Source organism: Lissotriton helveticus, chromosome 10, assembly GCF_964261635.1.
Source record: "Lissotriton helveticus chromosome 10, aLisHel1.1, whole genome shotgun sequence".
Classification (NCBI taxonomy): Eukaryota; Metazoa; Chordata; class Amphibia; order Caudata; family Salamandridae; genus Lissotriton; species Lissotriton helveticus.
Genome location: NC_136071.1, coordinates 493,153,117 through 493,225,205, shown reverse-complemented (window position 1 = coordinate 493,225,205; position 72,089 = coordinate 493,153,117).

The window sequence follows — 72,089 nt, the reverse complement described above, 5'->3', positions numbered from 1 at the left end:
TATGTGATTGAATGGGGGGATACCAACTGCCATTGCCACTTGCACATTCAAATGTATCTGTTAGCCCGCCCCACCCCCGAGGAATGCGTGCTCCACTATTGCGATGCCAGCGAGTAATGATTTTCAAATGATGCACCATCGCGGTAGCGGGCACATGCGGTTGGCGGTGTGTGACCGTGATGGTCCTTGCACATGCAGCCAATTGAAACAGGTACCGCGGGACACGTAAGCGAATTTAAGAAATGCGGAAGCCGTGCATCGCCACAGCGGGGCCAGTCATTGGCTCATTTTGAATGAGGCAGCCCGGGAACACCAATTGCTGCAGACGTGTGCCACTGATATCAGCTCAGGGCCCTATAAATGTGTGAGTCTGAGCACCACTCATCCACTGCTTCCAGCCACTGCTGCCTGCACCCATCACCTCTACCTGCTGCTGCGGCCCACTCCACCAACTGCTGCTGTTGTGCCAGTGTCCTGGACCTTGCCATGCCGGGAGTTGGACAGATCCGGTCCCGTCCCTTCAGTGCAGAGGAGCTGGCTGTCCTTGTGGACGGTGTGCTCAGCCACTATGAACAGCTCTACGGTGCCCCAGGACAGGTGGCAAGTGCAGTGGGGGACATGTTGGTGTGCATGAGGTGGCCCATGACTCCTGGTGTCTGTAATCTGGGTGGTGTTCTTTGGGAGGCAGTGTGGGAATGCCCCAGCAGGCCAGGCACGCTGTGATGTGTTCCTGGTTCTGTCACTGACTGATTGACCTCTATGCTGCGCAGTGTTATCTTTGAGGGGTCACAAACATGACATGTGTAGTCTTGTGGCTGTGCTGGGTCACGACCGATCACAGCTATCTTGTGTGTGTGTGCCTCACCTGCTTTCCATGATGGAGTAATGCCATATTGTCCTGTCAGTCACATATGTTGTACTGTGCATGGCTGCTGACAGATACCTGTACCTTCTATCTGTGTGAACAGCCAACTGTTCACTGACTTGCCCCTCTTGTCTCCCATTATGTGTAGGTCAAGCTGCACCATCGCAAAGCTGTGTGGAGGGCCATAGCACGTGATGTACGGGCAGTGGGGGTGTGCAACAGGCGACACACACACTGCCACAAGCGGTGGGACGACATCTCCAGGCTCAGCAAGAGTGTGGCGGAGATGACACTGGGGTTGATTGACTGATCAGGCCGGCTTGCACGACGTACCTTGACCCCTGTAATGCTATGTATCATAGCTGTGACACATCCTGACCTGTCCGCACGGTTGAGAGGGGAGCAGCAGCAAACTAGCGGTGAGCACACTGAATGGGTTTGTGTTAGAAAGGTGATCCCGGGGGAGGCAGAAGATGTCTGACTGACCACCCCCAGGTCCACCCCTCCGTCGAGAAGTAGCCGAGCGTTATCGAGAGGCCTCCTGGGTGAGGGTCCTCTCCTAGGATCGTACAGCAGGGTAACCACAACACTACAAACGGACACCACACAAGAGGTTAAGTTCTTAGGCTTTATCAAGAATAAAGGTTGCTGGGTCTCAGCGGTATATACAGGCAGATCGAGGGATCTATAGAGTCTCGTAAAAGGGACAGGGTAGCGGGACAGTCTCGGTATGGATACAGGAAGGGATACCCTGCGCACAGCTCTCGATCCTCGAGCCGGGGGTTCCGAGAGGTCGAGCCGCGGCAGCGCCAGCAGGACTCGACAGGTGGTCTTAACGGAGAGGAGGCCGCGGCAGCGCCAGCAGGCTCTCAAGATGGTTCCGCCGCGGCAGCGCCAGCAGGCTCTCAAGATGGTTCAGCCGCGGCAGCGCCAGCAGGCTCTCAAGATGGTTCAGCCGCGGCAGCGCCAGCAGGCTCTCAAGATAGTTCAGCCGCGGCAGCGCCAGCAGGCTCTCAGGTGGTTCAGCCGCGGCAGCGCCAGCAGGCTCTTAAGATGGTACAGCAAAGGTGGGCCGCGGCAGCGCCAGCAGGCTCTCAGGGTCTCTTCAGGGTTACAGGCAATGAGTTCTTCTGGTGTCGGCCGTGACAGCGTCAGCAGGGCTTCCAGACCAGGATACAACTGACGTCCTACTCCGGGGCTGGCCCAGATATAGGACTGGAGTCCTTTGATGTCCGGACCCTCTTGCCTGGGGGTCAGAGGGGCCGGGATGATGGTGTCCAGACACCCAGCAGGGGGGTGGAGCCAGCGCCCAGGGAGGCCGGAGGGCGATCGATACTAGGCGTCCGGGGACGGCTGGAGGGCCATCGAAACTCCCTTTTCTCCGGGATCTGTCGAGTGGCCACTCGACCACCTGGGGGGATCTTGGTGCCTCGATGTCTGGGCTTCGCTGGGGCCTGGGCCGGGGCCACGTGGTCGTGACGTGGTGGGCCCAAGATGGAGTCGGGCGCGGCCTCGTGCTTAGGTCGTGAGGGGCCCACGATGGAGCCAGGCCGGTAGTGGGGGTCTGGGATGGTGACCGGACCAGCAATGTTGGGGCGTGCAGTGTCGGGCAAAAGGGCTGCCCGATGCTGGGTGGAGGGCCGATGTCGTCCTGGGCCCGCCATGCGGGAGGGGTAGGACCACGCCATGAGGCCGGGTCCAACACGCGTCCCCCCCAGCTGAAGGCAGGGGAGAGTCACATATCTTCTTGGGGATTCTCCTCGCCGAGGCGGAAGAATCGGGACAGGCCGTCAGCATTGGCGTGGTCGTTGCCGGGGCGATGCTCCACGGTGAAGTCCATCCCTTGCAGGGAGATGGACCATCGCAACAGTTTCGGGTTTTCTCCCCGCATCTGCATCAACCACCGCAGGGGTCGGTGGTCGGTCTGGACCCGGAAGTGGGTGCCGAAGAGTTAGGGCCGGAGCTTCTTTAGTGCCCACACGACGGCGAAGGCTTCCCTCTCGATGGTGCTCCAGCGCTGTTCTCTGGCCAGCAGCCGCCGGCTGATGAAGGCAACGGGAAGGTCGATTCCCTCAGGGTTCACTTGTGAGAGGACCGCCCCAATGCCGTGCTCCGAGGCGTCGGTTTGGACCACAAACTCTCGGCTGTAGTCAGGGGCCTGGAGCACAGGGGCGGTGCACATGGCAGTTTTTAGAGCCTCGAAGGCGGCTTGGCACTCTGGGGTCCAGCGCACCTTCTGGGGTAGCCTCTTGGAGGTCAGTTCTGTGAGGGGCCCCACAATGCTTCCATAGTCTTTTATTAAGCGCCGATAGTATCCTGTGAGCCCCAGGAAGGCTCGGACGGCTGTTTGGGTGATCGGGGGCTCCCAGGCCCGGATGGCGTCAATCTTTGGCTGGAGGGGAGCCACCAGGCCGCTCCCCACCTGGTGTCCCAGATACGTCACGGACCCTTGGCCGATCTGGCACTTGCTGGCCTTTATTGTTAGTCCGGCCCGTCGGAGGGCCGACAGGGCCTCCCGGATGTGGGTCAGGTGCTCACCCCAGTGGCGGCTGTACACCGCAATGTCGTCCAGATAGGCGGCACTGAATTCTTCTAGTCCGGCCAGTACCCGGTTCACGAGTCTCTGGAAGGTGGCCGGGGCGTTTTTAATGCCGAAGGGCATCACTTTGAAGTGGTAGTGGCCATCAGGGGTCGAGAAGGCCGATCGCTCTTGTGCTCCAGGGGTGAGGCCGATCTGCCAATACCCAGCCGTGAGGTCGAAGATGCTGAGATATTTGGCGGCCCCCAGGCGATCGATCAGTTCATCCGCCCGGGGGATGGGATGGGCGTCGGTCCGGGTGACTGCATTCAGCCCCCGGTAGTCAACACAGAACCGGAGCTCCGGGGGTGTGCCAGGGACGGTGGCTTTAGGGACCACGACAACAGGACTGGCCCAGGGACTGTCGGAGGGTTCGACTACCCCCAGAGCTAGCATCTTGGCCACTTCGGATTGAATGCAGGCCCGAACTCGGTCGGGCACTCGGAAATCTCGGTATCTTACAGGCGGGTTGTCTCCGGTGTCCACATCGTGGACACACCACCGGGTGACTCCAGGGGTGAGGGAAAATAGGTCTGCAAATTGCCCCAGCAGCTCGCGGCAGTCTTGATGCTGTTCTGGGGTCAGGGTAGAGGAGAGCGTGACCCCTTCGATGGAGCCGTCTTTCTCGGTGATGCTCATGAGATCTGGTACGGGTTCGGAGTCGTCTTCAGCTCCGTCATCGGTCGCTAGCAGCAGACCTAGTTCAGTGCGGGCGAAGTGCGGCTTGAGCCGGTTAGCGTGCAGAACCCGGAGGGGGTTCCGGGGGGATTCCAGGTCCACCAGGTAAGTGACGGGGCTCTTGCGCTCCACCACTTTGAAGGGCCCCGTCCATTTGTCCTGGAGGGCGCAAGGTTCAACCGGGGACATGACCCAGACTTGCTGGCCCGGCTCGAATTCGATGGATGAGGCGTTCTGGTCATACCAGCGTTTCATCTCCTCCTGACTGGCCTCGAGGTTGGCCTCGGCAAGTTCCCGGAACTTCCGAGTCTGGTTGCGGAGTGTCAGGAGGTACTGGTAGACATCTGGTGGGGCACCTCGGACAGCCGTCTCCCAGCCTTCTTTGACCAGGCTGAGGGGGCCTCGGACCGGGTGCCCATACAATAGTTCGAAGGGGCTGAACCCCAGGGACTTCTGGGGTACCTCTCGATACGCAAACAGGAGGCAGGGCAGCAGGACGTCCCATCTGCGTCGTAGTGGCTCGTCTAAGCCCTTGATCATCCCCTTCAGTGTTCGGTTAAACCGTTCTACAAGTCCATTTCCTTGGGGGTGATACGGGGTGGTGAACTTATATGTGACCCCGCACTGTTGCCACAGGGATCGCATATGCTTGGAGATAAAGTTTGTACCCCGATCACTCACGACTTCTCGGGGGAAGCCGACTCTGGAGAAGATCCCCATCAGGGCTCGGCCTACTACTGGGGCCGTGATGGTTCGGAGGGGGATGGCCTCAGGATAGCGGGTGGCATGGTCCACCAGAACGAGGATGAAGCGGTGCCCCTGAGAGGTGCGCGGGTCCAAGGGTCCCACAATGTCGATTCCCACTCTCTCGAAGGGGGTGGTGACCACAGGAAAGGGCTGAAGTGGGGCCTTGACCTTTCCCCCGCTCTTCCCGCTGGCTTGACACGTCGGACAGGAGCGGCAGTGGTTGTGCACATCGTTGCGCATCTTCGGCCAGTAGAAATGGGTCTCCAGGCGGCTGTAAGTTTTATCCCGCCCCAGGTGCCCGGCGAGGGGCACGTCGTGTGCCAAGTTCAAAAGGAAGTCTCTGAAACGGAGGGGAACGACCAGTACTCAGCTGGCCCCTAGTTCGGCAACTTTCTGCTCGCAGTAGAGAAGGTCGTGGTCCCAATAGACCCAGTGGGACCCCGAGGGGCCTCCAGCGGCTTGAGTGGCGGCTTGTTGTCGGATTCCCTCGAGGGAGGGACAGGTTTTCTGTTCTTGCCGGAATTGTTCGCGGGTGGGGCCACCTTCTTGGCGCCATTGAGCTAGTTCTGGAAGGTGGCCGAGCTCGGTGAGGTCTTCATGGTTGGGCCCCTGGGGGCTAGGTTCAGGGTCGGCATCCTCGGGGACGGCGGGCGGTGGCGGTGCGGGCCACTCTGGTTCCTCGGTCGGTGCATCCTCCGGTGGGGCGAAGGCTCGGGCGGACATGGAGCGGGTGGTCGCACAGACCCACTCTGGAAGGCCTAGCATCCCCAGATGCTCTCTTCTCTCGACGCTGGCCCAGGGGGAACTTTCCAGGTCGTTCCCGAGGAGGCAGTCCACGGGGGCATCGTCCCGGACGGTCACCTTCAGCATACCCGACACCCCTCCCCATTCGAAGGGGATGCGGGCCATCTGGTACAAACTCTCGGAGTTGTCCGCCGTCCGCACGGGGCACATGATATTGGGGAGAATTTGCTCTGGGGTCACCAAGTGGCGTCGGACCGCTGTTACGCTGGCTCCAGTGTCTCGGAGGGCTTCGGCCCGGCGGCTGCTGATGGTGACCCATTGGCGATATTTCTGGGTGTTGCCTGGGATCGGGTCTCGGGGGGCCGTGTCTCGATCACCCAGGCATGCCAAGATCATGGCGGCGGGCTCCCACTCGGCCTGTTCGGGGTCGTTGTCGTCTTCCTCGCCTCTTTCTTACCCCAGGGCGGCGGCCGCGATCTGGCGGTTGGGAGGACCGGTGGTGCCGGGTCGCTGGTTCATCGGGCAGAGAGGGTCATTCGCGTAGTGCCCCTGTCGCTGGCATCTGTGGCACCTCACATTCGGGCGGGGCCCGGGTCGGGCTAGGGGAACCCCCCTTCGGCCCAGGGCTGGTGAAGTGGAGGTAGGGGAGGACCCCGTGGGGGTGTCTCGTCCCCTGCTCTGGCCTCCTCCACCGCCTCGTGGTCGGTGGTTCCCCGGGGATCCCCGGCCGTAGTCTCCCATCGGACTCCGGGGGACTCGGGTGCTCACCCATCTATCCGCCTCGACAGCGAGTTTTCGGGGCTCAGTCAGTTTGCTGTCGAGGAGGTGCTGCCGGAGTTCGATGAAGCAGTTGTTGGAAAGATGTTCCCATATAATGAGGTCGACCAACTGCTGGTAGGTGGTGACCTGGCTGCCTTTGATCCACCCCTCGAAGGCTCTGCTGTAAAAGTTCACGTACTCCACCCAAGTGGTACCGGGGATTTTTTTACAGTCTCGGAATCGCTGCCGGTACATTTCGGGGGTGAGTCCGTAGCGAGTGAGGAGAGCGGTTTTCATGTGCTCGTACGAGGTCATCTCGGCGTCGGGAAGCTCTAGCAGGGCGTCTCTCCCCTCATTGACGAACTTCCCCCACAGGCCAGCGCCCCAGTCCTTGAGGGGTACTCGATGTGCGGTCATGGCGACCTCGTAGGCTTTGAACCACTGTTGGATGTCGTCGTTCTTGTAGTATTCCTTGACGACATCCTTGGGTATGTGCACCTTTGTGTCCAAGGGCGGGGGCGAGGTCTTGCCCCCGGAGGCGTTGGCATCATTCGTTTTGGCCTTGAGTTCTAGTTCTTTTAGGCCGCGCTCATGCTCGAGCATGAGTCTCTTTTCTTCGAGGTCTCTTTGTCTTCACTTCTCTTCCAGGTCTCCTTCTAGCCGTAGTTGCTCGAGTGCGATTTTCCTTTCCGCCAGCTGTAGTTCTCCATCCAACCGGAGTCGGGCGAGCTCCAACTCGTGGAGCCGGTTCCTCTCTCGCTCTTGGGCGTCTTCGTGGGGGCTCGTGTCTGGATTGGCGGGTCTCTCCCCCGCTGGGGTCGTGTCTGTCTCCGGACGTCCGCTCGGGCCCGGGTTGTCTTCATTCCGGGGTGGTGTATCATCGGCGTCCACCCATGCTTGTAGGGCTGATTTAAAGTCTTCCTTGGTGCTTAGCCCAGTGGTAGCGATGCCCAGGTCTTTGCAGAATTGTTTTAATTCTTTGTGACTGTAATCTTCCATTTTTTCTTTCTGGAATTCCGTAGTCGGTCTTGTCTCTTGCGTAGTCATGGTCGTAGTGTGTTTTTCTCGGTAGTGAGTGAATCACCCTCTGTACGATCTGCGTCGGCTCGGATCCCATCGCTTGCCACCAATGTTAGAAAGGTGATCCCGGGGGAGGCAGAAGATGTCTGACTGACCACCCCCAGGTCTACCCCTCCGTCGAGAAGTAGCCGAGCGTTATCGAGAGGCCTCCTGGGTGAGGGTCCTCTCCTAGGATCGTACAGCAGGGTAACCACAACACTACAAACGGACACCACACAAGAGGTTAAGTTGTTAGGCTTTATCAAGAATAAAGGTTGCTGGGTCTCAGCGGTATATACAGGCAGATCGAGGGATCTATAGAGTCTCATAAAAGGAACAGGGTAGCGGGACAGTCTCGGTATGGATACAGGAAGGGATACCCTGCGCACAGCTCTCGATCCTCGAGCCGGGGGTTCCGAGAGGTCGAGCCGCGGCAGCTCCAGCAGGACTCGACAGGTGGTCTTAACGGAGAGGAGGCCGCGGCAGCGCCAGCAGGCTCTCAAGATGGTTCCGCCGTGGCAGCGCCAGCAGGCTCTCAAGATGGTTCAGCCGCGGCAGCGCCAGCAGGCTCTCAAGATGGTTCAGCCGCGGCAGCGCCAGCAGGCTCTCAAGATAGTTCAGCCGCGGCAGCGCCAGCAGGCTCTCAGGTGGTTCAGCCGCGGCAGCGCCAGCAGGCTCTTAAGATGGTACAGCAAAGGTGGGCCGCAGCAGTGCCAGCAGGCTCTCAGGGTCTCTTCAGGGTTACAGGCAATGAGTTCTTCTGGTGTCGGCCGTGACAGCGTCAGCAGGGCTTCCAGTCCAGGATACAACTGACGTCCTACTCCGGGGCTGGCCCAGATATAGGACTGGAGTCCTTTGATGTCCGGACCCTCTTGCCTGGGGGTCAGAGGGGCCGGGATGATGGTGTCCAGACACCCAGCAGGGGGGTGGAGCCAGCGCCCAGGGAGGCCGGAGGGCGATCGATACTAGGCGTCCGGGGACGGCTGGAGGGCCATCGAAACTCCCTTTTCTCCGGGATCTGTCGAGTGGCCACTCGACCACCTGGGGGGATCTTGGTGCCTCGATGTCTGGGCTTCGCTGGGGCCTGGGCCGGGGCCGAGGCCACGTGGTCGTGACGTGGTGGGCCCAAGATGGAGTCGGGCGCGGCCTCGTGCTTAGGTCGTGAGGGGCCCACGATGGAGCCAGGCCGGTAGTGGGGGTCCGGGATGGTGACCGGACCAGCAATGTTGGGGCGTGCAGTGTCGGGCAAAAGGGCTGCCCGATGCTGGGTGGAGGGCCGATGTCGTCCTGGGCCCGCCATGCGGGAGGGGTAGGACTACGCCATGAGGCCGGGTCCAACAGTTTGTGACTTGGGAGTGCATGCATGTATTGGTGGTCAGACACAGTAGTGACATCCATGGTGTATATAGTGTGCTGCTATTGCATGTTGGTGGCCTTAGTGGAGTGAGTGCCAGCATCCATGTCAGCCAGCTGGACATACCAGTTGCATTGTAGTGCAGGGGCCCAGGACATGGCATTCATGTCTGTGGTCCCATGGCATCACATGAGTGGTGGTCTGCATGCACTTGCCCTGTTTGTTTCATGTACATGTGTCACAGGGCCCACTAATTCTTTGACATGAGGATGTCTGGGAGGGGTGGTTCATGTGCAGGATGGGTGCGACATGTTGTCCAGCAGTCAAGGAAGTTTGGATTTTGTAATTTGCAGTTAGTGAGTGTGGCACTTAGGTTAACCTCTGATCTCTCTTGTTCAGCTTTGGACAAAGGCACTGACAGACAAAAGACGGAGGGAAGTGGTGGCAATGCATCCGGATCAGAGACCACACAAACACAGACTGAGATGGAAGAGAGCAGCCCCGGAGAGCGGACAGAACTATCCCTGATGACTCACATGTGGAGACACCATCGTCCTCATCTTCAGACAGCGGTGGTGAGTCAGCACTGTTGGTAGACACAGGGAGTGGACAATCTACACCTTCAATCGGTACACAGCACACTGGGCCCACACTGCCACCCACTGCAAAAAGTACTGCTCGTGCTCGCAAGAGTAGGGGGAGCAGAGTGGCCTTTGATGCAGGCACCGCTGCCCCTGCCCCTGTGACACAAACTGCCGTTAGTGCTGAGGCGGTTGATCTGCTGCGACAGCTGTGTGTAGGGCAAACAAACATGATAAATGCATTCCTGGGCCACGATAGGAAGTTAGGGCAGGTGGTAGCATTCATGGAGGGGATGCATGGTGATGTTGCTGGTCTCCACAGGACAGTACAGTCCTTATCCAACAGTGTCTGCAGCCATTCAACAGTCACATGGACAAGGTTCTACTTCAGTTCCCCCATCCACACCACTTACTTTCTCAGGGGAGAGTGACACTTCTGAACATGCATCATTTTCATGGTATTGCACTAGAAGCATGCACAGGCAGCAAGGCAGGCAACGGAGGCCACATACACCATCCCCTGGGAAAGGGAAATCTTTCACAGAACACGACATCAGCTACCCTGGAGATGACACACAGGACCCTCAAGGGGTGATGGGGGGCACACATTCACGGGACACACAGGCATCCCCCTCAAAAGGTACTCACAAGGGCAAGGCACATCTCATAGACAAGGCACAGACCAAGGACAGGGCATCCGCAAAGGACAGAACACCACCCAGGGACAGGGCTCCTCCCAAGGAGCAGGCACCTCCCAAGGACCAGGCCCCTACAAAGGAAGCCTGTTTCCGGTCCAGGGAAGGCATGGCTTGGCAGTTCGGGCTGGACTGTTCCCATGAGGCACAGGGTCAGACTGATTTGCATATGGCCATGTCTGAACTGGGGTGGCAGAGTGGGCTAAAGAACGGTGATGGATTAAACCCAGATCTTTTGACTGGGTTATGTTATGTTATGTTATGTTATGTTATTTAATACTTATTAAGCGCGCGTACGCCCAAAAAGCTTCTTGGCGCTGAGGAGAGAATCAAAACATAACAAGGCATAAAAAAAAATCGCTATTTCAAATAGGCCTGTGTGAAAAGGAAAGTTTTGAATGCCTTTCTAAAGGCGAGAAGATCCCTGCTATGTCGCAGAGTCAAAGGAAGGGAGTTCCACAAGGAAGCGGCTAAGAAATGAAAACTGCTACCTCTCTGTCGTTTCTTTTTGAAACGGGGGACCTCAAGTAGGTCTTTGTGAGCTGATCTCAAACTTCGTGAGGGACTATATCTCCCTATCAGTTGTCTAATAAACATTGGGCCCTTACCCTCCAAGGCCTTGAAAACAATGCAGCCTACCTTGAATGTGGCTCTCTGTGCCACGGGCAACCAGTGCAAGTTCTCTAGTCCTGATCGAATTGATTCCCATTTAGGTACCTTGCAGATTAGTCTGGCAGCTTGATTCTGCAGGTATTGCAATCTTCTGAGTTGACCAATAGGTGAACCCAGATAGAGGCCATTTGAGAAATCAATATGAGAGAGAACTAAAGCACTGACTACCTGAATTAAAGCCAGGTCAGTGAGGAGGTGTGCTATCTTCCTGATCTTCCTCAGTTGGAAAAAGCCAGAGGAAACCACCGTTCCAATTTGAGATTTCAAGGTAAGGTCCTCATTGAGAGTCACTCCCAGGCTTTTTACTGTTTGGGATTTTTTTGGAGGAGAACCCATGTCAGGCGGCCAGAAACGTGGGCTCCAACTGATCTCGCTCTTCCCAGGCAGGATCAGTTCGGTTTTCCCCAGGTTTAATTTGAGATGATTTAGAGACATCCACCTTTGAATAAGAGACATGGTTGCCTGAAAATCCTCGGCCGCATTTAGTGAGTTTAGTACAAAAACCAACTGCAGGTCGTCTGCATAGTTATATACAGTAACCTTGTGCTCTCTTAGGGAGAACAGAAGAGGCCGCATATATAAATTAAATAATAAAGGGGACAAGGAAGATCCTTGAGGAACCCCACAAAGGGAACTATTTTTTGGGGCTGTGAAAGATCCCAGCCGAACAGACTGGGTGCGTTCTGATATAAAAGACTTGAGCCAGGCCAAGGCCAAGTCTCTAAGACCGGCCTGTTTGACACGGTTGACCAGAATGGTATGGTCAACCGTGTTGAATGCAGCAGACAGATCCAGAAGCACCAAGGCCTGGTGCAAGTCCTTGTCGGCATTAGACCTTAGAGTATTCTGAACGGCCAGTATAACTGCCTCGGTGGAATGGCCAGGCCGAAAGCCTGCCTGGTTAGGTTGTAAGTAACCGGAGTCTTCCACAGAATTTGAAAGGCTGTTGGTGACATGAGCCTCCAAAATCTTAGATAAGTAGGGCAGAAGTGATATTGGCCGATAGTTAGACAGATCTTTAGACTGGGTGTGAGTGTTTGATTGGTTCAGATGCTCCGTCCATCACCTATCCCTTTTGTACCGCTTTGGCCGCCATAAGTGTGGCAGGGTATGCTCAGACGTAAGTCCTTTGCTCACTTTGCCACTGGATTCAAGCAAGCCGGGCTGAAGACGGCTGTAATGCCAGAAACCGGTCCTCGGAAGCTTGTTTCCGGTCCAGGGAAAGCATGGCTTGGCAGTTCGGGCTGGACTGTTCCCATGAGGCACAGGTTCAGACTGATTTGCATATGGCCATGTCTGAACTGGGGTGGCAGAGTGGGCTAAAGAACGGTGATGGATTAAACCCATATCTTTTGACTGGGTGTGAGTGTTTGATTGGTTCAGATGCTCCGTCCATCACCTATCCCTTTTGTACCGCTTTGGCCGCCATAGGTGTGGCAGGGTATGCTCAGACGTGAGTCCCTTGCTCACTTTGCCACTGGATTCAAGCAAGCCGGGCTGAAGACGGCTGTAATGCCAGAAACCGGTCCTCGGAAGCTTGTTTCCGGTCCAGGGAAGGCATGGCTTGGCAGTTCGGGCTGGACTGTTCCCATGAGGCACAGGGTCAGACTGATTTGCATATGGCCATGTCTGAACTGGGGTGGCAGAGTGGGCTAAAGAACGGTGATGGATTAAACCCAGATCTTTTGACTGGGTGTGAGTGTTTGATTGGTTCAGGAGCTCCGTCCATCACCTATCCCTTTTGTACCGCTTTGGCCGCCATAAGTGTGGCAGGGTATGCTCAGATGTGAGTCCCTTGCTCACTTTGCCACTGGATTCAAGCAAGCCGGGCTGAAGACGGCTGTAATGCCAGAAACTGGTCCTCGGAAGCTTGTTTCCGGTCCAGGGAAGGCATGGCTTGGCAGTTCGGGCTGGACTGTTCCCATGAGGCACAGGGTCAGACTGATTTGCATATGGCCATGTCTGAACTGGGGTGGCAGAGTGGGCTAAAGAACGGTGATGGATTAAACCCAGATCTTTTGACTGGGTGTGATTGTTTGATTGGTTCAGATGCTCCGTCCATCACCTATCCCTTTTGTACCGCTTTGGCCGCCATAAGTGTGGCAGGGTATGCTCAGACGTGAGTCCCTTGCTCACTTTGCCACTGGATTCAAGCAAGCCGGGCTGAAGACGGCTGTAATGCCATAAACCGGTCCTCGGAAGCTTGTTTCTGGTCCAGGGAAGGCATGGCTTACCAGTTCGGGCTGGACTGTTCCCATGAGGCACAGGGTCAGACTGATTTGCATATGGCCATGTCTGAACTGGGGTGGCAGAGTGGGCTAAAGAACGGTGATGGATTAAACCCAGATCTTTAGACTGGGTGTGAGTGTTTGATTGGTTCAGATGCTCCGTCCATCACCTATCCCTTTTGTACCTACAAAGGACATGGCACCTCCCAAGGACATGGCACCTCCCAAGGACAGTGCACCTCCCAAGGACAGGGCACCTCCCAAGGACAGGGCACCTTCCAAGATCAGGGCACCTTCAATGGACAGGGTACCTCCCAAGGACAGGGCACCTCCCAAGGACAGGGCACCTTCAAAGAACAAGGCACCTCCCAAGGGCAGGGCACCTCGCAAGGACAGGGCACCTCCCAGGAACAGAGCACCGCCCACGGATAAGGCACATTCCAAAGACAGGACACCTCCTAAGGCCAAGGCGTCTCCCACGGCCAAGGCACCTCCCAGGGAGCAGGCACCTCCCAGGGCCAAGGCGTCTCCCATGGACAGGACATCCACCAAGGACAGACATCCATCACCCATGCGTCCCCTGAAGCTAGTGTTGGTGAAGGAACGTAAAGCGCATGTGTCAGAGGTGGAGGCTCCCCATACCTCTACTCCCATCCACACCCCGGTGAAGCAGAGGAAGGAGTATACTGTTGTTGCAGAAGGCAGGGCCAGAGCAAGCGTCAAGCAGGTTCCAGCACGTCCCCAGAGAGCAGACCCCCACATGCACATGATCCACCTTTGATGGGTGATGTTTCAGATGAGCCCGAACCACTTACCAGTCCAGTCATGTCCAGGGTGCCCTTCCAAATCCCAAAGAAACGGAAACACACACTGGTGACACCTGACCGCCCCAATGGCGCACAAGTACAGCTGTCCCCAGTTCCCAGAGCCACCCTGCCTCCTGGCCCATACAGCCCTGTGGCTCATCATTTCAGTGGTCCTAGTGGGTCAGCTGCAGTTCACTCTCATGTGTCAGATAGTGGCACTGTGTCTGTTGTTCCCTGTCATGCCTCATGTAGTAGCACTGTGTCAGTTGTGCCCTCTACTGTTTCAGGTACTGCCACTGTGTGTGTCCTCCAATCTCATGTCTCAGATGCTGGCATGGTATTTGTTGGTCAGTGTCCAGGGACAGGTCCTGCCAGTGTGTCAGGGTCTATCGCACATGTGTCAGTCACTAGAGCTGTGGCTGTTTCACACACTCCTGTATCAGGTCCTGCCAGTGTGTCAGGGTCTTTCGCTCATGTGTCAGTCACTAGAGCTGTGGCTGTTTCTCACACTCCTGCATCAGGTCCTGTTAGTGTGTCAGGGTCTATCGCTCATGTGTCAGTCACTAGAGCTGTGGCTGTTTCTCACACTCCTGTAACAGGTCCTGCCAGTGTGTCTGGGTCTATCACTCATGTGTCAGTCACTGGAGCTGTGGCTGTTTCTCACACTCCTGTATCAGGTCCTGCCAGTGTGTCTGGGTCTATCGCTCATGTGTCAGTCACTAGAGCTGTGGCTGTTTCACACACTCCTGTATCAGGTCCTGCCAGTGTGTCAGGGTCTTTCGCTCATGTGTCAGTCACTAGAGCTGTGGCTGTTTCTCACACTCCTGCATCAGGTCCTGCCAGTGTGTCAGGGTCTATCGCTCATGTGTCAGTCACTAGAGCTGTGGCTGTTTCTCACACTCCTGTAACAGGTCCTGCCAGTGTGTCTGGGTCTATCACTCATGTGTCAGTCACTGGAGCTGTGGCTGTTTCTCACACTCCTGTATCAGGTCCTGCCAGTGTGTCTGGGTCTATCGCTCATGTGCCAGTCACTAGAGCTGTGGCTGTTTCACACACTCCTGTATCAGGTCCTGCCAGTGTGTCAGGGTCTTTCGCTCATGTGTCAGTCACTAGAGCTGTGGCTGTTTCACACACTCCTGTATCAGGTCCTGCCAGTGTGTCTGGGTCTATCGCTCATGTGCCAGTCACTAGAGCTGTGGCTGTTTCACACACTCCTGTATCAGGTCCTGCCAGTGTGTCAGGGTCTTTCGCTCATGTGTCAGTCACTAGAGCTGTGGCTGTTTCTCACACTCCTGCATCAGGTCCTGCCAGTGTGTCAGGGTCTATCGCTCATGTGTCAGTCACTAGAGCTGTGGCTGTTTCTCACACTCCTGTAACAGGTCCTGCCAGTGTGTCTGGGTCTATCACTCATGTGTCAGTCACTGGAGCTGTGGCTGTTTCTCACATTCCTGCATCAGGTCCTGCCACTGTGTCCGAAGCTACGAGGTCCCACAGTCCACCTGATTCTGTGCTGTGAGGTGCAGTTCCCATCACTCAAATCTCATTGTACTTGATGTCTGGACTGTTCATTGTAACCACCCTTGCAATCTTCTTGTCCATGGGACTGTCCATATGACACACGTCCTTGTGCTGCATCAGATATACCTGCTCTGTTGTGAACACTGCCCTGTTGCTGTTCTGCTGCTGCATTGTGCCCTCTCATGTGCTGCCTCAGATGGAGCTGCTCTGTTCTGTACCATGGACTGTTGATGCACTTTGCCCCTCTCATGTGCTGCCTCAGATGTACCTGCTCTTTTCTGGCCACTGGCCCTGTTAGAATTATGATGCAATGTGCCCCTCTCATGTGCTGCCTCAGATGTACCTGCTCTATTCTGGACACTGGCCCTGTTTGATTTATGATGCACTTTGCCCCTCTCATGTGCTGCCTCAGATGTACCTGCTCTGTTCTGGCCACTGGCCCTGTTTGAGTTATGATGCACGTTGCCCCTCTCATGTGCTGCCTCAGATGGACCGGCTCTGTTCTGTACCATGGACTGTTGATGCACTTTGTCCCTCTCATGTGCTGCCTCAGATGTACCTGCTCTGTTCTGGCAACTGGCCCTGTTAGAGTTATGATGCAATGTGCCACTGACTTGTGCTGCCTCAGATGTACCTGCTCTGTTCTGGCCACTGGCACTGTTTGAGTTATGATGCACTTTACCCCTCTCGTGTGCTGCCTCAGATGTACCTGCTCTATTGTGAACACTGCCCTATTGCTGTTCTGCTGCTGCATTGTGCCCTCTCATGTGCTGCCTCAGATGGACCTGCTCTGTTCTGTACCATGGACTGCTGATGCACTTTGCCCCTCTCATGTGCTCCCTCAGATGGACCTGATATGTTCTGTACCATGGACTGTTGATGCACTTTGCCCCTCTCATGTGCTGCCTCAGATGGACCTGATATGTTCTGTACCATGGACTGTTGATGCACTTTGCCCCTCTCATGTGCTGCCTCAGATGGACCTGCTCTGTTCTGGCCACTGGCCCTGTTTGAGTTATGATGCACTTTGCCCCTCTCATGTGCTGCCTCAGATGTACCTGCTCTGTTCTCGCCACTGGCTCTGTGGTAACTGTGCTGCTTCTTGCCCCTTGGTTGTGCAGCTTCTCATGGACATGCTCTGCACTCTTTCATTGTCCTGGTTGGAAATGTGCTGCTTCTTGCCCCTTGGTTGTGCTGCTTCTCATGGACATGCTCTGCACTCTCTCATTGCCCTGCCTGGAACTGTGCTGCTTCTTGCCCCTTGGTTGTGCAGCTTCTCATGGACATGCTCTGCACTCTCTCATTGCCCTGCCTGGAACTGTGCTGCTTCTTGCCCCTTGGTTGTGCAGCTTCTCATGGACATGCTCTACACTCTCTCATTGCCCTGCCTGGAACTGTGCTGCTTCTTGCCCCTTGGTTGTGCAGCTTCTCATGGACATGCTCTGCACTCTCTCATTGCCCTGCCTGGAACTGTGCTGCTTCTTGCCCCTTGGTTGTGCAGCTTCTCATGGACATGCTCTGCACTCTCTCATTGCCCTGCCTGGAACTGTGCTGCTTCTTGCCCCTTGGTTGTGCAGCTTCTCATGGACATGCTCTACACTCTCTCATTGTCCTGCCTGGAACTGTGCTGCTTCTTGCCCCTTGGTTGTGCAGCTTCTCATGGACATGCTCTGCAATGTGTACTGTCCACTGGGCTGGCTCCTGGTTACATCAAAGTGCTATCTTTGTGATGTTTAATAAAGTCATTTACTCATGTTGTGTACTTTGTCAGTGTCCGTGCTTGTTGTGTACTTGCATTGTGGATTTCTTTTGTTTACAACATGCCCTGTCTACCACGGATTGGTTCACACTGGTGACGCACCTGACAACAAGTGAGGCGAGTTTTGATCATGCCCCCTGCACCGCTCAATATTCATATATTACTGGTCCGGCCCAGCAAGAGTAAGGGAGTGACACCTCTGCCATTGATGGGAGGGTGGCAATGAACGCACATTTACTTACAGGAAGGCCTCTCAGGCACCCACTGGGCCGCTGGCGGTCGTTTACAAATGCAGGGACCACACAAATCGGTCCACCACGGCTGCCCACAGAAGCAGCCCTCACCTGGGACTGGACACCGGCCCCTCGGGCAGTGCCCTAGTGCCCTCGTTGCTAATCTGACGCTGCTGGTGTGAACAGGTAACAGTGTTCATGTATGCTGTGGCGTGGTATGTGTGTATTGCATGCTTGCGTACCTGGGGCGGCGTCCACTACGGTGCATGACTTGCTCAATCAATCAATCAATACATTTGTAGAGCACGCTACTCACCCGTGAGGGTCTCAAGGCGCTGAAGGGAGGGGGGTTGCCGCTATTGCTCGAATAACCAGGTCTTGAGGTGTTTCCTGAAAGTGAGATGGTCCTGGGTCAGTCCTAAGTGTGCGGGGAGGGAGTTCCATGTCTTGGCTGCCAGGTAGGAGAACGATCTTCCTCCGGCATTTCTGAAGTTTGGCTGTGGTTCCTCCGTATAGGGCGTTCCCGTAGTCCAGTCGGCTGGTGACGAGGGCCTGGGTGGCCGTCTTTCTGGTTTCGGTAGGGATCCACCGGAAGATCTTTCAGAGCATGCGCAGGGTGTTGAAACATGAGGACGAGACTGCGTTGACTTGCTTGGTCATCGTGAGGGAAGAGTCCAGGATGAATCCCAGGTTGCGTGCGTGGTCCGTGGGTGTCGGTGCGGTGCCCAGCGTCGTGGGCCACCAGGAGTCGTCCCAGGCGGATTGGGATTGTCCGAGGATGAGGACCTCTGTTTTGTCCGAGTTGAGCTTCAGACGGCTGTGCTTCATCCATTCTGCGACATCTTTCATTCCGTCCTGGAAGTTGGTTTTGGCGGTGAAAGGGTCTTTGGTGAGGGAGAGTATCAGTTGGGTGTCGTCGGCGTAGGAGATGATGGTGATGTTGTGTTTGCGTGTGATGGTGGCGAGGGGGCTCATGTAGATATTGAAGAGGGTTGGGCTGAGTGAGGAGCCCTGGGGTACGCCACAGATGATCTTGGTGGCCTCGGAGCGGAAGAGAGGGAGGCGGACTCTCTAGGTTCTGTCGGAGAGGAACGATGTGATCCAGCCCAGGGCAGACGGTATCAAAGGCTGCCGAGAGGTCCAGGAGGATGAGAGCGGCTGTCTCTCTGTTGTCCATCAGGGTCCTGATGTCATCGGTGGCTGCGATGAGGTCTCGGTGCTGTGGTTGGCTCGAAATCCGGACTGGGATGGGTCGAGCGAGTTGTTTGCTTCGAGGAATGCAGTCAGCTGTTTATTGACGGTCTTCTCGATGACTTTAGCCGGGAAGTGGAGAAGAGAGATGGGGCGGAAGTTCTTGAGGTCTTTGGCATCCGCTGTTAGTTTCTTCAGAAGGGCGTTGATTTCTGCGTGTTTCCAGCTTCCAGGGAAGGTGGTTGACGTGAAGGAGCTGTTGATGACGTTCCGGAGGTGGGGTGCGATGATAGTGTCGGCTTTGTTGAAGATATGACGCGGGCATGAGTCGCATGGGGAGCCGGAGTGGATGGTGTTCATGACGTGGGTGGTGTCTTCAGTGCTGATGGGGGTCCATGCACTGAGGCTGGTGGTGGGGGTCGTTGGTTTGGTGGCTGGAGGCGGAGTCTGGGTCCGAAGCTGTCGTGTATATCTGCGATCTTGCGGTGGAAGAATGTGGCGAGGGAGTTGCAGAGGTCTTGCGACGGTGTGATGTCGTTGTTGCTGGCGCTGGGGTTGGAGAGCTCTTTGACGATGCTGAAGAGTTCCTTGCTGTTGTGGGTGTTGTTGTCCAGCCGCTCTTTGAACGATGTCCTTTTGGTGGTGTGGATCATCTGGTGGTATTCGCGGGTGGCGCTCTTGAGGGCTGTCATGTTTTCTGATGTCCGTTTGTGGCGCCAAGCTTTTTCGAGGGTTCCGCATGATTTCTTTGCGATTTTGAGGGCGTCTGTGAACCATGAGGTTTTTCTGTTGCTAGTCTTGCCTGGGGGTTTCTTCAGTGGGGCGAGGTCGTCGGCGCAGTTGCTGATCCACTGTACGAGATTGTGTGCTGCGTCGTTGGTATCAAGGGTGTCGTCAGGTGGGTTCTGGCTCAGCAATGTGGTCAGCTGGTCTGTGGTGACTTTGCTCCAGCATCTGCGAGGGGTTCTGTAGCGTGTGGTGGTGGGATGTGGTCTTCTTGAAGGTGAAGTGGATGCAGCTGTGGTCGGTCCAGTGTAGTCCGGTGGAGTGGCTGAAGGAGACGTGGTTGCTGGCAGAGAAGATGGGGTCGAGCGTGTGGCCAGCAAGGTGGGTGGGCATGTCCACCAGTTGCTTGAGTCCGAGGTTGGCGAGCAGGGTGGTGGTGTTGTTGTCGTTGTTTTTCTCCAGGTGGAAGTTCAGGTCCCCTAGGAGGATGTACTCTGGTGAGGCTAGGGCGTGCGGGCTGATGAAGTCGGCGATGGTTTCGCTGAATTGTGTCCATGGGCCCGGGGGTCTTTAGATGAGCGTTCCTCTGTGGGTGGCGCAGACGGGCTTGCCTTTGGCGCGCCTTCGGCGTGACAGCGGCGCGGCCGCTGTGCGGCCTCCATATGAGGGTCAGAGGGAGGGAGGAGCAGCTGGGAGGGGGCAGCAGGGCGGCCAATGGGAGACGAGGGGGCGGGGCCGCAGGGACGCAGCGGCGGGAAACAGAGGCAAGGGGACAACGAAGGAAGGGGGCACAGGGGGGAAACGGGCCAAACGAGCAGAAAGGTGAAATGCACAAGGCAAGGATGAACACAGAGGAAAGGGGTACAAAAGGAAAAATGCAAATGGGCACAGAGGAAGGAGACAAAGACAATACCAGTGGAGACGCAGGCGAGGCGGGCTGATCACGGGCGGCGGCAGCAGGGAGTCACAGGTCACACAGGAGGCTGCGTGGCGGTGAGGGGAGCTACCTGCCTGTTGACAGGGTCAAAGGTCGCTCTCTCTACCGCTGCGCGGCCTCCATATGAGGATCAGAGGGAGGGAGGACAGCTGGGAGGTGGCAGCGGGGCGGCCAATGGGAGATGAGGGGGCGGGGCCACAGGGACGCAGCGGCGGGAAACAGAGGCAAGGGGACAACGAAGGAAGGGGGCACAGGGGGGAAACGGGCCAAACAAGCAGAAGGGTGAAATGCACAAGGCAAGGACTTGCTAGAAGTGAAGTACGAACAGGGCTGGGAAGGCGTGTAGGGCTGGGTCCATGGCGGTGGGGTCCGTGCGGTGAGTCTCGAGGCACTGCTTTCCCTCTCCGTTGTGGTGCTTCCGCCGTCTATGAGATGGTGGTGTTTCCGCTGCGGTGTTCTGGTTTGTTTGCGACTACGTAATATTGCGGACGGTCGGGACGTCATTCCGCACGGCGGTGAGGCTGGATTGGCTCCGTCCGACGTGGTGTTTGGTTTGTTCCCGCGGCGGTTCACGTTTTTCCGCAGCGGACGGTAAATGTGCCCAGTTCCCCTTCCTAATATGGCGGACGGTAGGCCCGCTGCTGGCGGACGGTGAGGTGCATTTTCCGCCACCTCCAGCACAGCGTCATGCATCCGTCCGCCATCCTAATGGAACCCTAAGTTTGCAAACATCATGGTCTCTCTGCTTCATGCACAAGCACTTTTAACACGTTCTGCCTGCTTTGGAACCACTGAATTTATGGAGCAATGGAGGACAAAATGATGTTGGTGTGTTGACTAAATTATGCAGCAAAGAAAAGGCTGCACAGTAATGCTGTACATTTTCTGATTTCCAGCGTAACATACAAATGCAGAAGTGAGAAAGGTGACCGACCAGTCGACCTTTGCAAAGGGCCCTCCACTTCACAGCAACACAAGTCACATTTTTAACTAACTTTAGATCCGTTTGAGCTACAATTATTTTGTTAAAATCAGATTATACAGCAGATTATGCATTTTGTGGCAAATATGGCAGAGCCGTAATTATGTGGAAAACACTTGCAAACTGGGATATTTTGCCAATCATGTTTGAACTGTCCTTGTGGGAAAAGGGAGGAGAAGTGCTGATGACAGAAACTCCATGGCTCGGAAACAAATGGCTTGTGATTTCACTTTTAAGTGTATTTGGGACATTCTGTGATTGAAAACCGATCTCACTTTGTGAATGTATTTTAATATCAATAATTCATATTAAACTTTAAATAAACATGCATATCCATTGGTTGAATTAAATAACCTTAGAAGCCGTAACTGGTCAGTAAAATGCCAAACAAATACTAAAAATTGGGATGTTTTGCACATTCTGGTCCCACCTCTGGCTCCTCCCACTGACCCAATCATCAGGCTATTCCCACCCTCTGATTATCCACCCACAATCCCCAACTACCCCCCCCCCCCCCACACACACACACACACACACCCGCACTTCGACCACTGGAATAAACACACAAAAGGTGACGAGAGGAATGCTTGCATTAAGTGCCCAGCAGGCTTGCAGTGTTTCTATATGAGCAGGGCAGAGACTGATTTGCATATGGCTGGGTCTATTCTGAGGTGGCATTCTGGGTAAAAAAACAATGGGGTAGAAAGCTACCCCAAGCGACCGCCAGGGGTTAGACTTATTGCAAGCATTCCTCCCCTCACTTTTGTGAGTTTGATCTTGAATGATGGCAGACATTCCCACAGCAATGCGGACCAACGTGCTAAAGAAACCACACGAAAGAACAACGTAAAACAACAACTGCGTGTTTAAAAGGAGCTGGCGTTTTAAAAAAATAAACAGACTAACAATAAAACGCATGTGATTGATAATACAATTGTCACTATTGCCACATGTAACGTAACGTTTGCTTTTGTGACTCACTTGGAATTTTCTCCTCATGTATCATTACTGTTCCTATTGTGAAACGCTATGATACCTTCGGGTAAAGTCCGCGCTATATAAAAACGCATAAAATACAAATAAAAAAGAACATATGCGGTGTAGCAGGATTTCTCGACTCTGCACAGTACATGAAGGGTGTAAAAAAGTCACCGTTTCTTCAAACACATAAGTGGTGACGCAGGCCCCTAAACTCCCCCACGTCGATTGTTTCAGGAGCGAGCAGGTGAAATGAAGATTACGCGGGCTTTTGATAAAATTCTGGGTGGAGGCGCGGCTGTTCCCAGGCCCTGTGGGGTAATGTTCACCTGTGAGGTGACAGCGAGTATGCTGCCGGCCCTGTATAACCTGCTCGGCCACCCTCCCGCCGCGCCCCGTCCATGAGAAACGACCACCGGGGAGTCACCCGGACAGGTATGGGCAGGGGCCAGCGTGGGAACTCTCGTTTGGGGATTTCTCTCTAGTTTTCAGTCCAGAACCCCCGGCAGCCTTGGGGTGAGGCTGGCATGGGAGTTCCCCGGAGAGTGGGGATAGGGCTCAGGAATCTGGAAACTCCTGCACCCCGGGAGCACGGATAAGAGATAGCGGCGAGGGGGCGGGGGTGGCACCCCAACCCGTGGTCTGTTTCTCACGCACACCTGTGCTGTTATCAGACGCTGAGCCGCACTGGGTGTATCCCTGGGCATCTCTGACCCCGAGGGTCTTGTCCTCCTGGCCTTTTAGTAGAGTTTAATGCATTTAACCCCGGCGTGACTAATGAGGTTTCCTCCGCCTTTCATCCTTACGAGGTCGATAAAATAAGTATAATTGTGTTAGATAACACATAACAGTAAACATCTGTCGTTCAGCGCCAGGATGCTTCAAGGTGTGAACAGACCTTTCACAAACATGATTATCTTATGCTCCCAGTCCCTATGTTTATTACGTTACTGCATAGCGCCTACGTTAGCAATTGCAAATTGGTGTGGAAGGGGAGCATAGCCGAATCTCTCATCAGACCTTGTAAGTACAAAACCCGCGCTGACCTTTTGTGCATACGATTACTTTGCTTTAAAGATATTTTATTGCAAATGTTTTGAGAACTTTTTTCAAATTTGAACTGTGGAGCTAATAGTCTAACAGTGCAATCTATCTCAAACCACATGCCAGTCTAATGGCTCTGACACCAGGTTATGACCTCTAGACAGCCTAGTGTGATCTGGGGCACATGCCCGTGTGCCAGTTGTATGCCAAACCCCAGTCTGGCCAGTAGTCATACATTATGCATGAAGCAGAACAAAAAGGAGCTCGCGGAGTTTTGTAAAAGTAAGCGGTTCTGGAGGACACGCTATATATATTGGAGTTCCCTGATATGGCATTTATTCTTACAGCGTTAAAAACAAGCATTAGCAAAGCCAATAGGTTTCACCTATGCGTGTTCTATTGGATTTGTCAATGTTTCTTTAAAATGTTTCGCAGTGGTGCGAGATGCTGTGCTTCATAGATTAAAGTAAAAAAAAAAAAAAAAAAAACGATATGACGTGGCCCGACCGCATCATAGCACTTGTTTTAAATTAAAGCTATGCACAAGCAAACAAGTTACAATTGTGGTTTTCCCTATACTTAATATGCAGTACATATTCTTGAACAAATGCCCATTGCAGTTACCAGCATGTCAAAGTGTAGGTAGCTGGAACACTGAGCATGGAGAGGCTGTGGCGTCATGTCCAGAGCTGCTGACTTTGGACCTGGGGAGGGGGGTTCGGCCAGCAAGGAACGGGGAAGGGGCATGCAGAGACGGAAGTGAGGTGGTGGTAGGGACGGGCAAGCAAAGAACAGAGTGTGGATGATTGAATGTAAAAATAAAGTCTGTTACAAGTTGACATGTCTTTCCTCAGCACACTGGGGGAACGAATGCCTTATTCAGTTGGCTTTCCTAATCCTCTTCTGATAGTGGTCCGGCCATCTATATAGTAAGAGAGAGTACTCCCAGTTAATTTAAGGTCCAGAGGGGGGAGAGACAAACCAAGCAAAAAATACACAACCTCAAATATGGACCTATATTCCTTTTAACATTGAATAAATCTCTAAAATGTTTAGAAACGGATGCCAAAGAGAGAAACTTCACAGTGTTATCATAACATATATGTTTATTAATTTTTTTAGAAAGTTATTTCTTTAAAAAAACATTTATACATCTGTACATATCATCATTTTATCGTCAGTAAGAAATTCATCACTTTTACATACATATTTTTTCACACAAATCTGTGAGATTATAAAGCTGAAAGTGTGCCCTCTAATGACAAAAATTCTTACCACTCATACATGCATACTTATATGTCAGTCATACCATTCCTATTTGTGAAAAAAACAACATAGGCACAAGGACTAAATTTAACATAACATAAAACAAAATAAATGGCAACTCTAAGGTGTACTTAGTGGGAAGCTCAGAGAGCCTAGATGATAAAGTTCTGCTGGTATAGGTGGAGTTAACCAGTTTATATCCACAACAGGTAGATGTTAGGCCGACGTACGTTTCGGTGAATGTCACCTTCCTCAGGGCCAAGGACAACGTGTGCAAATGACATAAATATTTATGATATTAAAAAGGAGAGTTGGAGGGCATAATACAATTTTCTATGGTTTGGGTGCTGCAAGTGTGAATTGCACTGAAGGGCAGATGTTGGTCATTCCTCTATGGTATAAACTCAATTTAAAGGTTGGACATCTCTTTGAAATTATTAGGTGCGGATCTTATCGGGTGTGAGAATCAGGAGACTGCTGCGTATCAATGATGTCTTCTGTATAAGCAAAGGGTATAAACAGTCTGAATATCTGTTTCAAAATGTGCTGGCGCCGCAACTAGGGGTTCCGGAAATTCGACCCACAACGAGGATTCGTGAGACGTATAACGTCTGCAGTTGGGACACGTCCCCAGAACCCCCGGTCGCGATAACAGATCAGTGAGAATCAGGCAAGTTTTAACTCCCTGCATCGCTCTCACGAATCCTCGTTGTGGGTCGAATTTCCGGAACCCCTAGTTGCGGCGCCAGCACATTTTGAAACAGATATTCAGACTGTTTATACCCTTTGCTTATACAGAAGACATCATTGATACGCAGCAGTCTCCTGATTCTCACACCCGATAAGATCCGCACCTAATAATTTCAAAGAGATGTCCAACCTTTAAATTGAGTTTATACCATAGAGGAATGACCAACATCTGCCCTTCAGTGCAATTCACACTTGCAGCACCCAAACCATAGAAAATTGTATTATGCCCTCCAACTCTCCTTTTTAATATCATAAATATTTATGTCATTTGCACACGTTGTCCTTGGCCCTGAGGAAGGTGACATTCACCGAAACGTACGTCGGCCTAACATCTACCTGTTGTGGATATAAACTGGTTAACTCCACCTATACCAGCAGAACTTTATCATCTAGGCTCTCTGAGCTTCCCACTAAGTACACCTTAGAGTTGCCATTTATGTTTGTTTTATGTTATGTTAAATTTAGTCCTTGTGCCTATGTTTTTTTTTTTCACAAATAGGAATGGTATGACTGACATATAAGTATGCATGTATGAGTGGTAAGAATTTTTGTCATTAGAGGGCACACTCTCAGCTTTATAATCTCACAGATTTGTGTGAAAAAATATGTATGTAAAAGTGATGAATTTCTTACTGACGATAAAATGATGATATGTACAGATGTATAAATGTTTTTTTAAAGAAATAACTTTCTAAAAAAATTAATAAACATATATGTTATGATAACACTGTGAAGTTTCTCTCTTTGGCATCTGTTTCTAAACATTTTAGAGATTTATTCAATGTTAAAAGGAATATAGGTCCATATTTGAGGTTGTGTATTTTTTGCTTGGAGTGGTCCGGCCATCTTGCAAGCACACAGTCAGCTTCTCTTCTAGACAAAGCCCCAGCCTCTTCTCTCTGGCTTCCTCCAGGTACTTTACAAATGTTCTTCTCCAATGCCTTTCCCTAAGGAAGCGCGCTATCATGTGAACTGGCCTGAGGTCCATTCCTCCAGAGGGCCATCAGGGTCCATAGGCGTCGGGCATGCCTAATCACTCACTCAGAAGCACAAGGCTTGTTGACTTGACTGCGAGCCAAGATAAAACAAGCATTGGCATTGCCAATAGGTCTCGCTTGTGGGACCTTATAAGTAAACTAAATACTTATAAGGTCCCACAAGCGAGACCTATTGGCAATGCCAATGCTTGTTTGGCGTTCCCGCTGTCTGAGGTGTAATTGAATCAACCCCAGTGATACCACGCCGCGTAATTTTACAGAATTCTGTGTAAAAAGCGTAATGCAAAACGCCAGCTAGCAAGTGAATTACGTCGGCCTTTTTACATATTTCGCCAGCGCCTTCGTTCGAAGTGTTGTTTTCATATGCACTGTGCAGACTGCAGAGCACTTCATTTCTCCAAAGTGCCCTGAAGCCAGAGGTCACCCGCACCAGGCGCTGTCTGTCTGGGGCTCTGCTGGGCGGGCTCACCGAGACTCGTCAATTAGAGAAAAGCTCGCGCTGAGTTGAGTAACGTAAACATTTCTAGGCTTTCACGACAGCGTGTTGACAATCTTGTCATTTTAACTTAAACTGTGAAGATTTAGATCACAGAATTAAAGTAACAAAGTGAGGAAAATATGTGCCGATGTTTAATTTGTGTAGCACGAGTTAGTGCTCCGAAGTTTTGTAAAGTTGGAGACATCCGGCGGTATCTCGTGAGATCTCAAACTGGCGCGGAGGTCGTGAGTCTGATAACACAAGCAAAAGCAAATGGTGGGGGCCTGAAGGAGGAGGGGGTGCGAGGGATGAGTGAGGATGGGGTAGCAGGGGAGGGGACACGGCCTGGGGGAAGCTGGCTGGGGAGGGGGAGGAGAAATCCAAGGAAGGCTGTGTGCGGGGAGAGAGGGGAGGAGAGAGGGGAGGTGCTGGAGCTGAAAGTATGGCAGATAGGAGGGAGGGAGGCTGATGCGCGTTCGTGTTTGATCACGTGATTCACGTGAACGTAAACAAAACGCCAGCAGAAAGCCCTTAGTTTGACGAGGATTTTGGCTACTTGAATTCTCGCTCCGCTCGATGCGCTTGCGCGCATCGATAGGTCGCGAGACCTAAACAAGACCTACCATTGGCCAGTGGAGACGATTAACACGTGCCCTAACTCACCCTCTTAGTGGTGAACATCAACGCAGCTGTCACTTATGCTTCGCTAGAAGTCATCCGGTCAGAGTTTTTCGGATTTCGTTCCACCCTCTGCAAGGTTGTGCTTCTTGAAAAGGGGCGACTGGGGTGAGAATGGCCACAGAAAACTGCCTGCTAGTGTTTTCTTAACTGGCCTACCATGAAATCCAGTTCTTGGTCTGCAAGAGTATGGTTTAGACTTCAGGAAGGGGCCCTTTGAGAAGGTTCCTGTTCTCCTGAAGGGAGACTCCACTCCTCTACCCTACATAGTGGGATGTGAAGGACAGGGCACAACACAACTATCCTACACACTGCTTGCCTGCCAGCCTGCTGCTATGCATGCTCTTTCTCTCCTGCTCTCTCTCACTTGATATAGCTTTATCTCCATTTCTGTATATTTTGCTCTCTCTTTCTCTGCAATGGGAGAATATAGACCAAATAGAAGTAAAAACACAAGAGTCTACCTTTAGCATGCCATCTAGACCATCTGCAAGAAGTGCCAATAGTCAGACAATAAACAGATCAGATCTGAGGAGTGAACCTATAACACCTCAAAAGGCTTGTGGAGCAGGACACGACTCAAGGGCCTCAAATCTGACAGAGAGGAAACAAATACTTACCAACAGGAGCCCCATTATTGAGCCAAGGAAAAAAAAGCAAGGAATGACAGAGTTGTTGGACAAGGCCTCACCGGCCAGGGAGATTAAAAAGCTCTGTATACCAACTAAGTTGAGCCCTAGACACAAATCATTGGAAAAAAGGGCCCAGACGGGGGGCAAAGAGTCAAAACAAATAAGCAATACATCTACAATACTAAAACCGACTAAAATGGACCACATGGCAGAAGGAACAAGTAATTAACTGGAGATTCAACCAGCAAAAGCAAACATATTTACATCCTCACTAAGAATAATTGACACTACAAATGTACTGTCATCACAAGTACCAAGTACCAGGCAACAAGAAATAGAGGCCTTGGTCTTTCATCCACTATTTACTTCAAAGGGTCACCAAGATACTCTTAATCGAGGAAACATTCTAAGACTAATGCAGTCCATCCCAAACTTGGCTAGTATAACATCAAAGGACCTACTGTCTGTAGAATTTATACCTCCCACCACTTTAACTAACCGAGAGGCTACAAAGACAATATGGTCCACAACCAGAATTGCAGATACGATTCTAGCTGAACAAGGGGTCTTCCAAAACTGGGGTATTGACATTACCCCCTTACAGAAACCACCCTATCCGTTCCCGCTACTGAGTACTACAAGCCTGGCATCAGCAAAATATAAAGCATATGCAAAGAGTGTGCTTAGAGGAGCACAGGGAAGAACGGGTCAAGAGAACACAATCAGCCAGAGGGATCTATCAGATCTACGGCTGGAAGTAGTTTCTTATCCAAATCAAGGCACAAGCAGGGAAACAATATCCCGCACAATAACTATGCATTCACAGGACGATTGACGCAACATACGACATAAAGTCCATAGTAGGTCGATGGAATTGCCCCTTAGCTTATGTTCTTGGGATATCAACGGGCTAGCAACAAAAATAGAGGATCCTGACTTTTTTAACTATGTTACTACTTTCGACATAATTCTGCTGCAAGAAACATGGCTCACAGAGCCACAGCACATCAAGGAAATCCCCCCAGGAAATCCAGATAACAGCTATTGTTCCTACTTCCATAAGGCCAGACATACCCCTGGGACCCATGCACACCCAAGATCAAAAAAGAATTAAATGCACATTGCACAATGCCAATCTGCTGTCGGAAGCTGCAATAAATCTCCACAACTTGCAAACTTTGAGTTCAGATGACTTAATAGCACACTGGGAGGTCTTCACAGCAACACTGCCACAAAAGCTTGTAGGCACTACTCCCGCTAAAGTCAACTCCCAAGGAAAAGGGGGAAGAAACAAAAAACAGAAAAAATACAGAGAAGAGCTCAAGTCACTAAAAAGATCCGTAAACTCAAGCCTGCGTAGGCTGAGAACTTCGCCAGGAAATGTTAATGCACAAGCTTCCCTGCATCAACAGAGGGCAGCCCTAAAAAGATTAGAATGGAACATCAAGAGAGACTACGAGAATGATAGCTGGGCAAAACTCTTATACGACATGAACAGCAATGATAGCGCCCGCTTTTGGAAAACTGTGAATGGGATATTGCGTCCAAAATCTGAGGATATTGGGTCACATATCTCAGAAGGAGCCTGGATAGAATATATCACCAGCCACTTTAACAACTGTATGGAAAATACAGGAGAATTGTGAGCTGCCCCATTGTGAGCTGCGCATTTCAGTTTCATTTCAATCGTTGTTACTATCAGTGGGTGATAAAGGTACACCCACCATCTTTTCAGATATACATTTTTTTCTGTGCTGACAGAAGGAGAAACTAGCAACTCTACCTGCATGGCACACTGCTAGGCTGCGTGATGGTAGTGTGGGGGAGGGGCGAGAGGCGAGAAGCTCGGGGGTAACATGGCGCAGCGAGGTTTCATGGAACGGGCAGAGTGCAGGGAACACTCACCACAGACCAGCAGAATAAACTAGGCACCGCATGGACAATATTTGTGAACAAAAGATTAAACAAGTAAGTATTGTAGATGCATTGTTTCTAAACCGAGGCATAACTATTTACTTAAAAAAATTTGGCGAGGTCACTATCGGCCTCAATGGGATTAAACAATGAGCTATCGGCATTCAAACTTATTATCTACAGGTCATGTTGCACATCAGTCTTGTTGAGGCGTGGGAAATGTTCTTGGTGACAGTTACCCTCGAGCTATATAAACTTTTGAAATGGGTATCCTTGTGGGCAGTAGCATATCATTGATTGACTTCATACACAAATATATCGGCTTAAAGCACTATGTTTTGCGGTTATGACTGACATTCGGTGTTCTTTAAAATGCATCACTGAACGCCAAGATATTTTTAAAGCTCCCTCCTATCCGAAATTAATCCATAAAAGAAAATGAGTGACTGTCACGTTTTAGACATACGAATGGTTGCCATACAAAAACTAAAACAAACTACCGTTTTTCATATAGACTGTGTGGAGTAAACCTCTTGGATTTTTATTTATTTTATTTTATGCGTTTTTATATAGTGCAGACTTTACCCAAAGGTGTCAGAGCGCTTCAGAATAGGAACAGAACTGATGCATGAGAAGAACATTACAAGTGAACAAATTACAAAAGCAAACGTTAAGTTAGATGAGGCAAAAATGACAATTGAAGGCAAAAAAAATACAAGAGGTAGCAAACGGTGCGGTCCACTGGGTGTGCCTGGTGGGGTTAAGGGACAGACACTCTGCGGCCAAGGGGGGCTATAGGTTCTGGTTTCATTTACAATCTGAGAGGCCAGTAATGGCTGAATTCACCCACATGGTATGGGGCCATTTGTGGCACAAAACGTTTATCTCCCCGTCTTCCTCCATGTTCATGGTAAACTGTGTAGTCAGGCTCGCGGAGGGCGAGAGTGAGCGTGTGCCGAGGTTGATGCCCCTATTGCAAGGCAGCTTGACTGACCCCGCCCCGGGTGGTTGTATTCGGGAGTGTGATTTTCATGTCAGCTACTGCGGTACTGAGTGGGCTCAATTACGACATAGCAGTAATTGTAATTTTTGACATAATGTTGGTAATTATGGAATGTTTCCGAGATCCTGCAGCATGACTAAACATAGTCGGTCCTATTCCGAGCATTGACTCACCCAGGGCTTTCGGTCTAGTTGTTCGTATTCCTAACGTAAGTCTTAGAGATAAACGAGGGATTTGTAAGAGCGTGCCTCGTTGGTGTGTGGGTACGGCACACTGCCTTTCGCTAGTAGCGGACAGAACGGAACCACTTTCTGTTATGAAAACAGCTCTTTAATCAGTGGATAAAAATATAGAACCTGATGATAACATCTGTAGAGTACAAGGCTAGGACTGCGGAAATGTCTGGAGTGTTCTGTGGAACTTTCATATGGCTCGTGAGACAAGAGGAAAAGAAACCTGATAAGCGAGAGGGATGAGAGGACGAGACAGGAAAAGCATTGGCCGCGTGGTCGGGCCGTGCAATGAAATAACAAAAACAAGACTGGGATTGAGGGCTGAGATACGGCTAGAGGTGCCCCATGTGACAGCGGGGACGGGCACACGGACCGCAGGAGTCACGAGGGGGGGGGGGCGAACAAAGACACGGACAGCGGGAGGTGGGACGGACAGCGGGATACAACCATGCGGGACCAGGACGATCGAACAAATGAAGAAAAACAGCCATGTTAAAAAAAAAAAAAGTACACGCCCACAGTGGACACGTCTTCATGACGTTGCGAAAAGCCTAAAAATCACCGGAACGCCCACGAATCTGCTCCGGCATTGACGGACAGATCTCTGTTCCAATGGCTAGCCTCCATTTATGGAGCTAGCCAATGGAACAGAGGGGCGGGACATGAGCACACATACTCTAGACATAAGATGTCGCCTGCGCGAAACACTGCTTGCGCAGCTTTCGACAGGCGAAACCTAAAAAGGACCTGGTTACTATTACTGATCATTACTGGGTATGCTGCCACCACCATACTGGTGCTGTTTAAATCCTGGTGAAGGCAGTACCCATCCACCACTATGACAGTAGCACTTTGGGCGCCCCTTCCTGTCCAACAAAACTGCAATCCATGAGACAGGCTAATGTCATGGCGCACACGCATGGTTCGTGTTCGCCTATGACAAAAAATCAGCATTGGGATTTCCAGAGAACAATACATTGGGCACTCAGGGCAGGGGTACGCGTCTTTACCATGCAGAGGACTTTTCCATCCCAACAATTAGTATGAAAGTTTTAGATGATTTTGGAGCTTGTGAGGGAGAGAAAGAGAGAGTAAGTAAGTAAGTAAGTAAGTAAGTTTATTGGCATACAGCCTGATTCATGTAGGTAAATTGCACTCGCAAAGGGCCAGATTTTGCGAGTGCGATTTTTGCATTTGGTATTCATGATACCAAATGCAAAAATCGCTATGTAAGAATTCGCATATTTGCGTGGAATGGCATTTAAGGAATCTCTAATAGAGATTCCTCAAATGCTATTCATGACACAAAACAAAATAGCGATTTTGGACTTTTGGGGCCGCTATTTACCGACAGGTCAGACCTGTCGGTAAATAGCAAAAACTCAGAAAAATGCTTTTAAAAGCACTTTTCAAAGTTGCATGTAGCACACACACATGTCCTTTGGACATGTGTGTGCGCAACACCTGTCCAAAAGTGCATTTTAGGGGTGCTACAGGGTGTCCTTTGGACACCCCTGGCACCCTTAAAATCGCTATCTTAGTTGCGAGTAGCAAATTGCTACTCGCAAATCCCCATTCATTCCTATGGGCCTCTTGGCCCATAGGAATGAATGGGGAGTGTTTGCGAGTAGCAAATTGCTACTCGCAAATAAAGAACATGTAGGAATCGCTATTTAAGTAGCAATTCCTACATGAATGCCGTTTTGCGTGTCCTCAATAGCGAATCGCTATGATTCGCTATTAGGGACACGCAAAACGGCATGTACATGAATCAGGCTGATAGTTAATTAAAACCATTGCAAAAGGTTACACTACAAAATTCATAATCCGTGGTTAAAAACATTTTAAGAATTAGAATAAAATACTGCATTGTGATAATACATGGTCAAATTACGGTATTTGGAGCAGTCAATGGGTCACGCGTGCTTGGATATCATGGCAAGATTGTCTCTGCTTGTTTCGGTTAAGTTCCCGCCATAGCTCCTTCTCCACTTCCGGTAGCTGTTTCACACGCAGTCAGAGAAGAGACTTTAGCCCCGTTTCTTTGTTCGGCCATCCTTAGATATTTTACCAGTCTGCAATTTAATTGGATGTTCGCTGGGTTAAAGCAGGCCAGCACTGCTTGCCTTCTGGTGCGGATCCCTTTCTGGTTGAATGAATCTTTTAGAAATTGAGACCGTACTTGACGCAGTTCTTCACATAGGCAAATTACGTGCAGAATGTCACCATTCTTGTTGTTACACAGTCTGCAGGCAGCTTGGCCTTTGGTCCTCAACCATGGTGGTAAATGTTGAGTACATGGAAGCATCCCCAGTCTGTACCTTAGCAAATTCATTTTTTTCACCCTCGAGTAAGGCTGATTGAAATATGGTTGTGGGGTGAGCGATTTGTACGAGCTGAGGGTCATCCAGGCATGGGATCTTTTCGAGAAGGCTGCCTTGTCAATAAGTAAGGAGGATAGTTTTATGTTTTTCCAGACCAATTTTTTTTAATTAAGTTGGCCGAGTTGCGCCTCCCATAGTTCTGACAATTTGGTGGAATCTAAGGCTGATTTAAGGTAGTTTCTTGCTTGGGAAAATTCCCTATGTTGTAAGTCTTGCCAAAGCAGATAGTTCAAGGTGTCTGGATTGGCCTTGCTTATCTTATGCCAGCATATGATGTAAGCCCCGCATCTAGCCAAGACTTGTTGTTGGAGGCCAAACTCCAGCCTTATTTGTGCTGCTGACGTATAAGATGGAAGACCAAACATAGTTCGATAGGCTTTGACCAACGTCCTATCCAGCTCTTTAGCATCTCTACCCCTCATTGCCTCACTACCATAAGTTAGCGAGGGAAGAAGTTTAGCCTGAACTGCCTTCAATAGTGGGGTCAATGTCGGTCCCATTAGTTTGTTTGCCAGATTTTTCATCGTTAAGGCAGTTAGCAGACCTTTCCTTTTTATTTCCTCTTTTTGGCGCCAGAATGAGCCTTCTTTGTCGAATACAACCCCTAAGTACTTGTACTCGCTTACGTGTTCAATTTTGATGCCACCAAGGAACCAGTGTTTCTGTGAGCTCTTTTTGCTGTTAATTGACATTGTCTTTGTTTTGGACAAGTTTATTTTTAAGTTGTTTTCTTTGGCGTAGTTTTGCATTTCAGTTAGTAGATGTTGCAGGCCAACGTGAGTATGACTTAGCAAAACTACGTCGTCAGCGTACATGAGGTTGGTTATAGTTTTCCCTCCCAACCTGGGGGCGTGGGAGTTACAAGCATCCAGCCGATTAGGAAGGTCAGCCATGAATAGATTGAACAAGGTTGGAGCAAGCACACAACCTTGCTTCAATCCCTTCGTGGTTGGTACTTTCGAGGAGAGATGAGTCCCTCCACCTAGTTTTACCTGCACCCAGGTGTCCGTATGTAGGAGCATTAAGATGTTTAGAGTAGACTGCGGAATGCCCCATCGTGTCAATTTCTCCCAAAGTCTGCCTCTCTCGATATTGTCAAAAGCAGCACTAAAATCAATATAACATAGATGTAATGGTAAATTGGAAGTTTTTGCTGCGTCAATTGCTAGAGAAATTGCGAGGATATTTGTAGCTGTGCTGGTTGCTTTACGGAAACCAGTCTGATTCAGTGGTATCATATGAATCGTCTCTGCCCAAAGTGTAAGCTCCTCTAGAATAGTTCCCGCAAAGTACTTCGCTTCGTTGTCAATTAGCGCAACTAGGCGGTAGTTGTTAGGCTCGGCCTTGTCTCCTTTTTTATGTATTGGAACTATTGTTGAGCCCTTCCAGGCTTCTGGTATTCTGTTTTGCAATCTAATTTCCCAAAACAGTGGTTGTAAAATATCTGCCCATTGTTTGCTCTTATCTTTGAACAGGGCTGGTGGTATGCCATTTGGGCCCGGGGCACCTTCTTTCCTCCCTTTTGCAATCTGTTTTTGTATTAGGAGTGGTTGCAAATTGTTTATTATTCCCAGCGATCTGCTTCCTGTGGCTGGGCATTGCTGCACCTTTAGCTCGGGTGTACTAGCTAGAGGTATACAAACTGCAACTGATTTCTTTGAGAGCCCTCGATTGGCCGTTCGTTCTCCTGTATTTTCCATACAGTTGTTAAAGTGGCTGGTGATATATTCTATCCAGGCTCCTTCTGAGATATGTGACCCAATATTCTCAGATTTTGGACGCAATATCCCATTCACAGTTTTCCAAAAGCGGGCGCTATCATTGCTGTTTATGTCGTATAAGAGTTTTGCCCAGCTATCATTCTCGTAGTCTCTCTTGATGTTCCATTTTAATCTTTTTAGGGCTGCCCTCTGTTGATGCAGGGAAGCTTGTGCATTAACATTTCCTGGCGAAGTTCTCAGCCTACGCAGGCTTGAGTTTACGGATCTTTTTAGTGACTTGAGCTCTTCTCTGTACTTTTTCTGTATTTTGTTTCTTCCCCCCTTTCCTTGGGAGTTGACTTTAGCAGGAGTAGTGCCTACAAGCTTTTGTGGCAGTGTTGCTGTGAAGACCTCCCAGTGTGCTATTAAGTCATCTGAACTCAAAGTTTGCAAGTTGTGGAGATTTATTGCAGCTTCCGACAGCAGATTGGCATTGTGCAATGTGCATTTAATTCTTTTTTTATCTTGGGTGTGCATGGGTCCCAGGGGTATGTCTGGCCTTATTGAAGTAGGAACAATAGCTGTTATCTGGATTTCCTGGGGGCGGTGATCGCTATCCCCCTTATCCCCCATCCTAAACCCGAGAATTTAAGGGAACAGCTCGAGACTGACAAAAATATAGTCCAGAATGGAGCATGCAGAGATGGAGTAGAAGGATTCAACTGGGGGGCAGTCTTCTGGGAATCTTCCGTTCAAGGCTCGGAGATTGTGATGTTCTAGATCCTCGAGGAAGTGACTACGGCGGACTTTCTTCTTTGCATGCAGTGGCTCCGATTGTTTGGGAATATTAAAAACTCTGGTTAAAGCTGCTGACTCCTCCCCTTCTGCCGAGCCAAGGTGGTGTTGATTTAGGTCCCCAGACAGAATGAATATTGGATTTGCCATCTCTGCTGCGTACTCTTTGCTTTTCGTTTGGGATGGACATATGAATTTATTATACAGACCTCCTTTTCCTCTTTGTCCAGCTTGATCCTGATTCTAATTGCTAATGTCGTGCTTGGCATAGAATCCATGAGGGTTGCTGAGGGTATGCTTGTTGCAGAGATGTAAGTAACCAGCCCACTCGAGCAGTGGCCGTATCTGCTGATCTTTGCAGCTGGGGTGGCGAAACATATATAGCCCTTGATGTGCTGGGCGCTGCAGCGGGTCCCCGCGGGAGCTATGTGGGTGGCTTGAAGTGCTCTTTTGGAATTACAGGTGACCGGGCCCCGCCTCCAACTTGTGAGGGTACATTTAGCTATACACCTACCGCCCCCCTGTCGGGCTTCGATATTGCAGCTTCCCGGGCATACACAGAGCTCCAAGGTCGGTGCATTAACCCACCCTACAATTTTACTAGAATTGGAACCTTTAACCTCGCCGGCTCGAACAGAGCTCTGCAGTCGGCGCATTAACCTACCGAGATTGGAACAGGTGATCCGCTGAGTACACGTAGAACTCCATTGCCTCACCGCGCTCTCTTAGGGGGACCTAGAACTAACCCACACACGCATTCCTGCAGATCGTGAAGTAACTGTTAAGGGGAGGGGCAGGCTCACCAAACGTAGCCTCCAGGAAGCAAAGTCTTTTGCACCTGAGATCCACGGTTGAACCGCTGCAGCCTCTTTTGGGTGGCCGTAGTCACCTTCTCCACCCTCCTCCTGGGGCACTATTACACCGCAGAGGACCGCCGACCTCAAAGTTGGGGAACCAGGTTCAAGTCTCGGTGGGGACGCTAAACATCCTGTAATTGTATATAAAACTGCAAAAAGCACAAATTTCAAATGTTATCAACCTTTGGAGGATGAACATCTATTCGACCATACCACCTAATTCCCCTTCCCCCACCCAGCTCTAGAGTCAATGAAAATCAGTTCCTACTCCTTGAAATTTATTACAGCAGGATAGCTTTTTCATGGGGAGGGGAGGCACAATGATGTAACCAATACAATGGGCTCACAGTGCATTATGTAATACAGTTTTTACAATAAGCGCTACCTCGCGGGCATCTTCTGACTCGGGTTTAGTGAGAACTTCCGGTGACAAAGGGCCCTTGATGCCGCCTATCTGTGGGCAAAAAGGAGGTTTTCTATCAGTGTACCACAGTTCCAGTAAACTTCTGCAGACAGGCCTATATGTATTTAATTCTAAAACATACACAACCAAGCTATCAACAACGGTGGGTCACACACTGGAATGCGGTCATATGGCCAAGATCACACAACCTGTCAACTGTAGGCAGACCATGATGGGTGAATGCAAATGTGGTGCGGGGGCCTTTATCTGTACACCTTGTCTGGGTCTGGGTATGTGTGTTTATCGGCATGCGCGCCTGTGTGAGCATTAGTGTGCTTACCCCTGTGTGCCTTTTGTGTAGATTCATGTGTGTATGTCTTTTGTAGTTTGGTGTCTATACATATGTGCGTGGTTTGGAGTTTATGGACGCTGTGAGTTTGTCTTGATGCATGTGGTTCGGCGTGTGTGGCTGGTGTGTGAGTTTTAGCGGTCCCGTCTGTGTGGGTGTATGTAAGGACTAGTGTATAGTTGTTGTGCTTTGTAGAGTTTGATATGTGTTGTGGTTCAGCGTGACTAGGGAGTGCTAGGGAGTGCAGAGTGACTGCAGAGTGCTATGGAGTGCAGAGTGACTGGGGAGTGCAGAGTGACTAGGGAGTGCAGAGTGCTAGGGAGTGCAGAGTGACTAGGGAGTGCTAGGGAGTGCTAGGGAGTGCAGAGTGCTAGGGAGTGCTAGGGAGTGCAGAGTGACTAGGGAGTGCTAGGGACTGCAGAGTGACTGCAGAGTGCTAGGGTGTGCTAGGGAGTGCTAGGGAGTGCAGAGTGACTGCAGAGTGATAGGGAGTGCTAGGGAGTGCAGAGTGACTGCAGAGTGCTAGGGAGTGCTAGGGAGTGCAGAGTGACTGCAGAGTGCTAGGGAGTGCTAGGGAGTGCAGAGTGACTAGGGAGTGCTAGGGAGTGCAGAGTGACTAGGGAGTGCTAGGGAGTGCAGAGTGACTAGGGAGTGCTAGGGAGTGCAGAGTGCGAGGGAGTGCTAGGGAGTGCTAGGGAGTGCAGAGTGACTAGGGAGTGCAGAGTGACTAGGGAGTGCTAGGGAGTGCAGAGTGAATAGGGAGTGCTAGGGAGTGCAGAGTGACTAGGGAGTGCTAGGGAGTGGAGAGTGACTGCAGAGTGCTAGGGAGTGCTAGGGAGTGCAGAGTGACTGCAGAGTGCTAGGGAGTGCTAGGGACTGCAGAGTGACTGCAGAGTGACTGCTAGGGAGTGCTAGGGAGTGCTAGGGAGTGCAGAGTGACTAGGGAGTGCTAGGGAGTGCAGAGTGCAGAGTGCTAGGGAGTGCAGAGTGCTAGGGAGTGCAGAGTGACTAGGGAGGGCTAGGGAGTGCAGAGTGACTAGGGAGTGCTAAGAAGTGCTAGGGAGTGCAGAGTGACTAGGGAGTGCTATGGAGTGCTAGGGACTGCAGAGTGACTGCAGAGATTAAGCTAATGGCAATGTAAATGACAATGCCATTTATTTATCTGTTTTCAAAACCAACACATAAATACACATTTTGTCATTTACAATGCCAATAGCTCTAACTTTTCCAAAGGCGAAACCATTGCATTGTAAATGCTTGTTACCCTGTGTCATTGGAGTGCGGCCTAAAGATTAACTCACCTTTTTAAAGGTTCCACTGCTTTGTGTTTAATTCACCCTTGGCCTACATCAGGTTGACGTGGAAGTGTATGCGTGGTAGAAACATGCTGAGTGCATGTGAGGATGCAAGATTCAGAGTCCTGCCTCCTGTGACAGGCATTCTTGAGGAGGTAGAAGAAAGGGGGAGAGATAGCTAATTCAAAGAAGCAGAACCCCAGGATAAAAATTCAAAGGTCCAGACTCTAAATTACATTTTGTGTCTGGAAAAGAACTATAAGATGGGGGAGTCTGAGACCCCATACTTGGTCATCTGCCGAACAGCCATATGGGCTACACGAGGAGAGGAAACTCTGCAAGACTTATGCTTGTGATCAGGACTGGGGGCCTAGACTGCTAGTCTTCCTGCTGGGTGAGGCGACATCACACAAGGAAACCAAGATCACCTGCCATGGAGTCTGGAGCACCAGTACATGCCTGTTCGCCAAGACCGGTGTACCCGTGAGGTAGAGGAGAGTGTTGGAGGGAGCGAGATCCAAAGAGAAGCCCAGATGTGTTTGGCTACTGAGCGAGGTGTGGGGATCTGTGCCACACCGATTGGGCCATTGCCTGTGTGCCGTGTTATGAAGTTTGGCACCCCGTATGCAATGAGGAACCACTGAGCACCAAGGATAAGTGTTGCATCGATTGGGCTGTTGCCCTTTTGCCGTGTTGTGAAGTTTGACAACACCGTATGCCAGGGAGGGCCACTGTGCACCCAAGGACAGTGCCACATAGATCGAACCGTTGCCCCTGTGCTGCGTTGTGAAGTTTGGCGATGCCCTATGTAAAGAGAAGCCACCCTGAACCAAGGACAAGCGCTACATCGATCGGGCTATTGCTCATGTTCAGCGTTGAGGAAGTTGATGACCCCATATGCCAGGAGGGACCTACATGTGTCAAGGAACTGTGTAGCATTGATCGGGCCATTGCTCATGTGTAGAAAGTTGGCAGGACCCTGTATGCCAGGAGAGCCGCAGGAAGGGAAACCGAAGGCCAACGTGACCCAACATTGATGTTCGTCTGAGTGAACCTGTATGCCAGTAGGGACTGCTCTTAGCTCTGAGCCTGTAGGTCTGGGTCATTGCCCATGTCCAGAAACTGGTGTTACAACCAAGATGAGGGAGGTTTTGTATCCGAGGAGACCTGATGACAGAGGAGACACCATTGGAGCCCCACCAAACCAAGGAGACTGCCCCGTCCCAGAGCAAGGAAGAAAAATACCTACAGTATGTGGCTGGAGCCGGCGCAACTCTGAACGCCAGGACGCTGGTAAGAGCAGGTGAGGAGAGAAAACTGGAGCCTGCCAGGAGCTACACATGGCAGCACGTGAAGCCCAACTGTGCTGATCCAGTAGGACTGCACTGCACCGCTGTCAGGTTTTCTACTGCCGGAGAGGGTAAGGAAAACTGGGCCTTTCAGGTCCAGTGGGATATACCACCTTTAGTTTTTGCAACCCTACTTAACTCTAAGTGACTACACCTTATTGACTGAATCCAAGAGAGGGAAACCCCATTAAACAGTGCCTAGTATTTAACACTCCCTTGAATGTTGCTGTATGTGAATGGTGAATAACAGTACACCCGTTGCATGGGAACTTAGTACCCTGGGCTGACAACTTCTAGGGTGCCTACCTCAAGGGGAACTTTGTTATTGCCTATTGAATTGTGTTTACCTTTGCAGGTGTAGAATTCAAATTAAAATACTTATTTTATGCAAATAAATATTTGACTCAGCAGTAATTGCGATTCTCCTATTAACATGACCAGAGAATCTGGATTTCATTAAAGACACGGAGGCTGACATTATGCATTATCCTTTAATAGCAACTCACAGCAGCCGCACTACATCATAAAGGATAAAGTTCTAGAGTTAACAACACTGAACAAAGGATGTATCCAGGAGATGATCTGCCTCTTTTAAAAGAATCGCAGCAGGAAAGAGCTTCATAAACGGAGAGATCCAAGTAGAGCTTGAAAAACATCATGGAAGAAACTTCAGCAACTCAAAGGCCAGTCGGTTAAACGGAATTGCCTGAAAGAAAGAAATGATTAAGAACCAAGAGCCTAGAGAGCTAAAGATCTCATCACAATTAGAAGATAACAGAAGCATAGGCATAATTCATAGATCAAAAACAATTGAAGCAATCAATAAGTTCATAAAAGACATATCAAAGATGTAATAAGTTCATAAAAGACATATCAAAAGTTGTAAAAGGGAGGAGGGAGGGATAATGTCAGCCTCCGTGTCTTTAATGAAATCCAGATTCTCTGGTCATGTTAATAGGAGAATCGCAATTTCATTACAAGCCCGGAGGCTACATTATGCATGTTCGTAGCCCCGAAGGACAACATCAGACATATGCTCGATAGGCTTGCAATAATGACGAGCAACGGTGTTAGCATTTGACCAGTCAGCAGCCTTTAGGATATCATCCAACTTACCACCTGACCAGAAGGATTTACTGGCCATAGCTCCTCTGATAGAATGTGCTTGAAACTTAGAGAGGTCGATACCAGCAAGGCTCATGGTAGACTTAACCCATCTAGCTATGGAGGTGGATGAAACAGGTTTAAAAGGTTTCACAAAAGAAACTAAAAGTTGATTTGCATCATTAGGGCGTAGGAGAGACATCCTAGCGTCATACTCTTTCATACAAGCAACCACACAAAGTTTAGGGAAACTGTCAAAACGAGGATAAAAGATCAAATCTGACATGGTTTTAGTTCTTCTTAGTAATTCAAACTTGACACCAAAAATATCATAACATCTATTTGAAATATCTAAGCTTCTGATGTCAGAAACTCTCCTACAGGAGACTAAACACAAGAGAGTGGCGAGCTTGAAGGAGAGAAATTTTCTATTAAGGGAAGAGTTATCTGGCCAAGAACAAAAAATTTCTAAAATACACTTGACATCCCAAAGGGTCTGATACTTAGGTCTAGGAGGTCTTCTTAGCCTTATACACTTGAGGACTCTACAAATGATAGGATTTTTACCTACCGATTTACCGTTGATAGGGGAATGGCCCGCGGAGATTGCGGATCTAAAGTAATTAATAGAACGATAGGATAGGCCTCTGTCAAATTGTTCGACAAGAAAATTTACGATATTGACGACAGGAGCCTCCACGGGATCCAGACTCCTTTCCAGGCACCAATGAAACCATTTTGTCCAAATGTTGTTATACCTAAGGTGTGTTCCGGGTGCCCAAGATTCTCCGAGAAGAGAGAGAGCTGTCGACGAAAGTCCAGACAACTCGTTAGATTGCCTGACACTTTCCAGGCAAGAAGGTTCAAATTCCCCTCGAGAAGAAGATGATGATCTTCCCCGTCTGCGTTTGAGACCAGGCCTGGAGAAGCTGGGATCAGAAATGGAATGTCGCATGCTAGTTCCAGGGCTGTCGGGAACCAAGCTTGGGATGGCCAAAAAGAAGTTATTAGGATCAGAAGGCATTGTTCCTATCTAACTTTCTGAAGGACCCTCTGAATCATGGCGAAAGGAGGGAAGGCATAACCCAGGAAGTGAGACCATGGTTGGAGAAAGGCGTTCACAGCAAGAGCGCCCGGGTCTGGCATCCAACTAAAGTAGTTGGGAAGTTGGAAGGTAAGCCTGCTGGCAAATAAGTCCACGTCTATGGGACCCCAAAAGTGGAAGAGGGTATTGAAGACGTTCACATCGAGTTTCCAGTCTGAGAAGTCTAGAAGGAATCTTGAATTCCAATCTGCAGTAATGTTCGATTTCCCGGGAAGATATTCCGCCCTGAGGGAAATTTTGTGTTCCAGACAGAACATCCAAAGTTTCCTGGCAAGATTGGAGAGATCTGCAGATCTCGTTCCTCCAAGATGATTGATATAGGCCACAGCGGAAATGTTGTCCATTTTCAGAACAACAGACCTCCCTTGAATGGAGTGTTTGAAGCTCATAAGAGCGTATAAACCAGCTGTCAATTCCAGAAAATGTATGTGTTGAGAAGATTCCGACAGGGTCCAAACCCCACCGGTGTTCTGGTCTTCCAAACGTGCACCCCAGCCATGAAGACTGGCATCTGATTCCAGGACAAAATCCGGGGATGAGCCGAAGATAGCTTTGCCGTTCCAGGCGTCTAAGTTCTCCAGCCACCAAAAGAGCTCTGCTCTAGCATCTGGGTCCAGAGAGACAAGATCCCCATACCATAGGCCTGAATTGAGCGCTTTTCTCTTTATTCTCTGAAGCGCGCAGTAGTTCAGAGGGCCGGGGAAAATAGCCTGGATGGAAGAAGAAAGAAGCCCAAGAAGTCTGGCTAGTTCGCGGAGAGTTAAGGACTCTTGTTTCAAGACAGACCTGATCTCCTTCCGGATCTTGGCAATCTTCTTGGCAGGAAGAAGGAGAAGACATTTCACGGTGTCTAGAGTGAAACCAAGGAATTCTATGATTCTGCAGGGAGAGAGAATGGACTCCTCTCTGTTGATGATGACTCCTAGACTCTCTATTAAGTTCATGGAAGATTTTAGATCTCTTAGGAGGTCTGAATAGGATTGGGACATGATAAGAATATCGTCCAGGTAGATGATGAGACGGATACCCTTTTTCTCTTAGAATTGTAACGATACACTTCATGACCTTGGTAAAACACCAAGGGGCAGAAGAGAGGCCGAAGGGAAGAGCTTGAAACTGGTAAAGACGTTCTTTCCAAGCAAATTGAAGGAAAGCTTGATGTTCCTTGTACATAGAGATGGTGAAGTAGGCGTCCTTCAGGTCTAACTTGACCATCCAATCTCCTTCGAGGAGGAGATCCCTCAGAAGGTGGATACCCTCCATTTTGAAATGACGATAAACCAGAAATTTGTTGACTTCTCGAAGGTTTATTACGGGTCTCCACCCCTTGTCCTTTTTCTGAACAAGAAACAGAGTGCTTATGAATCTTGCATCGGACCAGGGAACCTCCACTATAGCGTTCTTTTCGAGCATAGAAATATTTTCTTCCTACACGATCTTTTCTTGATCCTCTGAAAGGACAAAGGGTTGGGGAAAAAGCATTTGGAAGGGGACCTGTAAAAAGTCTATCTTAAAGCCCATAACGGTTTCTAGAACCCATGGATCTTGGGTGATTGAATCCCAAACATGATAAAACTGTTTTAGTCTGCCCCCTACTATGGGAGGGAAAGAAGAAGAGGAAGTATTACTTACTTGTAGAATTGGAGGTGATGGGAGTACCACGACCTCTTGAACCTCGGTTTCTTGGACCTCTTCCTCTCTGGGGGAAGAAGGGTTGTCTAGGGGGAAAGAAGCCTCTTCCAGTTCCTCTGAATGATGAGTAGGGTCGTTGGTTGCCTCGGCCGGAAGAGCGACCCCTTTTCCCGGCCTGACCAAAAAGGTTGGTGTTAAACACCCGTCTTAGGTTGTTTTGTGCCCTGTCGAGAGCAGTGAAGGTAGAGACATATTTACCAATCTCCTTGATTATATCCTCACCAAAAAGAAGGCCTTTAGGGTTTTGGGAGGGTTCCTTCTCTGCCATGTCTCCTAATTTTGGGTTAATTTTGTTTAAAATGGACCTCCTTCTTTCAACGTTTAAACTGGAATTAGCATTGCCAAGGAGAACAACGGCTCTTTGGCTCCACCCTCGAATGAGATCAACATTCAAAGGGGTAGAGGAGAGGTTGGATTGTTCGGCCATGTCCAAGATTCTAACAAGTGGTCCTAAGACATCTAAAAGACGGTCTTGGCAGCCTTTAAGAGCTCACTCCAGTCCTTTTCTAGGGTCTCGCCCTAACTTAAATAAGGTCTGGATCTAGGTTTGGAGTTTGACAGACCCTCTCTTCAATAGTAGGTCTGGGGGATTCAGATCTCATTGTGTTTCTAGTATTTCTATCTAAAAGGTTTCTCAACCAACGTGTGACAAACTGGGAAACATGTTCCTGTGGGAACCACTTCGAACTATTAGGGTGAGAGATGTTTAGGGGAGAGAACATCTCTTCTCCGATAGGGTTCAAAATAGTATTTTTAGAGGCCGGTTCCGGATCAGGTTGAGAATTAAAGTCATGTTGGACCTCATCTAGGTCAAAGACGAATTCGTCGGAGGGATCTTTGGAGGAGTCGTCATCAAAGGGGGAGGAAGAGGAGTCAAAACCAATATTCTTTTTTTGGTTAGCACTATTCCAAAGCGTGCCGCGGGGGACACCGTACATATTTGTGCCCCCATGGGCACCGATCAAGGGAGTGTCCCGAGGGATATCAGGTTCAAGTGGGGCGCAGTGGCCTCCCATCCAAACTGAGGTGCTAGGACCTCCCGTACTATGAGAGGCGCTAGGGCCTGTAGTGCTTTCACAATGTTTAGTCTTTTTGGGTCTTTTACCGTGTATAGGGGGGAGATATTGGGAATCACACGGTCTTTTAGAGAACATGACTTCTTTGAGAGACGACATCATACAGGATTTAATATCCTGTTGAAGGAATTTCTTAAGAGAATTGCCAATAGGCGCAAGTGAGCTTGCAGTGGCGTCATCTGAATCCATGTCAGACATGGTGTAGTAAGATCTCAGAGGGTATTAAGAGATTTGAAACAAGGAAATGAAAGAATGATATTAATAAAGATAAAGTATTAAAACTTCTCCTCTCTTTCTCCTCTTTTTGTTTTAAATTTAAGCTCAGAATCTAAAAACTACTTTTTTTTTGTATATATTATATGTAAGGTAAGGGTGGGTAAGGAAAGTTGAGAAGAGAATTAATATTCTTATCAGTATTTTTTGGGGAATTAATATCCTTATTTAAATATCCTTGTTAATATTATTGGGCAATTGAGGTATTTTGTTGATAATAAATGGGTATTGTTATTAAAATAATGGTATTATTATTAAAATAATGGTATTGGTAAATGCGCAATAGGTAGAGTATCTCCGGCGGCTGAAGCAGAGCAACTGACAAAATATCGAGGAACGCTCGAGCTCAGCCGCCGGAGAAGAGGAAAGTCGCTTCGGAAAGGAGGCACGCAACGCGGGTTCTGCTAATGCCCCTTCCTTTAATGTGGAGCGTATTTCAGAGCGACGCGGAAGAAATGAAATATGAGCGAGGACAACGCTAAAAAAGTGGCGGGTATCGGTAAAGTAACTGCGCGATCGCGCGCTGGCGGAAAAAGGGAAGGTCATGTTTATGGTGAGGGACAACCGTAAATTGGAAGTCCTTGGGAGGGGGGGTGGAGTGGAATCGGGAAACCAGCGCCACCCACGGGGAGGGGTTCAAGCCAATGCGAGAGGCACAAGTCAGAGAATAGTAACGAATGCGAAAGGGTGCAAGGTAGTAGATAAAGCGCCTAAAAGGGCAGCGTTAAAGCGTTAAAGGACGAAGAAAGAGGTATAAAAGCATAGTAAAGAATCAAATTGGCATTTAAACGTTTTAAATTATCATAATACACGAAATATAAGCCAAAAGTGTCTAAAGTAAAGGAGAAATAAGTTGTAGTGACTTATCTGCTGGCGAGCCGCTTTTAAAAGAGGCAGATCATCGCCTGGATACATCCTTTGTTCAGTGTTGTTAACTCTAGAACTTTATCCTTTATGATGAAGTGCGGCTGCTGTGAGTTGCTATTAAAGGATACTGCATAATGTAGCCTCCGGTCTTGTAATGAAATGTATTGTGTGCGCTGCATGCATGATGAGTTATAAGCCATTCTCACTGATCTGTATCTACACTTCTCTCCAAAGGAACCTTGACTGCTCATACTATGCTACCAATCGAGAGTCAGGTGCAGAAGGAGGTGCTTGATCCAACTGGGCGGGGTCCATAGTAGGCTGGTTGCACCCTAGGACATTGGGAGTAAATAGCCTTAACCACCTTGGTTGGGCCCAGTAACTCCTTCTTGCCCTGTGGACCTCTGAACAGGGTTCTGACAATTAGGGACTAGCGGTGGGATGCCTAACATTTTAGGAGTCAAAAGATACAGAGGTGGTATTGGCCATTTCCAAATTACAGCAGTGTTGCAATATGCCCAGTCTCAAAGGCAACACACTTATGCAATGGAGAACACAGGGTTGGGAATTGACCTTCGCACCATGTCCATAGATCAGATGAAGGATTCAGAGTAGGAGTAGGGAAGAAAGGGAGGAGGCTGTAGCTGATTCGGGGGAAGGGGGGGGGGACTATATTAGGAACCCAGGAAGAGAGCGCTATGGATTCAGGCTCTAGGATCCAATTAGCACAGATATATCCCAGACACATGCCAAGTGTGTCCTCTAATGCATTTTCCACAGTTTCACCAATACACTCACAACCTTTATTTTCTAGAATACCGCAGGTGTGTTCATCACCTCGAATTTCTAGGGTACTACTGTTACCCGTTCCAAGAATAACCCACTTGGGTAGGCTGAGTTTAGCATAGATCCTGCGCTTGTAGTTGGCACTTCAGAAAGCTAAGGCTGAGAAAGCCAGAAAGTTTGTGAGGGAGAAGCTAAGACTAGCTCACCAGGAACAAGTCGAGAGAAGGCAGGAGAGAGGGAGGAGGATGTGAGTTTGAGAAGAGAAACATGGCTTGGACACAGGCTGTATCACAGTCTCAGTGCGAGGCTGGAATCATCTCTGATTTGCAGGGACCAAGACAGGGTAGTTAGCAGGAAAGGGCAAACTCTGGGAAGGCAATGGCTGTGGAGACATCGTTTCCACTCCACAAGGAGAGGAGGATAAGACTCCCAAAGTGGACCATGTGCTGAAGTCTCAGTCGCTTTCAGAGCTGCAAGAGTTATTTGCTATTGGAAGGCCTACGCAGGAAGATTTCCGCAAGGCACAAGAAGAGTGCCCTATGCTTAAGAGACTTCTGAAGGAAGCCCAAGAACAGGTGAGCAAAGGAGCGGTTGGAAAAAACACTATGTTTGCTGCAAGGATGGTCTACTTTATAGTGTTCCGGTAAATCCTGAGCCAGTTGCTAGCAAGAGGCTAGTGGTTCCATTAGTGCATAGGAACTTCCTGGTAGCATTGGCCCATGAAATGCCCTTCATAGGACACTTAGGAATTAGAAAGACCCAGGATAAGTTATACCCTTTGTTCTACTGGCCAGGGATGTGCAGAGACACAGAGCAGTTCTGTAGAACATGTCTAGCTTGCTAACTGAATGGTAAGACAGGAGGGAAGACAAAGGCACCATTAGTGTCTCTACCAGTTGTAGGTGTTTCATTTGAGAGGGCGGGGATAGACATAGTTGGTCCATTCAACCCCTCCCTCACCGTCAGACAAAAAGTATATCTTGGTTGGGGTGGATCATATTATCAGGTATCCTGAAGCTGCTCGTTTTAGAAGCATGACTGCAAAAGAGGTAGAAAGATTTCTCCTGCGGGTTTTTTCTAGGGTCTGCTTTCCAAGGACGGTAATTTCTGACCGGGGAATTACCTTCATCTCTTCTTACATGAGAGAAATGTGGGAGCAAGCTAATGTGACATGCCACTTCTCCACGGCAACCCACTCATAAACCAATGGTTTGGTGGAGCGGTTAAACAAAACATTGAACAGCATGAGGGAACTCTACCAGAGAACCTCAAGAGGAAGTGGGATCTTCTGCCATCCCTCGTATTTTCCTACCAAGAGATTCCACAGAAGGGAGTAGGGTTCAGTCCCTTTGAACTTCTGTATGGACACCTGGTGAGGGATCCACTTGCCTTAGTTAGAGAAGGATGGGAAGGAACCTCGGAAACCCCACTGAAGGATGCAGCAGACTATGTGATTGGCCTCAGGAAGCTGATGGTGCAATACATGAGTCAGGCAAAGTAAAACCTTCAGGCTAGTCAAGCACTGATGAAGGAATGGTATGACCAGAAAGTTACACTGACTGGGTATCAAGAAGGACAGGAGGTGTTGGTGCTAAAGCATATTTGTCCCAGGGCTTTGGAGGACAAATGGTGTGGGCCAAACAAGGTAGTTCAGAAAGTGTCTGAGGTAGTCTACTCAGTGGACACAGGTGCCACAAGGGAACCCAAAAGGGTGTTCAATGTGAACAGGCTGAAGCCTTTCCCCGCAGTGACCACACAGTGAAAGTGGAGTAAGACAGTGAGTCTCTTCCTGACTTGCTGCATAATGGCATGAAAGATGGTACTGTGGGAGTGGTACAGTTAGCCCCCAAGTTAACGCCTGAGCAGCAGAGAGAGTGTAGAGAGGTGCTGGAAAGGTTTGCCAACCGCTTCTCGTTGACTCACGGGATGGCATCTGTTGTGTGCATGACATAGACAAAAGGGACAGTCTGCCAGTAAAGTGACATATGTACAGAATGTATGACCAGATTCAGGGATGCATTTAGGTGGAAGTGGCTAAATTGTTGGACTTGAGAGTAATTGAGAGATCTCGTAATCCATGGTCTAGTCCTATTTTTCTAGTACCAAAGCAAAGGTCTACTGACTTGCGGTTCTGTGTGAACTACCGAACACTCAGTAAGGTAACCAAAACAAATGCCCATCCAATCCCTAGAGCAGGTGAGCTTGTGGATTGGTTAGGTGCTGCCAAATACTTTAGCACCCATGATCTGACCAGTGGTTATTGACAGATTGCATTGGCACCAAGTGCAAAGGAAAAAACTGCATTTTCTATGCCAGAGGGGCTGTATCAGTTCTAAGTGATGCCCTTTGAATTGAAAACTGCTCCTGCGACTTTTCAGCGCCCGGTGAACCATGTTTACACAGGGTTAGAAAAGTTCTATGTGGCCTATTTAGATGACAGTGCGGTGTTTAGCAATTCATGGGAAGCCCACCTGTGGCACCTGAGACAGGTGTTGTCTAGGATACAGTAGGCAAACCTGACCGTCGAGGCAACCAAGTGTCAGGTTGAGCAGTCCTCTCCAAGGCATGAGATGGGGAATGGAAAGATTCACCCATTGGATGCCAAAATTCATTCAGTGATGAAGTACTACCCATAATGAAGTGAGGGCCTTTTTAGGACTCACCGGGTATAACCAGAACCTTGTGGCAAACCAAGGAATTATAGTTGCCCCATTGCAATGGCGTAGCTAGAGCTTCTGGTGCCCGGGGGGAGGGGGGCTGCGGAAAAAAGGACGTATTTGCTCCGGAGCCCCCAATGAAGTCAACCGTGTAGCTTGGCTCTATCGCGCCAAAAACCTCCAGCTTGATATTGATATATAAAACTTCATTTCACACAAGGCCTAGGGACTTAGAGAAATCTCACACTGCTTTTGGGTTCTGACATTCTTGGCATGCTTTAAGTCATAACGCTAGACATACTCCATTATACCATCCCGTTACACTGTATTTTTAACCATATTAACCTTATTCCTCATCAGCACATTCAGTACCTTCCAGCCTGGGTTGTGACCCCTAGCTATATGCGTGCCAATCCAAGAATGTATTTCTATCCAAACAAAACCCTTTAATAACATTAGGATAGTTAAAGACTACAGGGAAAAATAATGTTGTAACATATAAATTGCAAAAAACAAAACACCAGCACACATCACATGTAATCACTTTTATCCTCTGTGCAGTTAGCACTCTTTCTCCATCAATGTTCTTGTCGGAATAATCTTTTTCATTCCCAGAGAGCCATGCTGTGTAGACAGTTCAAGTTTTATTTCTTAAAAGACAATGCTTCACAACCGCGCGCGTTTCGCCCTATTCGGGCATCCTCAAGGCTTCTTTCTAGCGTGTTGCGCACTACCCTTTTGCAGTCACCGCTTTCGCAGAATATGTCGTTCTTAATAAAAGATTCATCAACAATAAAATCCAAATTGTTCAAATATCTGAGACATAGACGGGGCGTGGCTAGCAGCCAAGGAATATGGCCGCAGCCTAGAGAGGCTCCGAGTACCTAAAGCCAAGCCCTGCCAATCCGGTTAGTTATCCGTATTCTCCTTGACCCCCAAAGTTGTGGGATTGCGGAGGAAGCTGTGCGGTACCGTCCGGTACCGATCGCCGAGATCTGCGACCTAGCTTGCTGCAGTGGTGGCCGTGGAAAGGCTTGGGCCTACCTGCGTGTACAGACCGGGACCCACAGTGCTGGTGGTGCCCGAGAGAGGAAACCCTCGCGCCGGATCTTCTGCAGGCGGATGAGCGGCGGCTTCGGAGGCTCCGTCTCCCCCCGGTGTCCCACGAGTGGTGGTGAGTGGCGGCAGCGCGGAAGGGACTGGCGACCCAGGGCGAGGACAGGTGTGGTTCTCTGGCGGTCGGTCCCGTGAAATAAGGCCAGCGACCCGGGACGGGGTGGAGAAGACCAGCCTGCCGCCATTTCAGATCGGAGCGTGCTGTGAGCCGCTCGCCGGCCGCTGCGGGGGGCTCTGCAATAGACTAACATACATTGGCCTCCTTTGGTGCTGCAGGAACCGGCTGGAGCGCTGAGACTAGGGGACCCGGCAGGGCCGATCAAAGAGGGGACCCGATAGGCCCCCCCACCACCATTTTGTGTCACTGTGTGCTACCCTTTTGACTGTCGGGAGCGCAGGGGCGCTCGGGACATTGCCTCGGAACTGTGGTGGGGTGACGGAGAACCCCCCCTTTCTGGTGATTTACACTGTCTGCCTCCCCCCTGGCCTCCAATTGAGGGTGCAGGCCTGGATCCCCGGGGGGACCCCTCCGAAGAATAGCGTTGGACCCAGGGGGTGTTGGTGGTGTCTGAGGGGGCTACTTCAGCCGGACAGACGCCCCCCCTTTTTTCTTTGCCATTACGCGCTGCACTACTGTTTGAATACATTGCCCGGTGAATTGACGCTCGAACCCTCCCGGGAACCCTGCTGTGATCTGTGGGAGAGCTTGGTCTCGCTGTTATTCCTCATATCTTCTATTATCCCAGGTACTCTGCCCGTTTGGGGCCCGAGCTGCCACCAGCCCAGCGGGGAGGCCACACGCGTGTGATCCGGTTCCTTCGGTGGGGGCGCCTTTGACGCCTGCGGCCTGCAATAACCACTGCTACCTGCCCTACGGACACATCCCGCTGGGGCCCCACCCGTATAACGCTTCCCCATTCTGCAGCCGCCATGAGTGGTAGAAACACAAGAGGGGCCACTCAGGGGAGATTGGACAAATATGCCTTCGCCAAATCGCAGGATGCGGCGCGCGACAAGGAAGTTTCTCCGCCCGTGGGGGAGCCTAGCGGGGCTGAGCAGGACGTCACTCTGAAGGACATAATGGCGACATTAAATAAAGTGGACACCAGGATTGGTACCCTTGCAGTCGACCTGGCTCTCATCCGGGCAGATTTCAATAAACTGTCCTCCAAGATTTCAGACGTCGAGACTACTACTGAGACCCTTGTGACAGACACTTCCACCCTCAAAAAGCAAGTACGCCAGCTGGAAGAGGACAATCAGTTTCTAAAAGCCCGCCTTGAGGATCAGGAAGGGTGCTCGAGGCCGAACAATATTCGCTTAGTTGGTGTGCCAGAGAAGTTGGGGGAGCCGGCCCTTGATCTCTTTGTGGAGGCCCTGGTGACGACTCATCTTCAGCCGCGGGGGTTATCGAACTTTTTCTCCGTGGAGAGGACTCACCAGGTCCCGGGTGGCAGACCAAAACCCGGGGCGCCCCCACGCCCGATCCTGGCGAGAATTTTTAATTTTCGCAACCGCGATGCCATTTTACAAGCGGCTAGAAAGGCTCCGCCGATTGCCATCGAGAATGTCAACATAACAATCTTCCCGGACTACACCGCCGCGGTCACGAAACAACACAGGGGGTTCCTTGAAGTGAAGAAGGCTCTCCGTGAGCGGGAGATAAAATACTCTATGCTATTACCAGCCAAGTTGCGAGTGGAGGATGCCGGCAAGGTGTGGTTCTTCCTAACACCTGAGGAGGCCCAGGATTGGCTGGACGGCTGGCGAAGGGTGGGGAGACAGGGACGAGATGATCATCGTGAACAACGGAGAGATGAGCGACAGAGCACTGTGGACCGAGCGTGAATGGGAAGAACAGACTGCGGACGTGTGGAGGATGGGAGGCCAACGCAACGGCTATGAGGCTGACCTGGGTTGTGGCCCGGCGGAACTGCACCAGATTTGGTAATTCGGTTTGACCAGAAATGTAAGGAGGTGTCCTGAGTATAGGGTGTACATCCTGTGACATTGTTCGGTGGGGGTGGGGGGGATTTTCCTTACGGGATGGCCTGGCCTGACTGCAAATTGATGACAATTGCATGACTATGTTGCTGCAGTCTTTCAATCGCTGCTGACATTCGACCATGATGCTGGGTCATTGACATTGATGTAGCTCAAGGGCTCTGTGGAGGACTGGAGCAACTTTCTCTCGCCCTCACCGTTCAGGAATGGGAATGGGTATTAAGCACTATGCTTTGTTGGGGTGGCGGGTAGTTCTCATACTGTCAAGCAGGGAGGCAGGGAGGGGGGCAGGGGGGGAAGGGGTTTCTTTGCGTAATGTTCTTGTCTTTGCAGTTCCACATTTAGGGCTCAATCTGAAGGCTAAGGTGCATGATGCTGCTGTGTGGTACCACTGCTTTGGCAGCGGTTTACAACGATGTGTCGTTTATGGCAGGAGAGACGGTGTCAGCGGGTTCCGAAAATGGTACTGATGTTCCAGATATGACCCCAGTGCCCCCTCTCACAATACTTACCTGGAATGTGCATGGTCTGGGGGATAAAATTAAGAGAGGCCTGGTGTTGCAATATCTAAAGCGCTGTGCGCCAGCGGTGATACTGTTACAAGAAACGCATTTGGTGGGTTCGGCATGCAAAGCTATGGACCGCTGGGGGTTCCGAATGCTGGTACACTCTGAGTTTACATCAGGCTCGAGAGGGGTGGGCATTCTGGTTCGCAAACAATTCCCGTTGATCATAAATCGTACCTGGTCTAATACACATGGACGGTTTGCAGCCGTCTCATGCCAGTGGGAAGGGAAAAGATTCAATATAGTGTCAGTGTATATCCCCCCGCTCTTCATTCTGTAAGTCTTCTAGCACTCAGCGCCTTCCTGTTAAGCCTGCTGGAGGGAAACCTTCTTCTAGGGGGCGATTTTAATGCAGTGGTTGATAGTGCCAGGGACCGCTTTCCTAGTAGGCCGACGGGGGCGGGTGGTTCCCGTATGACTGGCTTTATTGGCGCCTTAGGCCTCACTGACGCCTGGAGATATAGACACCCCACTGACCTACACTACACTTATCAATCAGGGGTGCATAATAGTCTTTCTCGTACTGACTACTTCCTCCTTTCTGCAGAAGGCCTTCCCCACGTCACTGACGTAGCGATATGCCCTCGAGGCATATCAGACCACTCGCCAGTGTCCCTGACGTATATCTTGCATGTCAAGACGAGGAAACTTATTTTCCCTATTGCCCCAGGTTATTTACAAATCCCCAAGATCCGTAAAGACATAGTAAGGGCTACAAAGCACTACTTCTGCGAAAATGAAACCTCTGTACAGTCCCCGGGCATTTTATGGGAGGCATATAAGACAGTGGTTCGAGGCCAAGCTATCGCTTCTATAACGGGTTATAAGCGAGAGGCGAGGGGAGAGATGGATACCCTAGAGGCTGATCTGGCACTACTTCAGGTACGACACGAGTGGGACCCCTCTCCAGACACGGCGCAAGGCCTGCGGCTCAAGCAATGTGCACTCAAAGAATATCAGAGTGAACAGGTTAAACTACGACTCCTAGCTACGAGACACACCATATACGAGGTTGGGGACAAGACAGGCAAACTCCTTGCATGGTTAGACAGGAGGGACAGAGCGCAGAGAACAATAGCCCAACTTCGCACGTTGACAGGTACCCTAGTCACTGCCCCTGAAGATATAGTATGCACCTTGGCTGACTATTTTGAGCAGGTATATACCTCTAATTCCCCTATGACAATAGAAGAAGCTCGTACGTATATAAAAGATATTCAAATGCCTACTCTTACGGAGGAAGCAGCATTGACTCTCGAGGCTGACTTCACGATTGATGAGGTTAAAACGGCCATTCATTCTCTGCAGTCCGGGAAGGCTGGGGGGCCCAATGGCATCCCCATTGAACTATACAAGCGCACGTCTAACTCAACTGCCCCGTATCTCCTGACCATGTTCCTGCACAGCTTGAAGGCTGGTTTCCTGCCGCATGACCAACGAAGAGCCACTATAGTTACAGTGCCTAAACCAGGGAAGCCCCGGATAACTGCTCTTCTTACCGTCCGATATCTCTGCTTAGTGCTGAAGCAAAGATTTTAGCTAAGGTGATTGCTGCCCGCCTAAACCCGCACCTCGAAACACTTATCCACCCTGACCAATCAGGGTTTATGCCCAATAGAAGCACTGCACTTAACCTGCGGAGAGTCCATGTTGCTGTGGCGCGTATGCCTTGTCTCCAAGAACCAGCAGTCATTCTATCCTTAGATGCTCGAATGGCTTTCGACATGGTGGAGTTGACTTACTTATTTGCAGTTCTCGAGCATCTGGGCTTTGGTCCCAAGTTCTGTGCCTGGGTGCGATTATTATATTTGCGCCCCCTAGCCCATTTGGTGGCCAATGGCCATATGTCCAGGGACTTTGAGCTAGGTCGTGGCACGCGCCAGGGCTGCCCATTGTCTCCTTTGTTATTTGATCTGGCGTTGGAGCCATTGGCGGCCTGGATTCGATGGGACTGCATGATCAGGGGGCTACACTGGACCGCAACGTGGGAGGACCGCATTTCCTTGTATGTGGATGATATTCTTCTATACTTAACTTCCCCTGAGTGGTCTATCAGGGTGCTCTTAGATATTTGTGAAATTTTCGGGCGGGTGTCTGGTTATACCATTAATTGGTCTAAGTCTATCCTATTTGTCCTCAAAGGCCCACCTCCACAACTTCCGACGGAATGCCCCCTAAGGGTTACGGAGGATTCTTTTAAATACTTGGGGGTGTGGATCACGCCTAATCCTAGTGTCTTCCTCCTTAAAAATCTGGAACGTCCCCTTGAGCGATTCCGATCTGATGTAAAGCATTGGCATACCCTGCCGTTGACTCTTCTGGTTAAAGCGGCCCTTTACAAGATGATGACGCTTCCCCGGCTGTTATATATCTTGGAAAATACCCCGTTCCCTGTTCCTGTAAAATATTTCAAGCAAATAGACACCTTAGTTTCGGGTCTACTCTGGGGTAATAAGACGGCACGGATGTCACGTGGCAAGTTAATTAGGAGTTGGTATGACGGAGGTGTTGCTCTCCCAGATATCCAGTTGTATTACTGGGCCTCCCACTTAAAAATAATAAACCAATGGCTTCACCCCCCACAAACGGAGCCGGCATTCAAGGCTGACAGATATGAGATTGGGGAGGCGGGGACTCTCTCTATATTATACGACAAACGGGGCACATCATCCCTCCTTGGCCCAACAGCACACACAGTGGGCATATGGTATGCTGCGCAGACTCGTCTCAAGTGCAGGGACACAATCACCCAAATGACTCCACTATGGGCTGCACGCAGACTGGGCAAATTACGCAATAGCAAAGGGTTTCGAGAATGGGACTTGATCTGCAACTCCACGGTAGGCGACCTATGGAAGAGGGGTACAATCATACCATTTGACCAGCTTCAAACTCAATACGAATTAGCGCCCACGGAAAGATTTAGATATTTACAGATCAGCCATGCCCTCCGGTCGGTTATCCCACCAAATACTGACCTGCCTGAATCTACCCCGTTGGAAGACAGGCTACTCACTGAACATATGCATAAAAAAGCAACGTCTTTCACATATCGCAAGCTAGTTAGCAACCTACCAGATCCCACCCTGAAATTAAGGCACAGTTGGGCTGGAGACTAGGGGGACTTTGACGAGGCGGACTGGCAGACAGTGCTATCTTCCCCACGAGAAGTGGCCATACCCTCTAGGCTCCGCCTGATACAGTTGAAAATACTTCACCGAGTATACTACACTAGGACTACTCTGCACACCATAGGACGCGCCACACATCGCTTTTGTCTATGGGGCTGCAGGGAGGAGGGAACATTCTTTCACACCATATGGCAGTGCCCCCGGGTCGCTGCCTACTGTGCTAAAGTCATGAGGATGATGTCGCAGGTAGTCAAAGCATCTGTGTTACCTGAGCCACGGTGTTGTTTATTAAACATCTGGGACCCGAACGACCTTACCCACCCTGCTCAAGACTGGGTGACATTAGGTATAATGTTTGCCAAGCGAAATATCGCCAAATATTGGGGGGCTGAGGAGATACCCACGTTAAGAGACTGGTGCACAGATCTACATGCGGCTATGTTGGCAGAGAGAGTTGTATACCTGCACCGGGGCTGTCCCCGGAAATGGGATAAGATCGGGGGGCCTGGAATGAATACAGAGGGCATCTGTGCGATCCACCGAGGCCAGCTGAAGAAAGTGATTCTGAATTTTAGGTGGGAGGGGGTGGGGGGCTATGGGACTGTACCGATGGATTTGGAACGATATTATTTGAATATTTCACAAATTGTATTGACACTGCCTTGTACACTGAATTGCCTACCATGCTATATGTACCACTTATCTGTTAGTTGCCCTATTATTGTTCTTAATAAAAACAATACAAATAAATAAATATGTGAGACATATGTAAACTGATCCTCCGTATTGTCAGTATTCAAGGAGCCATGATAAGTTCCATCGTAATAGCTCTAATGTCCGTCAGCATGCCATGTACGTTCTCCAGCGGCTGCACTCAATATTGAATGTGTTGAACTTAATAGGTGGTTGAAGTGTACACGATAAGAGGTCGCCAATCGATGTGCAGATCATTCTTTAGCAAATCCACCCTTCTTTGTGTTTTGTAAGATATAAAATACAGTTTGAATGCAGCTCCTTGATGGGAGTTTGTATGTAATTATTCTAATAGGATTGTAACTTATGAACTGCCAGTAACCAAAGGAGCTCTGTGTCAAAATGCAGCAACTCACTGAGATAGCCACATAAAAACGCAGTTGCCGGCACATGAACCCTCTGCCTTTATGATCAGTGAGATCTGCCACTAGACAATATGCTGATCTCCCTCCAGCAGGAACATTATTTACTTGTGTTATCTTGACATTTTAACTGTCTCCTGAAAACATCTGGATACACAGGCACATTTAACACCAGCGCTACTAGTCATGCTGGTGAATCACATAGCAGCCAAGGTTTCAGATTGGTATGTGTGACATAGTCATAATTTCAGTGAAATTATGAGTGACATTTCATTGACTATGAGTGACATTTTCTTGCAAGCAAAAGTAAGTAATGAAGATGACGAGGGAAACATAAATATCACAAATTACAACCGTTTGACCAACGAGAAACTCTACAAACTCACCGAACTGAAGGGTGCCGCTCGTATTCCTTGCCTGACTCTGTGCCCTTCACGAAGGATTTGTGCTCCGTGTCTGGAAGCTGAAGGCTGCTCCGCCTCGAGGCGCTATCTCTTGGGACCTGGGAGCTCGTGTGCTCCACACCGGATTTTCAGTGCCAGCGGAGGGAGAGAGCCCTTCATAACATCAGTGGAAGCGGGACTGCGAGGCCCAGAGGTGTTAGCGCTTGCTGATTGCGCGCACCTGGTGCCTCTTCCCGCCCCCTCTCTGAAGGCTTCTTCACTTCTTGTGGCCCCCGCTCCGCGGGTGCCGCTCGTATTCCTTGCCTGACTCTGTGCCCTTCACGAAGGATTTGTGCTCCGTGTCTGGAAGCTGAAGGCTGCTCCGCCTCGAGGCGCTATCTCTTGGGACCTGGGAGCTCGTGTGCTCCACACCGGATTTTCAGTGCCAGCGGAGGGAGAGAGCCCTTCATAACATCAGTGGAAGCGGGACTGCGAGGCCCAGAGGTGTTAGCGCTTGCTGATTGCGCGCACCTGGTGCCTCTTCCCGCCCCCTCTCTGAAGGCTTCTTCACTTCTTGTGGCCCCCGCTCCGCGGGTGCCGCTCGTATTCCTTGCCTGACTCTGTGCCCTTCACGAAGGATTTGTGCTCCGTGTCTGGAAGCTGAAGGCTGCTCCGCCTCGAGGCGCTATCTCTTGGGACCTGGGAGCTCGTGTGCTCCACACCGGATTTTCAGTGCCAGCGGAGGGAGAGAGCCCTTCATAACATCAGTGGAAGCGGGACTGCGAGGCCCAGAGGTGTTAGCGCTTGCTGATTGCGCGCACCTGGTGCCTCTTCCCGCCCCCTCTTCCTACTACTTAGCCTTGCAGCCTAACGCGAACGCGGGACGCGCGCGGACGAAGACCGGACAAAGAGCGGGCCCTCTGTGGCCCTCAGTAGCTGAAGTAGGCTGGGCTGGGCCCACTTATTTATATTTGATTATATAGAGACAATCCTAGTCTTTTAACCCATTGACTGTTTGTACACGATTGGCCATTGCTGCTTATAGAGTGATTTAATTTCTGCCTCTGATTGATTGACTTCATGACTAGATAGTATTCATTTTATATATTTTTTAACTTGTTTGCTGGCATTATATATATCCCTATTTTACATAACCTGATATAAGTTGTAATATGACTGCTAAAAAGCTAAGATCTGGAAGATTGTTGGGGGGAAGATCAACAGCTAAGACTAGATCTAACCCTCTCCGAAATAAGAATGTTTCAACGATTCAGTTGAAAGGCCAAAACCAAATTTTCCAGTTGTGGGAGAAAGCGGTCGATAGGGTACCCCAGGAAAAAACTGCTTCTAATAAGAGTGTCTCTCTGATTTCACCACCTAATCCAGCGTTTAATCATCATTCGAAGGAGGTGGAATCGGGAACTCTTGAACTAAGCCCATGTATTACTAAGGGTATACCATCTACTACTTCTCTACCTTTGGAGAATGATAAATGTTTAAATCTCAGCCCAGATAATCCCAAAAATATCAAGACTCCATTAGCATCTGTAAATGTCTTGCACAATGGGATACTTTCCCTCTCTAAGTTGAGGGAGGATATAAACGAAGACTCACTGCCCCTAGATATTGACCCAGTGCTATGTGAACGTTATTTGGTTGATGTACCTAGGGCATTTCTAGAAGCTGTAAAGACCCCATTGGGTGCAACACCCTCTGGTCTCCATCTTTTTAGCAGTACCCCTTCTTCCAACTCACAAGATCTCTCCCTTCAGTCAAATATGTCTAAAAGTCCAATGCTCAATATAACAGGGATTGAGGCTATTAATGATCCTTGCCTGAAACTATCAGAGAAACCCATATCTGAATTTCTACTTTCCTTGGAACATCTGCTATCTTCAATTCTGACGCTACTGAATACATTTGTGGGTAGCTCGGATTGTGTATTGGACTCTGTTACACAAATTTTAAAAGCATGAGTATCTAAATCCTGTGAAAGGGGTGGTGGCTCAGACTCTCCCCATATAATACCCCCAAAAAATCTTTTGGCTAATTCACCTGGTTTGTTAACTGAGAATATACTGGCTGCACCAACAGTGATGGACTTACATCCTATTCTGAAAACATCTGCTTATAATTGTATAGGTGACTCCACTCCAGATATTGTTTCTGAGGGCAATAATATTGTACTGCCAAATGCGATTTTGAAATCATCTGCTTATAACTGTATAAGTGATTCCATTCTAGATATTGTGTCTGAGGAAAATAATATTGTACTGCCAAATGCTAATGCCGAAAAGGCATTATATCCTATTTTTGATTTAGAATCTAAGGGACCGGAATTGGAGGAAAAAGTGGGAAAACATGGAAATCAGAAGGGGAAAAAAAAGAGGAAGTCTCTCCGTAGATTCAAGAAGAGGAAGCAGAGACAAATCCTCTTTGACAATCCCCATGTTTCCTCTAAATCCTCCTTTATGGAGGCCGAGAGTGTTAACGATAACAGATCCCTGAGGCATGACTCAATTAGGTCATCTTCTGAACTTTTGGGGCCTCCCGTTAATTCTGATGAAATTATAACGAATTGTTCTAAATTAAATCTAATAGGACAGGGCGTAGAAAAAGAAAAACCCACGATTCACTGCTTAGCAGTAGATGAAAGAAGCTCTGTCCCCGTGGTTTCCATTGACTTAAATCCTTCAGCCCCTTCTTTCCATTCATGGGCAGAGGGGGCAGCCGTATGTCATAACTCTGTTTATAAACCTATGGAGACCCGTACTGACTCTCTGCTTTTAGACTTCATCCCACTATTTGATATTGATTTAAGCCTAAATAGATCCTTTTTGCTGAATTGCTGCAAAGATATTGAGGGATTAAAATTAATTAAATCAAGCGACATTGACCTAGTAACAATACTGGGATCAGGTTCTATGTCATTTACTAGGGTAAGGTTCTACTCAAATTTGATAGTGAATCTTATATTAAATAAAGCAGAAATTTTCCAGAGTCGGGGGATTGATGTGGTGCCGTTCACTGCCATAGGTGTTGATAATCATATTGTCAATGGCCACCATAGGGGATTGGGTCAGGTTGGTCTCTCCCAACCTTTTGATGATTTAAAAATCCATGTCTCAAAATCAAAAAGGTTAGTAACACATGTTATTCCTCCCCCAATAACAATAAATAGGGGTATAATTGAAAACGAACAGCAATGGAACTGGCTACCTGGTGCCCTAGTGACTAAGGTGACGGACAACCCCAGACTGTTCTCTCACCTTTAGCAGTATCTTTTCCATTATCTCCTGGAATGCAGCTGGCATCAATAACAATCCTGAAAAATTATCATATCTTTTTTCTTTGAATGCCAATATAATCTGCATCCAGGAAACTTGGTGTACCGATAAACTAGATATAGCGAAGGACTATTATGTATTGGAAGTAGCGGCAACCCCCTCTACTAGAGGACATGCAAAAGGGGGAATTGCTTGCCTATTATCCAATACAATAAAGTGGAGTTTCTCCCACCATATAGATCCCAGCAACCTTTTTCAGGCTGTGAACCTCTTCAACTTAGATAAAACTGGGGAGAGATACCCCCTTGTTATAATAAACGCCTATATTCCACCAGGTGATCCTTTTAATACTTTGATGAAGAAAATTTTCATCTTTATTAGACAAATTAAAAAAATAGCTCCTCTCTCTAATTTTTTGTTAGTTGGTGACTTAAACTGTAAAGTGTCCAATTATAGTCTGGAACTATTCAGGAATAAAGAAAAAGAGGAGGTTTCACTGATACCCCAAGCCCTCTTTCCAGATAACATAAAAACAAATAAACGGGGTAAACTGCTGCTGGAAGAACTACATAGCACGGAGGGACTTATAGTCAACGGTAGGCTCCCATCCGATGTTCCTGCAAACTACACTCATAGTTCCTCCAATAGCAAATCAATCCTAGACTACATAATTGTTGACCACCCTACTTTCTCTCTTTTAAGGGATTTGGTTGTTATGGACACTACTCTTAGTGACCATAATGTTATCATCCTAACGCTTTCTCTGGAGCTCCCCAACTCTGACTCCTGGGCGTTGGATAGGGATGTGGTCACCTTCCAAAAAACAGGAAGATGTTTCTGGGACTATAAAGCTATGAAGGGCGTGGAACCTCTTCTTGAAAAAACACTATCCAATTTAAGCAATTGGAAGGGGGTGGAACAGTCCTCTTTCGATGCTTTTATAAAGGAGATTATTTCTACTGTAAAAAAATTGAATTTAATTAGGAAAAAAAAAACAGCCTCCCTAAAGCAGTTGTTTCCCTTAATAAGGAGATAAATAAACTGGTGAGGGAACAATACATATGTGGTGCAGTAGAAAGATCTCAGAAAATATCTCTCCTTAAAAGGAGGAGAAGCAGGATAAGGAAAAAAATGAAAAGAGAAAAAGAGGACCTGCTATGGATTGGATTGCGGGAAGCCGCAGTTCATGGGAACTCTAGACAATTCTGGACCCTTATTGGGGAGGGATGTGGTTCTAGAGTGCGTCCATCTCCAATCCCCATTTCCGAACAAACCTGGGTTAATTACATCTCAAGTCTGTATGCTAAGAATGATCAGCATGTGAAACTTAGGGGTATTGAGGAAGATACTATTTCTATATCTGAATACCCCTCAGAATTATCTATAGAATTGGCTATAAGGGACATGCGCCCATCAGGCGCCATGGGTCCTGATGAACTCCCGATATCTGTCTTGAAACAAAATCCAGTATCCTGGAGTAAAATCCTTTTTCCTCTTTTTAGGACTTGCTATATTAAAAAATTTATTCCAGCATCCTGGAAGGGGAGTATTTTGGTTCCGATGTTTAAAAAGGGCGACAGAAACGTACCCATTAACTATCGACAAATAGCTCTTTTAGACGCTATTGGGAAAGTGTTCTGTAAATGTTTATTATCCCTAGTTAATGATTGGGTGGTGCAAAAACAAATCTTACCCTTAGAACAAGTAGGCTTTCGTAAGGGTCACGGAACGCTGGATAACCTCTCCGCCCTTCAGACAATTATCGATAAATATATAGGGGTACGTGGCGGAAGAGTTTATGTGGCCTTTATAGACTTCTCCACAGCATTTGACAAGGTTGATCGTCCACTGCTGTGGAGAAAGCTCTCTGCTATGGGATTGCCACCTTATCTACTAGATATGATTCAGTTGCTACATACAGACACCTGGTGCCAGGTCCTGCAAGGAGGAGATAGGGGGCTCTCTAAGATTATCCCCTCATGTAATGGCCTTAAGCAAGGCTGTCTCCTTGCTCCATTACTTTTTTCGCTGTATATTGCAGACCTACCAGCTTCCCTCTCCTCCTGTGATGGTATTGCTCCAATCTTGGGCGGAAAACACATTTCATGTATGTTATATGCGGATGACATCATAATAATGGATCTTATGCCCAAAGGTCTTGCCAAACGCCTCCTTGCTCTACATCAGTATGCAGTTGCTCATTACTTAAAAATCAATGCATCTAAGAGCAAAATTATGTGCATCACAGGCCGGAAAAAACATAAATTTAGGAATTTTACCTGGTCTGTGGGAGAAGACAAATTGGAGGTAGTAAAGAGTTATATTTTCCTCGGAAAATTAATTTGTGATAACCTAAGCGCTAAACCCCATACCGATAACAGTGCCCGGAAGGCTTTAGCCCAAGGGAGAAGCTTAAGTGCACTGTATTCGGCATTGGGAAGAAGGCATTTCTCACACTTATTGGAAGTCTTTAAGGCAAAAGTCCCTTCCACCCTTTTATATGGTTTAGAACTAATTGATATTAAGTACTGGGATTTTCTAAATAAGGTGGAGGGTAAATTGCTAAGAGGCATATCCACCGTTAGTTCTGCCTGCTCCGTGGCAGCCTGCCGACTTGAGTTTGGTTTGCGCAGCAGCTGGGTGCAGGGCCTGGCAGCTGTGGTACGTTGGGTCGCAAGCATAGCCAGAGGAGAAGAGGGGACTATGAGGTTCCTCTTAAAGTCTGAACTACTGGGAAGTCTAGGGGAACACTCTCTAATTGTTAACAACTTTAGAAAAGCTGTATCCCTTTTGCAGTTGGAAGAGAGTACTCTCTTTTCTCTTCCTGCATCCCAGCTAAAGTCTGTCCTGAAAGAAGCTACTTGGGATCTTAGCTTTAGGCTAGACTTTACTTCAATTTTTGCTAAAAAGGGTGTCAATTTCCTTACTAATACATTCGCAAGAAAATCCATACAACCCTATGTTACTTGGAACCTACCTCATGGTATTCGGAGATTTTGGTTTTTATTGAGACAAGATCTGTTACCCCTGAATAACCTTTTGTTTAAATGGTATGGTGTATCTGCAATTTGCAATTTCTGTCATCAATCTATTCAAGATCGTACACATGTACTTTTTATATGCCCAGCGCTGCGTTCTTATCGCAGCAAATGGTTAAGACAAATATGTCTGCAAATGGGTATTGTAGATGTGAACTCTTTTTTGAATGCCTTACATAATCCCCCTAATGAGAGATTTTGCTTTCATATATATAACTTTTTTTAATGTTTTTTAGAAATGTTTTGAATATCGGCATGCCTATTAATGTGTCACTTTGTGTTCTAGCAATGGCTATGATTTGTCTACTTTCATTCTCAATGATACTTTTGTGTTGTACTTTTTCTTATGTGGACCTCCAAGGAGTTCCAAAACATAATAAAGATTGAATTTGAATTTGAAAGTGTGCTAATGGTAGGCAGCTGAAAATTGAGCAGGGCACTTACAGAGTCAGACTGTGTGACCGCACAGTTGTAGTTGTTGGTGTTTTTGCTGCAGGTTTCATGACTGTTCGCTCATAAGTTTTTTTTTGTACCACCAACCCTCCATGGTAATGAATTTCGACCTTGGAAAGAAGAAGGGTTGTGGAGGTCCTAATATGAACCAAATCTGGGTCTTGCAGGCTAGACTAGTAGCTTGTTTCGAATGGTAAGGAAATAGCCACTTTCTCTATAAAAATACCCATAAAGATACTACATATAAAAAACGTACTATTGATGCAGTCTGTAACGCACTACAAAACATCATTATACATAATTTTGATAGAATAAAGTAATTGAATGTAAAATATGTTATTTAAAGGTTTTTGGGTTTGATTTGTACAAATAAGGAGGTGAAAGTCACTGAATGTCAATGTTATTAGTGGTTTGATAAATATAGATGTTGGGATTACAGAAAAGTTATTGCTTGCTCTATTATTATACTTCTGACAGATTCGTGCATGTGCAAATATCACGCAAGTGCTTCAAAGCACTGTACAGCCGACATTTCCTAAAAATATAAACGTACAAATAAAGTATTTCATGGCTACAATAATCCCCAGCCCTCAGCCCCACGGCCCATAATTCCACCATCCCTCAAAGCAAGTGCAAGCTCTCACTTCATTCCTTTCTCAGTACCTGCTAAAAACCTCTGAGGACTTTGAAAGTTCCTGAACTTCCTATCTGCATCAGACGGACACAAGGCATGCCTGGAAATAGAATATAGAGCTGAATTTCTGTCAGACTCCTGGGCATTTTAGTTTCCAACGTCTTGAATTGGAAATCAACCACGACGACAAAGTTATAAAGTATTGAAATTTAACGCTACGAAAGCCACTAAAGGATCGAACGAGATGCCTGACTGACCTCAAGGCCCTTTCTCAAGTCAACCTGATCGCGCTGCACTTGTCATAAATCAACCCAGTAGCAGATATAAAAAAAACGCCTTGGCACTGGCACACCATATAACACTTCAAATTTCAGTTTAACCAGTACAGAAAAATAATTTTAGAACAACAGCTTTGCAACCTAACATGCATATAAATCACCTTAATTACAGTGGTGCCTTGTGTCCGTGAAGTCCCAACAGGTGCTGCCGAGTCACCTGCAGAGTTTGGTGCTAGTGGCGCGTGTAAGTCTACAGGTACATCACCAGCCCCTGCACCTCGGCAACGGGACCCCCAGGCATGACTCGACGAATGATCCTGAGGGCTGGTGTTCTCCTGAGCTCCAGGTACACCGTGAAAGCTGCGCAGTCATGATTGCCGCCAGCTACTAACTTAATATTGGAGCTGCGCAGTGCGCACGCTCGTGCTGGCTGTCTCAGGGGCTTTTGAAACACTCAGCAGACACAAAATGACCCCTGCCGCCGTGCCCAATACATACACCCGACAGGGCAGCAGCATGTTTGTTGAGGACAGCCAAACTACGGCGGGCTGCAACAATTCCAGGGAGCCCCTAAGTCGCTTTAGCTTTGCTTCATTTTCACTTCCAGTCACAGTTGAATGAAATCGATCATCCAGCGCACGGTAGTGGCGCACGTCACTGCTGCTCATTCAGCATAGGAGGGGTGGGGCCTGGCCAAAAATGATTCCAAGAGCCATCAGTGGTAGCGCTTTCCCGCGCTACAAGATACCTCGGCTCTGGACCCACATACGTGGCGGCCGCGAGGCACTGATGGGCCATGATAGGAGGAGATTTAAAACCCCTTGTTCTGCCCCTAGGTTTGCCCCGTTTATGAGATAATTTCATTTGGTTACACATAGACATCTGGCCCATGGAGAAACCACAATGAATGCAGTTGAAATTATGGATCGGCAGAGTGCAGGTTGTGCAGTGTGCAGATGGAAGGTATCTAAGCCGTTTTAACTCCTCCCCAGTATAAGTAATGGCAATACCGTGGAGAGCAGAGGCAACTAAGGCCGGAGCAGGGTTGGTAGCCCCTAGGCCCGTCCTGGCGTGGACGGGCGTAGACGGGCTTACCTCTGGCGCACCTCCGGCGCGCCATGGGCGCGCACACTGCGCGCAACCGCTGCGCGCCTGCATTCAGAAGTACTTAAATCGAATGTGGTAAGTGCCCCAGTAACACTAGCACGCTACCCAAGATGGCGTCTTGGGAGCGTCTCAAGGCCCTGGTCCCTCACCCAAGATGGCGGTCGGGGGCAGACACAGCGTGAGTCTCACCAAAGTGGTGAGTGGTATTATAAGTTTTAAAGTGCAGGAGTGCGGTCAGAGGAAATCACAACAATTTTGAGCAGCCAATCAAGAAATAAAAACGAATGTGCAAATTTCGCAATTAAAATTTTTAAAAAGTGTGCAAGATGTAAAACGAGCAGCGTTTCTGTATAGCAGCGTTTCAGCAAGTTCAAAGTCCTTACGGAAACCTGGCTACACGAGAGCTCGGGCCAGATATTGCCATGGCTATTCCCGACGACTATGTAATGGTTAGGAAGGATAGAGATTCTGGTAAAGGAGGTGGGATTGCGATAATTTTTAAATCTAATTATACATGTAATTTTGATGCCTTCCCTCTACTCGGATGTGAAGCTGGGCATTTTAAGTTAGCTATCAGTCCCCAGTTTACTCTGTCAGGTCTTCTGATTTATCGCCCTCCTGGGAATTCCAATGCTTGGACGATGTCCTTCGCAGACACCATTGCTCCTCTATCTTTGAAGGCTGCCAATTTTACCATTCTTGGCGACCTGAACCTTCATTTCGATGATGCTCAATGTAGTGTCAGTAAATTGTTTTTATCCGAGCTGGAAGCTCTTAACATCTTGTTATGTAACTCAGGGCCAACACATTCTGCAGGGCATTTATTGGACCCTGTCCTCTCTAACCTCCCATTTGAATGTTTATCCTCTGCCCGTCCCTTGGAATGGTCGGACCACTATGCCGTATATTTTGCCTTGTCCCGGACTAAAATCATGACTAGTGATAATAGCAGGAAGGATGAGTACATACGTCGGTGGAGCAAGCTCGACATAACCGATTTCAATAGGCATTTGACGGATACCCTACCAAATGTTGATACGTCTCTATCCTTGTTGAACATCGCAGTATCCAAATGGTTGAGCACTGCTGTTGATGAGTTCCTCCCCTTGACACTTAAGTACTCCTCATTTCATCGACCTCCTGCACCCTGGTTTTCTGACGACTTAAAGCGCATGAGATCCAACTGTAAGACCTTTGAAAGGAAATGGAGACGTTCTTACTCTGCTTTCCGTAAAGTGGCCTATAAGGAAGTCCTTAGAAACTACCATAACCAATGCAAAATGGCCAGAGCTGCCTATGTTGCTAATACGGTCACGAACGCCCAAAATTGTCCTCGTACTCTTTTCTCTGTTGTGAAAAAACTAACAGGAGCGGACTTGGTACCGGCTCCCCCTGCCCTTGACGTAGCCCAATGCAATTCGATTGCAGAATTTTTTATAGCAAAAGTGGAACGTATTTACGACTCATTGAGTCCTCCTAAATCTGATGATGTGTTGCTGCCAGAGCCAGTATTGACCTCAGATTATCTGCCTTCTTTGACGGCCAAACTTATAGATTGGTCACCTTTTGACGATGCTTCCTTTTTTTCCTGTCTGAATAGCATCAAATCTGGCTCCCCACGCGACCCGGTACCGGCCAAAATTTTAAAACAACTCGATCTTGGTTTGCGCCGCGTGCTAATGCAACTTCTCAATTCCTCATTATCTGAGTCATATGTTCCACAGGAGTGGAAGCATGCCATTATTGTTCTTTTACTGAAAAAGGCTGGAGCTGATGTTGCCAATTTATCGAACTTCAGGCCAATCTCATTACTTCCCGTTCTTTCAAAGATCCTGGAAAGACATATTAATACGCAACTAACCCATCTTGTTGAGAGCTTGGGTTTTTTACATCCGTCTCAGTCAGGCTTCAGAGCTCATCATTCCACCGAAACCACACTTCTAGGAGTTACCGAGAGTCTGCGACACAGTGTCGATCGCGGAGAAACATCCGCTCTCATTCTTCTTGATTTGAGCGCGGCGTTCGACACCTTGTCTCATTCTATCCTTCTTGCGACTCTTCGGTCCCTGGGAGTGGAGGGTGCTGCTCTAGCCTGGGTAGCCTCTTTTTTAAGTGGCCGTACTTTTCAGGTCTTTTCTGCCTCTGCCTCCTCTATAATTTGTCCATCGGCGTACGGCGTTCCCCAGAGGTCTATACTTAGTCCCTTACTATTTAATAATTATGTGAGACCCCTGGCCATCATCGTGGAGGAAGCCTGTCTCACTGTATACTCTTACGCCGACGACACACAATTTATCTTTTCTCTCTATAACAAGGAGTGCAATGAAACTTCTGCTTTGAAAGAAGGCCTGACTCGAGTCTCCGATTGGATGAAGAGCAATTTCTTGAAATTAAACGGTGACAAGACCGAGGTTGTGATACTGGGCAGGGGTAAGGATCTTTGGGGCCCCCACCATTGGCCCAAGGATATGGGGTCTACCCCTCAGCCCGCCACTGTAGTACGCAATCTCGGGTTCCTCATTGATGATAAACTCACAATGAGACAGCAGGCTGTGAAAGTGGCCGCTATTTGTTTTGCCACTTTGAGATGGCTTCAAAAAATCCTGTGGATGTTGCCCCCTTCCACACAAAGAACCGTAGTCCAGGCATTGGTTGGTTTACGCCTGGACTATGGCAACGTCCTCTATCTTGGAGCCGATCTGACAACTATAAAGAAACTCCAGGTTGTTCAGAATGCGGCTGCCCGGCTCCTTTGCAATGTCCCTAGGAGAACATCCGCCTCTCTGGCACTTCGTGACCTTCACTGGCTCAAAATCCCGAGCCGAATTAAATTTAAAGCCCTCTGTCACGTTTTTAAAATTAAACAAGGCTCAGCCCCCAAATATCTTCAGGGCCTAGTTCAGGCCTATAAGCCAAGTCAAAACCTGCGATCCTCAGGGAATGGTGATTTTTCCGTTCCCAGATTTAGGCTAGTAAAAATGGGAGGCCGCTCTTTTTCCTATCTGGGTCCTAAATCTTGGAATGCTCTTCCTGTGACCCTGAAGACGGAAACCAATCTTTTTCGTTTCCGCAAGGGACTTAAAACTTGGCTTTTTCAGCAGTGATTAGAAGCTACTTATCAGTAAAATCAGCATGTTTAGTTCTTCTTCTTTAGTCTGTCCCTGGGCGCCGGGAAACCCACTGCGGGTAGCTGTGCGCATTATAAGTTTAAATAAATAAATAAATAAATGACGTTGGCCTTTATTTTGGGTACACTGTGTCAGTGTCTGCAAATACATTATAAAGGCCGCCACCATGGGCCATCAGTAACACGTGGCCGTCGCCCCGAAAATAGTGCCGCCTGGGGCGGACCGCCCCCACCACCCCACCCCCCCCTAGCTACGCCGGAGCCCCATTGACTGCAGTCGAAATTACCTTCCTTGGCTGCTTCCTAGAGGTCAAAGCAGAGTATCAAAAGGCATTTAAGGCATTTGAGGAACTGAAGAAGGCACTATGCAGTGCGTCAGTACTAAAAGCACCTGACTATGGTCAGCCTTTCATTGTACAGAAGGATGCCTCTGACAAGGGAGTAAGACCGGTGTTAGCTCAACTCGATGGTAAGGGTAGAAAGCGTCTAGTAGCTTTTATTGGTGGAAGATTACTACCCAGAGAGCACAAATGGGCAGCTATTGAAAATGAGTGTTTTGCCATAGTGTGGGCCTTGCTTAAGTTCTGTTGTTATCTGTTTGGTATTAACTTTGTGGTGGAGACAGATCATAAGCCACTGGAATGGTTGATGGCTATGAAGGGAGAGAATTCCAAGTTTTTGAGATGGTCCATTTCGTTGCAAGGATTGTACTTTGTTGTGGTACACAAAGCCAGATTGAGTCATAGGAGTGATGACAGACTTTCCCATCATGTTTACCGATCTAACCACCCAACCTCTCCAGGTTAGGGGTTAATTTGTGGTGTTCTGATCTGGGAGGGGTGTCTGTTGGGATGGAAAAGTCCTCTCCATGGTAAAGACATGTACCCTTGCCCTGACTTCCCAACTGAATTGTTGTCTAGATCCCCAATGCTGATTTTTTTTCCATAGGCGAATATGGATCATGCGTGTACTCTATGCCATAGGCCTCTCTCACTGATTGCATTCTTGTTGGACTAGGAAGGGTGCTAAAAGGGCTACCCTCATACTAGTGGACAGCTGCTGCCTTCACCAGGAGTTAAAGAGCACAAGTACAGTGGTGGCAGCATACCCAATAATGATCAGTAATAGTAGCCAGGTTATTTTTACCCTGTGTCACTGGAGTGAGGCCTAAAGGCCCACTCGCCTTTTGAAAAGCCCCTCTGCTATGTGTTTATTTCACTATTGGCCTACATCAAGTTGATGTGGAAGTGCGTGCATGGTAGAAAAGTGCTGAGTGCATGTGAGCGTGCAAGATATACTCTACACATAAGGTGCAGTGTGGAACCTAGGGGGCCTGACTACCCTACCGGTTTAGCCACGCTTTATAAATCCTGATTGATTGATTGATTGATGTGTGTGCACTGGTAGAGGGTGTTTGAAGTGACACTCTCTGATGCAATACAGAGAGACTGTAGTATTGGACAGTGTGTGCAGACTGAGTGTGTTTCCTATATGTGTGAATGCTGGTGGTAACATGGTACATGGGCACAACAATACTAGACAGTGGAGTGTGCTGTTAATGTATGCTGAGTGCAGAAATGCCTGCACTGGTACATTACAAGGAGGACTTTGGGTTCCATTTTGGGAAACCAAGGCCTGCCTGGTAAAAACATGAGGAGTAGAGGATTAACCTTTGATGCACATATCCCTGTGGCTGGTATCCAGGTGTGAACTCTGGTCTCTGCCGTGAATCTTGCTGTGGGTTAATCAGCTTTGCCATCCTGCTTGCTGTGACAGACATCATTCAGAAAGAAAAAAGAAAGTGGTGAGATGTTCAGTTAGAAGAAGCAGAACCCCAATATAACACTTTAAATGTCCAGACCTTAATTCACATTTTGTGTCTGGGAAAGAACTATAAGTAGGGGAGTCTTAGACCCCATTCTTGGTCATCTGCCAAGCAGCTGCCGGGCTGCATGAGATGGGGAAGCTCTGCAAGACTTTAGCCTGCTAGTCTCTATAGTGGGTGAGGGGACATCATCCAGGGAACTCAAGACCACCAGCCCTGGAGTCTAAAGCACCAGTACTGCCTGTTG